Source organism: Coregonus clupeaformis, chromosome 15 (assembly GCF_020615455.1).
Source record: "Coregonus clupeaformis isolate EN_2021a chromosome 15, ASM2061545v1, whole genome shotgun sequence".
In the NCBI taxonomy this organism is placed as follows: Eukaryota; Metazoa; Chordata; class Actinopteri; order Salmoniformes; family Salmonidae; genus Coregonus; species Coregonus clupeaformis.
Genome location: NC_059206.1, coordinates 16,092,084 through 16,164,172, shown reverse-complemented (window position 1 = coordinate 16,164,172; position 72,089 = coordinate 16,092,084). Strand labels below are relative to the sequence as shown.

At 42.7% G+C, this 72,089-nt stretch overlaps 3 protein-coding genes across 3 annotated transcripts in view; 2 read left to right on the top strand and 1 right to left on the bottom strand.

The window, feature by feature from the left end:
• Window positions 1-12,208, bottom strand: part of ptpa (protein phosphatase 2 phosphatase activator) — a 16,245-nt gene extending 4,037 nt beyond the window's left edge. The window contains exons 1-9 of the mRNA XM_041897537.2: window positions 12,107-12,208; window positions 9,514-9,623; window positions 8,983-9,069; window positions 7,520-7,645; window positions 7,239-7,356; window positions 6,899-6,998; window positions 6,638-6,762; window positions 6,347-6,447; window positions 798-905 (exon numbers count right to left, since the gene is read on the bottom strand). Coding sequence (XP_041753471.1) covers window positions 798-905; window positions 6,347-6,447; window positions 6,638-6,762; window positions 6,899-6,998; window positions 7,239-7,356; window positions 7,520-7,645; window positions 8,983-9,069; window positions 9,514-9,623; window positions 12,107-12,179 — 948 coding nt within the window. The 5' untranslated portion in view covers window positions 12,180-12,208. The remainder of the gene's footprint in view (window positions 1-797; window positions 906-6,346; window positions 6,448-6,637; window positions 6,763-6,898; window positions 6,999-7,238; window positions 7,357-7,519; window positions 7,646-8,982; window positions 9,070-9,513; window positions 9,624-12,106) is intronic.
• Window positions 12,209-15,909: 3,701 nt separating this feature from the next.
• Window positions 15,910-59,062, top strand: crata (carnitine O-acetyltransferase a). The gene is made up of 13 exons (XM_041897536.2): window positions 15,910-16,420; window positions 26,797-27,084; window positions 30,936-31,054; window positions 33,521-33,574; window positions 43,536-43,701; window positions 44,063-44,237; window positions 44,489-44,667; window positions 53,499-53,599; window positions 53,873-53,992; window positions 54,488-54,610; window positions 55,337-55,535; window positions 56,787-56,924; window positions 58,041-59,062. The coding sequence occupies exons 1-13, from the start codon at window positions 16,394-16,396 to the stop codon at window positions 58,254-58,256; spliced, it is 1,905 nt and encodes a 634-aa protein (XP_041753470.1). The 5' UTR covers window positions 15,910-16,393; the 3' UTR covers window positions 58,257-59,062.
• An 11,117-nt stretch (window positions 59,063-70,179) lies between these two features.
• Window positions 70,180-72,089, top strand: part of cdk9 (cyclin-dependent kinase 9 (CDC2-related kinase)) — a 4,271-nt gene continuing 2,361 nt past the window's right edge. Inside the window, exons 1-5 of the mRNA XM_041897535.2 lie at window positions 70,180-70,282; window positions 70,438-70,551; window positions 70,920-71,001; window positions 71,378-71,468; window positions 71,717-71,883. Coding sequence (XP_041753469.1) covers window positions 70,242-70,282; window positions 70,438-70,551; window positions 70,920-71,001; window positions 71,378-71,468; window positions 71,717-71,883 — 495 coding nt within the window. The 5' untranslated portion in view covers window positions 70,180-70,241. The remainder of the gene's footprint in view (window positions 70,283-70,437; window positions 70,552-70,919; window positions 71,002-71,377; window positions 71,469-71,716; window positions 71,884-72,089) is intronic.

Genomic DNA, 72,089 nt, shown 5'->3' with positions numbered 1-72,089 from the left:
GCTCTGGGAAGACTAGCAGGCCCACTCTTGAAAACACAGGATGTGGGCTCAGGCAGGAGAAGGGGGTGGGGCCAGCGATGCTCTCACACACACACACACACACTGACACTGTTCCGCTCTCTCAGTTCCTCTCTTGTTTAACCCTTGCCTGCCTCTTAACTTCTCAATAGAATCATTAGCCTACTATCTCTTTAGAACAAATGTGCAGTTATAAATCACACTACAAGACAGTTTCTATTTTCTCTTTCTTCCATTCCACTTGGGAGGACTACACTTCTGTTTGAATGAACTTGTGTAAACTTTAACGATTAAACTACACTACCCACACACTCAACAAAACTATTTCATTACCCCTGACATGAAATTGAATCCCTAATCTGTAGTACCTCAAACTGCCCCTGGGGAAATCCAAATGACAGAATCACCTTTAAAGGCACAGTCTGTGATTTCAACTAATGAAACTTACCCCTTGATTTGGAAGGGTATGACTGCCTTGTAACCTGACTTGACGTATGACTTCACTGTTTATGTCTTTGTTGTCATAGGATACTGTGTTAACTAAAAGATCTACATCTTTAAATCGTGTTTTGTGAAAATAATGTCGCTCGCAGGGAATGTTACTCTTTGAAACTACAGATGTATCATAGAAATTGCTATTTCCATGTTAAAATGTTATGGGACACATTTGCTTTATCGTTTACGTTTTATTTTAGGGGGACCAACTCTGTCAAGGTTCATCATCTTACAAAGTGCACTAGACAGATTGTTTTCACTCTGTGGGGTGTGTCTCCTCTTACCTCTGCCTTGTACATTCGGATCAGGCCCTGGTTGACTTTGGACCAGGTGGGGACAGCACTGATGTTCCACAGCTGATTGGAGTGCTCAGCAAATGGACCAGTTTTCATCTGGGGGGATACAGAAAGAGAGAGAGAGAGGGGGGAGGGAGAGAGAGAGAATAATGAATAATAAGAGAAAGAGAGACAGAAAGAGAGAGGGGGGAGGGGGTGAGAGAGGGGGAAGAGAGAGGATAATAAGAGAAAGAGAAAGGAGGAGAGCAGAAAGATATACATTTAATTCATCTATAAGCTAACCAGCCAATATGGAATATATAAGCCTAAGACATTACAAGACATAATGGTAGGCAGGTCAACATCTCATTATTTTTGGGGTGCCAGTGAGGAGAGTGCATTTCTTTCTTTCTTTGTGTGTGTGTGTGTGTGTGTGTGTGTGCCCTTATATTTGCCCCAAGGGAAGAAAGAGAGAGAGACAGACAGAGACAAAGAGAGCAAGAAGGGCCCTGAATGAATGAATGTAGTGGTAGTGTGTGGACACTGTCTCCCCCCACATCTCCCCCATTCCGTTCCCAGCACCTCCCCCCCACCAGAACCCTGAGTGCGGCTTGTGACCGGGGCAGGAACCCAACCCCAGCCCCTGGCTTCCCCCGGGCCTCCACAAACACACACACACAGAGACACCACCAGAGAGGGGGTGGGGTCGAGCGAGGGTACCCTGGAGGAAGGAGTGATTCACAACAGCATGTGGGGAAGGAAATGACTCTCGTTGTTAGTACACTACACACAACCTCCCAGAGAGGCTGAGACTGTTTGAGAGCATGTGTGTGTGTGTGTGTGTGTGTGTGTGTATATATGCACGTTTGTGTGTCAGCATATGAGAGTGTTCCGGTGAAAGGGTAAGAGAGAGAAAATACGCAAGCAGAACAACTGTACGTCTGAGCGTCTGAGACAGTGGATGAAGGAGAGACCATACAAACACACACAAACAAACAAACAAACAAAAAACAGGAGCACAGAGAGTGGAATGTGCTGAACGCACACATCCATAAACATAGGGTAGAGCTGAAGAACTAAAAAGATCTGCATATACACAGAGAGAAACTCATTTCTTCTGCCTCCTCACATAAGGAAAGAAAGAGAGCGAGCGATAGAGAAAAATCTCACTCACAACACACTACGGAACACAAAGCTTTTACAATCTCATCCTGGAATATACAAGGTCTGAAGTCATCTGTCTTGACACTCTCAGCACACAGGGGAACAAACTCCTATCTGGAGGTGACAGTATTCCCTCCCAAATATGCCCTCCTAGACACAACTATGACAAAACAACCAACAAAACCGGGTCACAACTCCTGCAGATCTGTCGCACGCTGGGTCTGTACATAGTCAATGGTAGGCTTTGAGGAGACTCCTATGGTAGGTACACCTACAGCTCATCCCTTGGCAGTAGTACTGTAGATTACTTTATCACTGACCTCAACCCAGAGTCTCTCAGAGTGTTCACAGTCAGCCCACTGACACCCCTATCAGACCACAGCAAAATCACAGTCTACTTGAACAGAGCAATACTCAATAATGAAGCATCAAAGCCAAAGGAACTGAATAATATTAAGAAATGCTATAGATGAAAGGACAGTAGTGTAGAAACCTAACAAAAACTAATTAGGCAACAACAAATTCAATCCCTTTTAGACAACTTCCTGGACAAAACATTTCACTGTAATAGTGACGGTGTAAACTTGGCAGTAGAAAGCCTAAACAGTATATTTGACCTTTCAGCTTCCCTATCAAATAAAAAAATGTCAAGCAGACAACCTAATAAAATTAAAAACAACAAATGGTTTGATGAAGAATGCAAAAACCTAAGAAAGAAATTGAAAAACCTATCCAACCAAACACAGAGACCAAGAAAACCTGAGCTTATGCCTTTACTATGGCAAATCACTAAAACAATACAGAAATACACTACAGAAAAAGATGGAACAGCATGTCAGAAAACAGCTCAATGTGAATCCATAGAATCTAACCACTTCTGGGAAAATTGGAACACACTAAACAAACAACACAAAGCGTTATCTGTCCAAAATGGCGATGTATGGGTAAACCACTTCTCCAATCTTTTTGGCTCTATAACAAAGAACAAACAGCAAAAACATATACATGATCAATTACAAATCTGAGAATCAGCTATTAAAGACTACCAGAACCCACTGGATTATCCAATTACATTGAATGAACTACAGGACAAAATACAAACCCTTCAACCCAAAAAGGCCTGTGGTGTTGATTGAATATACTTAAACTCTTTAACATAATCCTTCAATCTGGCATCTTCCTCAATATTTGGAACCAAGGACTGATCACCCATATCCACAAAAGTGGAGACAAATTTGACCCCAATAACTTCCGTGGAATATGCGTCAACAGCAACCTTGGGAAAATCCTCTGCATTACCATTAACAGCAGACTCGTACATTTCCTCATTGAAAACAATGTACTGAGCAAATGTCAAATTGCCTTTTTACCAAATTACCGTACGACATACCACGTATTCACCCTGCACACCCTAACTGATAAACAAACAAACCAAACCAAAGGCAAAGTCTTCTCATGCTTTGTTGATTTCAAAAAAGCATTTGACTCAATTTGGTCTGCTATACAAATTGATGGAAAGAGGTGTTGCGGGAAAAACATACGACATTATCAAATCAATGTTCACAAACAACAAGGGTGCAGTTAAAATTGGCAATAAACACACAGACTCCTTTCCACAAGGCCGTGGGGTGAGACAGGGATGCAGCTTGAGCCCCACCGTCTTCAACATATATAATCAACTAATTGGCGAGGGCCCAAGAACAGTCTGCAGCACCTGGCCTCACCCTACTAGAAACTGAAGTTGAATGTCTACTGTTTGCTGATGATCTGGTACTTTTGTCCCCAACCAAGGGTGCCTACATCAGCACCTAGATATTCTGCACAGATTCTATCAGACCTGGGACCTGACAGTAAATCTCAGTAAGACAAAAATAATGGTGTTCCAAAAAAGGTCCAGTTGCCAGGACCACAAATACAAATTCCATCTAGACACTGTTGCCCTAGAGCACACAAAAAACTATACATACCTCGGCCTAAACATCAGCACCACAGGTAACTTCCACAAAGCTGTGAACGATCTGAGACAAGGCAAGAAGGGCCTTCTAAGCCATAAAAAGGAACATACAATTTGACATCCCAATTAGGATCTGGCTAAAAATACTTGAATCAGTTCTAGAACCCATTGCCCTGTATGGTTGTGAGGTCTGGGGTCCGCTCACCAACCAAGAATTAACAAAATGGGACAAACACCAAATTGAGACTCTGCATGCAGAATTCTGCAAAAACATCCTCCGTGTAGAAGGTAAAACACCAAATAATGCATGCAGAACAGAATTAGGCCGATACACACTAATTATCCAAACCAGAAAAGAGCTGTTAAATTCTACAACCACCTAAAAGGAAGTGATTCCCAAACCCTCCTTAAGAAATCCATCACCTACAGAGAGACTAACCTAGAGAAGAGTCACCTAAGCAAGCTGGTACTGGGCTCTGTTCACAACCACAAACAGACTCCACAGAGCCCCAGGACAGCAACAGCAACACAAATAGACCCAACCAAATCATGAGAAAACAAAAATATAATTACTTGACACATTGGAAAGAATTTACCAAAAAACTAGAATGCTATTTGGCCCCAAACAGAGAGTACACAGTGGCAGAATACCTGACCACTGTGACTGACCCAAAATTAAGGAAAGTTGGACTATGTACAGACTCAGTGAGTATAGCCTTGCTATTGAGAGAGGCCGCCGTAGGCAGACCTGGCTCTCAAGAGAAGACAGGCCATGTGCACACTGCCCACAAAATGAGGTGGAAACTGAGCTGCACTTCCTAACCTCCTGCCAAATGTATGACCATTTTAGAGACACATATTTCCCTCAGATTACACAGAACCACAAAGAATTCGAAAACAAATCCAATTTTGATAAACTCCTATATCTATTGGGTGAAATACCACAGTGTGCCATCACAGCAGCAAGATTTGTGACCTGTTGCCACAAGAAAAGGGCAACCAGTGAAGAACAAACCCCATTGTAAATACAACCCATATTTATGTTTATTTATTTTCCCTTTTGTACTTTAACTATATGCACATCGTTACAACACTGTATATAGACATAATATAACATTTGAAATGTCTCTATTCCTTTGAAACTTTTGTGAGTGTAATGTTTACTGTTCATTTTGTATTGTTTATTTGACTTTATTTATTATCTATTTCATTTGCTTTGGCAATGTAAACATATGTTTCTCATGCCAATAAAGCCCTTTGAATTGAATTGAGAGAAAAAGTGAAAGAGCGAGAGAGAAAGAAAGAGAGAGAGAGAAAGAGATCGGGAGAGAGAGAGGGAGATCGGGAGAGAGAGAGGGAGATCGGGAGAGAGAGAGGGAGGGAGAGAGAAAGAGAGATCGGGAGAGAGAGAGGGAGATCGGGAGAGAGAGAGGGAGGGAGAGAGAAAGAGAGATCGGGAGAGAGAGAGGGAGATCGGGAGAGAGAGAGAGATCGGGAGAGAGAGAGGGAGATCGGGAGAGAGAGAGGGAGGGAGAGAGAAAGAGAGATCGGGAGAGAGAGAGGGAGGGAGAGAGAAAGAGAGATCGGGAGAGAGAGAGGGAGAGAGAGAGAGAGAGAGAGAGAGAGAGAGGGAGAGAGAGAGAGAGAGAGAGAGAGGGAGGGAGAGAGAAAGAGAGATCGGGAGAGAGAGAGAGGGAGAGAGAAAGAGAGATCGGGAGAGAGAAAGAGAGATCGGGAGAGAGAGAGGGAGATCGGGAGGGAGAGAGAGATCGGGAGAGATCGGGAGAGAGAGAGAGGCTGCAGCATCTTTTTGCTGTTCGGGGGAAGGAACAGGACATAGCAGCACCTCCTCCCCTCCCATCCTGCCACAGTCTCAAAATCACATTCCCCTCTCTCCGCCAGGTTTACTGGCTCACTGATGTAAAGATGGATATGGGGTACTGTGTGTGTGTGTGTGTGTGAGAGAATCTTGTCGGTGGAATGGCTTACACAAATCAGTCCTATATAATCAGTCCTTACTAGCACTGAATTTGCTTATAGCTGCTTTAATCACTATGACTGAGATGTGGTCGTCTCACCTAGCTACCTTAAGATGAATGCACTAACTGTAAGTTGCTCTGGATAAAAGCATCTGCTAAATGACTAAAATTTAAAAACAAATATGTAAATATACATAACAAGTCCAATTCCTCTGTCTCCCAAAATGATCAGAGTTCTGTGAACCAAAATTCAGTCAACTCAATTCAATTCAGTGATTCAATTAACACATAAAAAAATTGAATACAATGCATAGAATGCAATAGGGAGAAAAGATCAACTCACGACTCGCGTCAAACACAATTCATGTTGTGTATGAGCTGAACTGCGGTGGCATTGACACTGAACCGTGCAGAACACCCATTTTCAGTTTGTCTTTCTTCTGCCTCTATGTCCATCTCACCTCATTAATGAATTTGATGCACTCCAGAAACATGTAGTCCTGGTGATTCTCGTTGACCACTTTCTCATCGATGAAGTGCTTGGGCTCCAGCGTGGGGTGGTCTGGGACAAAAGGAGGGGGAGGAGAAGAACGAAGGAATGTATTAGACACACTGACCACTGGGTGTCACCCTCTCCCTTGCAACACTGCAGTATACCCTTCATAACTATCAAATATGCATGACACATATTTTCAAATACTTGCGCTGTGCATGAGTAGACTTTGCCGGGGCTAGGGGAGTAGGCCTCTTACCTACAAACTGGGAGCTGCCCCATATGAAAGGTAGAAATTGGAAATCATCCAACCCCCAGACCCCCTGGCTGCCGGCAGGCTCCATTCTGTACGTTTTCTGAAGCTTGCGCATGACCTCCAGATACCTGGTGGGGTTTTAAAAAGAAGGTTGTAGTTTCATTTATAGTCCATACGAAGTACATACAATAGACATACAATCGTTTACAGATTGTGCACACATGCACGCACGCAAGCACACACACAAAACAGTGCCCGTCTCACCTGTCAAACACCTTGAAAATGATGGCCAACTGGTCATCTACTCTGAGAGCTCCGATCTTGCAGAGACAGCAGAGGAAGATGGCAAAGGCAGCCTCGTGACCTGACAACACAACAACCTGTGTTATTCATGAACAGGCACACACGCAGATGTGATGAATATAAGTATCTCCTACTGTTACTAATGGAGTTGCAATGGGCAATACCAAAGTCAAAGTATATTTGTAAAGGACAGCATTCTGAAGAGGGAAAGAAGGGGATTTGTGTTTCAACAGTGCCCTCTAGTGGGCATATGAAACAGGGACGCACACACGTTAAGGACGTGTCTGTGTGTGTGTGTTACCTGTTCCGTAGTCTATCCTGGTGGAGTTGCCCACCGCCTCCTTCAAATACACAGCTATCTCTGGAGCCGCAGCTGCCTTGTCTTCTGGGATGACTGCTGCAACCAGGCCCTCTGCTTCCTACACACACCAGTTTTTTTTTTACATTTTTGTCATTTAGCAGAAACTCAGAGCGACTGCATATCACAACAAAACCTTCAACACACAAACAATTTCAATTCTATCTATTTTATTAAAAGACTTGTGGATAGGATAAACCCTTTGTGTGTGTGTGTGCGCTTACCTGGTCGAGCTTGGCGTACCAAGTCCTGTAGGCCTTGTTGCCGAAGCGAGAGGGCTGGTCTTCAGGAGGGGTCTCATCTATCCAGCGGTCCAGAGTCCCCAACAGAGCCAGAAGCTTCTCTATGGTCTGAAATGAGAACAGAAACATTCACAAAAACCCTGCTAACACATTTAACTGTTGTTATTTGGATACATTTGATTCAATTTTGCCAAGAAGGATAGATAATTATTATTGAGGTGACATGAAAAGCTAGTGGAGACCTATCCAAAAAGACACAAAACTGTAATTGCTGCCTAACGTGCTTCCACCATGTATTGACTCAGGAGTAGGCGGTATACTTCAATATCATCAAGATATGTTTGTATTTCAAATTAATTAATACATTTGCCATCAATTGTTACTTCCCAAGGCTCTAAGGGAAATAAATGTGAAAAGAACACAAAGGGAGTGAATACTTGTAGTTTGTGTACCAACAATGACCCCATTCTCCCTATAACTCTCTCTCGGTCTCCCTGATGATGGAAAGAAAAGTTTCCTCCAGAGACCCATTACGGAAGGGGGGGGGGGGCGTCGCCCATCTTTCACACTGACTGACAGCGTCGCTATGGCTGCAGATGCCCCTCCCCCTTCACCTCCCAAACTACTCCATAATTCATGAAAAGGCGGGACAGTAGCAGTCCGTGTGTGTGTGCCGCTACCAAAGGCAAGAATACAATATAATGGATTTACATTTATTTTTTACACATGAAATTTCAGCCTGTTCAGGTGGGATGGAGTTTTTGGCCCACAGTATAACATCCCAATCTGATCTGATTATTCTTATCAATGACCAGTCATCTTTTATTTGCATTTGTATCTTCCTACTTTGAAGGAGTAAGCGGGGTAGGCTCTAGAGAAAGGGGCGGCAGGTAGCCTAGCGGTTAACCGAAAGGTTGCTGGATTAATCCCTGAGCTGACAAGGTGGTAAAATTTGCCATTCTGCCCTTGAGCAATGCAGTTAACCTCCAACAACAACTGCTCCCCAGACACCGATGACGTGGAAGTCGATTAAGGAAGCACCCCGCACCTCTCTGATTCAGAGGGGTTGGGTTAAATGCGGAAACACAGATTTTGGTTGAATGCATTCAGTTTTTCAACTGACTAGTATCCCCCTTTCCCTTCCCTTAGAGTCTAGACGATCCTATCTGCCAATCTGGGCGGTGTATGTAAATATATTAAAATTTGCATCAACACACCCACATGATCAGACTGAGCATTTTAATGGCAAAAGGAGGCTCAGGGAAATACATTTTGATTTATTAGACATACAGTGATTTAAAAATTCAATTAAAAAGACTGTGTGGTGGCTTTCAATTAACAATGTGTGTATATCAATACAAATATGTAATACCAAGTAACACATAGTTTACATCTGAAGGGATATGTCACTAAATCAAAGTGTTGTTAGAAGGGGTGCTACATACCTCGGACACTTTGTATTCACATGTAAGTTTCTTCCCCTTCACTCCCTCGTTCAGCGTCAGAATGAATCCCATGTAATCAGCGTACGCCTTTGAGGGAGAAAGAGAGAGGGAGAGAAAGAAGGGCAGAGAGATATGGTCAGTACTCTGAATGAAGGACCTGATCTTTTCTAGTTCTCCAATCACAGGTTTCTTGAAACCTTTGTTTACTCTGTTGGGATAATAAAGACTAATCTATTTTAACATGAACTGAGGCACGCTGAGTATGTGGGTTGAGGCACGCTGAGTATGTGGGTTGTGTTCATTAGGCTATGCAACGTAATACGTTTTTTAAAGCTTTTGCAATGGTAAACTAAAAAGAGTTTCTTATTGTCCAGGTAGTCCCTCCCTGTTTAAGTCAATTTTATTCAATTTGGTGCCTAATGAACAGGACCCTGGAGTGTTTCCAATTCCATGTAGTGGGTGTCTAAACCCTCTGGGTTATAGATGGGTTTAGAATTGAACCTATATAGACCTATCATAGGTGTGGCGTACCTGGGAACGTTTCCACTTCCCCATATCAGGAACCATGCTGATCTCCTTTTTGGGCACCATGAAGTTCTGACACACAGGGATCGGTGGTGTGTCAAATTCGGGGGAGGAGCCTGAAGAGTAGAAGGGGAAACTAGTCATGCCATGTCAGCTGTGTCCCAATAGCTTGAGTTGCATGCTAGCTGTTCCAGTCATTGCACTAATTAGCAATGGCTCGCGAAATTACCGTCAGCTTCCTTCAAACTGCACGCAGAGACATAAAAATGGTATCCATGAGTTCATCTGACTCTGGGTAAGTAGAAAAAGCTAAATTGCCAAAATCTTGCACTATCCCTTTAACCAAAGGGTCAGATTAACATATCCGCACTCTGACCCTGTTTCGATTGGAGCAACTTCTGCTCCTACTTCTAATGCTGCACTGTTAGATGCCTGTTTCTGAGACAGATAATAAAATACTGTCCGCTTTACCCCAAAAAATAAATAAATAATAATCCTTGTGTTTGAGTAATCCCTCTGGAATAAATAAATAACATTGTAAGAATAACCACACACAAAAATACATGACACACAATACACATGCACACTTTAAATGATTTCATGTTCTGGGTTTTCACAGTCTTTGGACCACTCAGCAAAGTGACAGGGCAAAATAAAGAATGTAACATTGCATAGTGCAGGGGAGTTTTCCAGTTGCAAGTACAGCTTGAATGGAGGCAAACCAAATACAGTAAAATTATTATTTCAAGGACTGAAGGCCTACAGTTGTGTGTGACTGTGTGGAAAACACCCACCCACATAATGCAGACTATATAGGGCATTATTTTATTAACCTTTATTTAACCATCATCAAGCATTGGCACATCATCCCTACAGATGTTTTTTAAACATAGATGCAGGCATTACATTATGACAATAAAATCATTACTGAGCAGCACATGAAAACATTGATATAGTCTAGCTAATGTCAGTTTTCCCTGTATAAAGCTATGGCACCATGTATGACAAAGCCTAACACCGAAAGGGAAAGGCAGTGACAATAATGCATTTTTCCGTCCATTGACAGTGGCAGTGCATTAGCACGTTCTATCAATAGCTAGCTAGCTAGGTTAGCAAGTTATGTAGCTAGTGTAACAGTCATTTGCCATTAATTGGCTCATGCTGACTGTACAAAATGAACATAGCTAGCGATCATCTATATCATGCATTATACAACGGGTGGGTCTAATCCTGATTGGTTAAAATCGCATTCCAAACGGTGTCTATTCCACAAATTATCACCTGCTAAATCTATGACGTTAAAATGGCTATTTACTTGGTTTCATCTGACTGCACAATCCACTGTCTCATCAGCCCTGCCAGTCACTTCATAAACTTGATTTCTACTATAAAAAGCATCTAGACATTATCTCACATTTCTTTTAGACTAACATTTAGTTTTCAACAGAGGATATTTGTATAAACCTTAATGTCTGTCTCTCCGACATTTGCAACATTGTTTAAATATTCAAATTCGATCTCCAGCTGTCCCATAGTAATGAACGTGTTGGGAGTCCGGACAAGACAGACAGGCAGCATTTCTCAGCCAGTCGAAATCATGAATCAGCAGGTATCATTTTATGGATATATACAAAGAAATGTCAATTGAAAAAAGGTAAAACGAAACGAAGTGCAGCTATTTTGCAGACTTTCCAGCTTCAGTTTGAAGCGATTGTGTTAGCTGTGTTGTTGGCTAGCTCCTCTGAACAACAGTGTCCTGATGAGTGAGCACATTTTCTATGCCAGGCGAAATCACTCCTCATTAGCTCATTGTTATGTCCCAAAATAAATCTCACTAGAACACAGCTTAAACAAATGCGACTACTTTGTTGTTATTCTGGGTACACTTTGACGTGACTGTAAGTTAGCCATAGTTGGCTAGCTATCAAGCAAGGGATAAGAACATTGCCAGCCAGTATGGCAATGGAACATTTAGAACGTTGCGTTCATAGATACAGAACAAAGACTTAACGACTGGGTCGGGTCTCTAGCAACCGAACCGAGCATAGCACATGAAACATTGATATAGTCTAGGTAATGTCAGTGTGCCCTGTATAAAGCTATGGCACCATGTATGACAAAGCCTGACACCGAAAGGGAAAAGCAGGGACAATATTGCGTTTTTCCGTCCATTGACTTCATGCCCAAATGGCTATCTAGTGGCAGTGCATTAGCACATTCTATCAATAGCTGGGTAGTTAAGCAAGTTACGTAGCTACTGTAACATAGTCAGTAGCCATTAATTGGCTCATGCTGATTGTACAAAATGAACTTAGCTAGCTATCATCTACATCATGCAATAGATGATACAAGGTTGTTCTATAATTTGCTCACTACTAGCTAGCGCCTCGAATTAGATAGCTAGTTAACCACTACTGGCACTAGCAGATAGTCTAGCTGGCTAGCCACATTGCTAACCAGGACCCATTCATTGCATTGGCTCACGAAAAGTTAAGAGCAGCATTGTTCCACATGGGGAATCTACTTCTTTCTAATGAGAAACCATTGCATTCATTTAAATACTCCAGAAAACTCAGCATTAAACGATTAAATTAGCTACCTGAATGGTGTTCAGTCTCCGCCATGTTTACAAGAGTTGAGGCAGAGCTAGAACGATGAGCCAGATATTTCATCGGATGTATAAATGTGAAGCATCCGGTTGGCGTTTCCACTTACTACCGAATATGGTGATGAGAGGAAGCCAAGCGGGAGAAGATGGCGCGAGATTGATTTTGGCCTACATTCTGCAAATGTTCTCATCGATGAAACATTTGATCTCAATACAGTTTTCTGTTTCCAAAAATAGAATCGGACTGTTTTGTAGACTTTACCCTTTGGCAAAGTAAAAAAAATAAAATGCGTTGTTTAGAAGGGCGAAGTGAGTTATTGCACACGCGCGCTTCACAGAGTAGGCGTTCCCAAACGGAAATATGTAAATACATGCTAGAACAAGCCAATAGGATCTCGCTAGCTCGAGCTTGGCTCTGCCCACCTCCTTGCTTGTTCTTGCCATTATTATTAATTTGCTCCCATTGGAAACAACAGGATGTGGTCTATCTTGGGTTAGCTATACAAATCTTTGGTTGAGGTTTTGACAACATCAGTCACCTTTCAACTTTCACCCTAGTCTTGAGCGTCTTTTGCAGCGCCCTCGTGCGTTGTTGCGGTGCACTGCACGAGACTAGTGCGTAGGCACCATAGAGGTAGATAGAATCGGATTTGATTTGAGTCCTCTATTTGTCACATGCACCAAATACAGCAGGTGTAGACTACAGTGAAATGCTTACTTAGGAGCACTTTCCCAACAATGCAGAGTTAAAAAGTAAGAAAATATTAGCAAAAAATAAGGTAATATGAACACTATAAAATAACAATATTGAGGCTATATACAAGGAGTACCGGTACCTAGTCAATGTGCAGGGGTGCAAAGTAGTTGAGCTCATTAACATAATATGTACATATGGGTAGGACAAAAAGTGTCTAGGCCAGGGTTGCCCAACTCTGTTCCTGGAGAGCTAATTATTAGAATCAGGTGTGCTAGATTAGGGTTGGAGCAAAAACCTACAGGACGGTAGCTCTCCAGGAACAGGGTTGGGCAGTCCTGGTCTAGGCAATCAGGATAGATAATAAACAGAGTAGCAGCAGACCTGTCTTTATATCTGTGTCATTATAGCATCTGTGACAGCATGGGCAGCGCCATTGAGGCTACAACCCATAGGAATCCCCACCCAGTTGACTAATTTGACTACTTTAAAATGGCAGAAGCATGGTGGAAGCCCTCAATGGCGCTGCCCATGCTAAATTGGCCTTTTGGCCTCTAGAGGCCTTTATTATTCTCTATGGTAGCGTTATTTTCTACAAGCTCTTGGTGCTTAAAGACAATTTGGACCTCTGGAAAACAAAACGAGGTCAAATCATGACATCAGCGATCTTCAGGTCGAAGCTCTAGAAAGATGCCCGAGTTTCCGACATGGAATTCAGAGTTGGATGACCATTCAGTTCCCAATTGTCTTGAACGAACTGAAGTCGGAGGTCTGAGATTTCCGAGGTCGTAGTTGTTTTGAACGCGGCATTAATGCAGACGCAAGATTCGATGTGTTGCAATGTCGTTTTCGCCACAAAAGAGGCGGCTCCTTGTAGTACGCTCCGGCATTCGATATAATTGTTTTACTACCTGAAAATTGAGACACGCCGTATCATGCCTTCCGCAGCATGGCGGCAGTGTTGTCACTTAGTTCCTTGATCTGATCTACACAACATTAGGAACACCTGCTCTTTCCATTACATAAACCACGTTTCCATCCAGTTTTTATGGGAGTAAAGTCATACCATAATTTTAAAAAATCACTACAGCTGTGAAGGAAACTAAGTTTCGGTACAATTGTATAAATGCAGACAGATCAGTTCGACATGGTGGGATCTTTTTGTGTTGGTAAAATGTATTATAAGAGAAATGGCGGTGGAAACGCCTTTATAAACAAATATTGATATAACAACCATCATATCGAAGTAAACTTGGAGTCAGGCCATGACATGGTGCGTGGTCCTCCCACTACAACTCGGGAAACAGTTTATTAACAGATTAAATAATAAGGTATGATCAGTGGTGTAAAGTACTTAAGTAAAAATACTTTCAATTACTACTTAAGTAGTTTTTTTGGTATCTGTACTTAACTTTTTATATTTTGGACTACTTTTACTTCACTATATTCCTAAAGAAAATAATGTACTTTTTACTCCATACATTTTCCCTGACACCCAAAGGTACTCGTTACATGATGTATGCTTAGCAGACCAGGAAAATGGTCAAATTCACTCACTTATCAAGAGAACACGTGGTCATCCCTACTGCCTCTGATCTGTCAGACTCACTAAATACAAATGCATCGTTTGTAAATGGTGTTGGAGTGTGCCCCTGGCTATTCCTAAATTTTAAAAACAAGAAAATGGTGCCATCTGCTTTGCTTAATATAAGGCATTTGAAATTATTTATACTTTTACTTTTGATACTTAAGTATATTTTAGCAATTACATTTACTTTTGATACTTAAGTATATTTTGAACCAAATACTTTTAGACTTTTACTCAAGTAGTATTTTACTGGGTGACTTTTACTTGAGTAACTTTCTATTAAGATATCTATACTTTTACTCAAGTATGACAATTTGGGTACTTTTCCCACTACTGAGTGTTGTCCACATTATCCTGCTTTTTATTCTCATGTTCTGACAAAAGATGGCTTTGTCCTATTTCTGTCTTCTTTCAGTTTTCACAGGCAACAACTGTAGTTTAGATATTTGTGATCTAACTGCGCCACAATCCAAAGTAATAAAGTTGTAGTCTATCAAAGTAATTAGACCAATTATTTTCCTATATTTAACTTTGACTACATGTAAGTGCTTTGATTTAAATAGTAAAGTAAAACTTTTAAAAGAGCTAAAGAAAGACATCTAGTTTTTAATTATACATCAGATTATTTCACATGAAGATGTGGGAAGCTAAAAAGTTTAGTTAGCCACGCTGCCGGTGCATCTTCTTCTTCTGTGGATTTCATATGGCGGTTGGCAACCAACTTTAAGGTGCATTACCGCCACCAACTGGACTGGAGTGTGTACCAGAGACAGTGAAGGTCTAAATCCTACCCAATAATCTCGTCTCCCTAAGGAAACCAAATACATAATGAAATGCTACATCCCCTGAAGATTTCCCCAGCAGTTCACTTAATCCTGGCTCTGCAACCCCATTACTCCTCAAATCTAATAACAATCGCTCCCTTTCTCTCACATATTTCTGGCACTGAAATAGAACATGTTCCACTGTCTCCATCTCCTCCTGACAATGATCACACCTCCCAGTCGGATGTTTCCCCACCACTTTCAATGTACTATTTAGCCTTGTGTGTCCCAGTCTCAGCCTTGTGATTACACTTTCCTCCCGTCCCTCTCGGCCTGAGGACCTCCCTGTCCCCACCTTTTCCTGGATCTTATACAGGGGTCTTCCCTTACTCTCCCTGTTCCACAACTCTTGCCACTTATTTTTTACCACTGCTCTTATTAATCCCTTGGCTTCTGCTATACTGATTGACAATTATATCTCAACATTAGGATGTTTAAGAGCCTGCTTGGCAATAATATCCACTTCCTCATTCCCCTCTACTCCCACATGAGCTTGTGCCCAGAGGAACATCACAAATACCCCAATCTGTTTCACCCTATACAAACGCTGCAAAACCTCATACAATACATCCTGTCTGCTCTGAGACACATTCATTTAAACTCATCAGTGCTGCACAGGAGTCAGAGCAGATGACTACTCTGTCTGGCCACACCTCCTCCACCCACTCTGCAGCCATCTGTGAATATATTCAAGAAAGCATAGTATTGCGTTATTAAATGTTCACTTACAACTGAATCTACTCCTTCCTCAACATCTCTTACCCTCTCAAGCAACCCTAGATATATAACTGGTTGAGGGAGAAACCAAGGTGGGATAGCAGGAAGCTGCCAGTGCCAGCGAGGGAAGGCGACTCTTCCTTGCTTTTACAAAATGAAAAGACCAAAACTTTGCCATCGCCCCTTGTGAATGGAAGTCGGAACGGCGAGGATATCATGTTACCAAAAGGTGTCAATATAGTGAAGCTGCAACTGCGCTAGCTAGTACTATCTTTGGCGTAGCTGTCATAAAGATGGCAGAGTTGTTGTTTTGAAGGGTGTTCCTGAAGTAACTATTCGCATTTGAATACGCGTTGTGGTCCGTTCATTGAAGTTCAGCTCGGAATAAGAAACCGATTCATTCCTGTACTTTGAGCACCGGCCTTTTGTGGGCGGATCTTTCCGAATCATCCAGAATGTTGGGCATTTTAGCCAGGACGATGGTGAGTACACAATCAACCATGTTAGCTAGAAAAGCTCCCTTGTAGTCCGCAAACTGTTTAGCAAGGAAAAACAAGTGTTCGTGGGGTGTGTTCTAGTTAACTAGCTAACGTTATATATCGAAAACAATGGGCATTGAGTCAAATAACTGTAGCTAGCTAGCTAACGTTACGCAATTACAGCCTCGCTGTGTGTGTCAGGCAAGCTGTATAACACGTTAACTAGTCGGTGCAAAGTCAAGCTGGAGATAGGTTTGTCTTATTGATATCGTTGCAGCAGTGCGATGTAATTAACATTATATTAAAGATTTGGACTTTGCTCGTTAATACCAATTAAACGAAACGTGTAAGAATGGTATAAATGACATTCTGAATCAGCTGACTATAGCGAACAAGTTACACCCCTTGTTTTTGCAATTCGGTGTGTATTTTGTTTTTGGAGTCGAAATGTGGCTAAAACGTTGCTCCCCTCCGCTGAGGGTTAAGGCGGACGGTCTTAAAACTGCAACGCCTATTTTTTTGACTTTGACTTTGGCTAGTTTCTATTAATTTAATTTAATTATGTCAAATACTTGCTTAAGTCAATAGCTTTCACCCCACTTGACTTTCATGAATACTACCAACTGTTATTGGTTCAGGGACCTTGTCTGTACAATCTGCAGCAATTACTTTTGTATTTTTTGACTTAGGCTATTGTCAATTAGTTTAAATTGAACTTACATAAAAAATACTTCCATAACTTTAATAGCGTCCACCCCATATCACTTTCATGAATACAACCAACTGCTATTGATTGAGGGACCTCTTTCCGCCAATGCACAGCAATTACTTTTTGACTTATCAATGTTAATTGTATTTACACGACATACTTCAATTACTTCCACCATATATGACTTGAATGAAAAAATGACAGTTCAACTTTCGCTCCACTGGCCGTTTCAGAGCAGTGTGTCACCATTTGGCTATCTAAAGAGGGTCATAGTTACTCCCACCCTTTATCAGCCCTTTATTGAATGATAGAGCTCCAGAGGGCCATGGAGGGCTGGGGTTCCAGGTGGTGCCACTCCATCCAGCCAGCCCCCTGCCCCAGGGAAATTTGGGGAGAGGGCTGGGGACCGACCTGTGGCCTCCAGGGGCCGCCACTCAGTCCAGCCAGCTCTCTGCCCCAGCGAAAGGACCAGGGAGGGCTGGGGCCACCCCAGGGACCCTGCTATGCCCCCCAGAAGGACAGTGTCAGTCACCCAGCCCCAGTCACCCACCCAGCCTGCTCTGCCCCGCCCACTCACAAACGGACCTTCTCCCTGGGGCCTACCTGACCTCCAGGCAGACACTGGTGACGTCTCTGCCACTTGAGGCACCCCTGTCTGGGCCTCACTCCTACCTCTCCCTCCTTGGACCTCTCTGGGGCTCCAGGCAGGCCCCCACTGACCTGGTGACCTCTCCCCCACTCAAGGCACCCCTGTCTGGCTCTAACTCCTACCTCACCCTCTCTGGAGCTCCACGCCTTACACTGTAGCTTCACAGCCTGTCCAGACCTCTAGACCTACACTGCCTGCCTACCTGCCCTCTCCCTTGGCTAGTCCAGCTTACTCCCACCCATGGAGCTCCACTTTTTCCTCTCCACAGCCTAAGTCCAGACCTCCAGGCCTCTAGGTCTGCTCTCCCTGCGCTCTCCCTGGGCTGGAGTCCAGCTTACTCCCAGGACCTCCAGGCCTCCTAAATCAATATCAGTTGGTTGTATTCATGAAAGTCATATGGGGTGGAAGCTATTGATGTTTTAAGCAAGTACAGTGCCTTCAGAAAGTATTTATACTCCTTGACTTATTCCACAGTTTGCTGTGTTACGACCTTAATTCAAAATTGATTAAATATGTTTTTCTCATCCATCTACACACACTACCCCATAATGACAAAGTGAAAACATGTTTTTAGACATTTTTGCAAATTTATTGAAAATGAAATACAGAAATATCTAATTTACATAAGTATTCACAACCCTGAGTCAATACTTTTGTAGATGTGCCATTGGCAGCGATTACAGCTGTGAGTCTTTCTGGGTAAGTCTCTAAGAGCTTTCCGCACCTGGATTGTGCAACATTTCCCATTTATTCTTTTCAAAATTCTTCAAGATCTGTCAAATGGTTGTTGATCATTGCTAGCCAAGCATTTTCAGGTCTTGCCATAGATTTTCAAGTAGATCTAAGTCTAAACTGTAACTCGGCCACTCAGGAACATTCACTGTCTTCTTGGTAAGCAACTACAGTGTAGATTTGGCCTTGTGTTGTAGGTTATTGTCCTGCTGAAATGTGAATTAATCTCCCAGTGTTCAGCAGACTGAACCAGGTTTTCCTATAGGATTTTGCCTGTGCTTAGCTCCCATTTCTTTTTTATCCTGAAAAACTCCCCAGTCCTTAACGATTACAAGCATACCCATAACATGATGCAGCCACCACTATGCTTGAAAATATGGAGTAATGTGTTGTTTTCGATTTTCCCCAAACATAACACAATGTATTCAGGACAAAAAGTTAATCGTTTTGCCACATTTCTTGCAGTATTACTTTAGTACCTTGTTGCAAACAGGATGCATGTTTTGGAATATGATATTTGTATATTTTTAATTCTGTACAGCAGTGTTTCCCAAACTCGGTTCCTAGCACTAGATAGCTGATTCAAATAATCAAAGCGTTATGATTACTTGATTATTTGAATCAGCTGTGTAGCGCTAGGGCAAAAATCAAAGCGTGCACCCCTTGGGGTCCGAATAACCAAGTTTGGGGAAATGCTCCTCTACAGGCTTCCTTCTTTTCACTCTGTCATTAGGTTAGTATTGTGAAGTAACTACAATGTTGTTGATCCATCCTCACTTTTTTCCTATCACAGCCATTAAACTCTGTAACTGTTTTAAAGTCACAATTGGCCTCATGGTGAAATCCCTGAGCAGTTTCCTTCCTCTCCAGCAACTAAGTTAGGAAGGACACCTGCATCTTTTTAATGACTGGGTGTATTGATGCAGTGTAATTAATAACTTCACCATGCTCAAAGGGATATTCAATGTCTGCTTTTTTTTTTTTTACTTTTACCCGTCTACCTTCTTTGCGAGGCATTGGAAAACCTCCTTGGTCTTTGTGGTTGAATCTGTGTTTGAAATTCACTGCTCGACTGAGGGACCTTACAGATAATTGTATGTGTGGGGTACAGAGATGAGGTACTCATTCAAACATCATGTTAAACACTATTATTGCACACAGTGAGTCTATGAAAATTATTATGTGACTTGTTAAGCAAATGTTTACTCCTGAACGTATTTAGGCTTGCCAGAACAAAGGGGTTGAATACTTAGTGACTCAAGATATTTCAGCTTTTCATTTTTAATTCATTTGTAAAAATGTCTAAACATAATTCCACTTTGACATTATGGGGTATTGTGTGTAGCCAGTTATCCCACTGGCTATAAGGTGAATGCACCTATTTGTAAGTCGCTCTGGATAAGAGCGTCTGCTAAATGACGTAAATGTAAATGTAAATGTAATCTATTTTAAATTCAGGCTGTAACACAACAAAAGGTGAGAAAGTCAATACTTTCTGAAGGCACTGTATTTTTGACATATTATGAAATCAAAAAAATTGACAGTCCAAAAATACAAACGTAATTGCTGTAGATTGTGCAGACAAGGTCCCTGAACCAAAAACAGTTGGTTGTATTCATGCAAGTGATATGGCGTGGAAGCTATTGAAGATTTAAGCAAGTCTCTTTTCAGTCACATGTTTTACATTGGATAAAAATACAGACTTAGAGCTTCAAAATGGCATGTCATAAACTGTAGTTGGAGGAAACATGGGGAAGTAATGCTGCTTTAAAAGTTGATACATTTATAATCCCATTTAGGAGAAAAGGGCATTCAAACATTTTGCTGTATTTTTCACTCTAGCTCTACATTAATTATTGGGAAACATATATTTAGAAAGTAATACTTACACCAAATTGCCAAAAAGGACTATCTGAACATTATCTCACCAAGTTACCCCATTTAGGCAAACCATGTACAGTATTACATTGCCTGTTGTATAATGAAGATAACCTTTCACATTGAACAGCTACAGTGCTGTTCTTTGTGTACGCCCATTTTAACACCGTTCACACCCTCTAAAGCCTTAGACCCACCCATCTCTTATATTATTCACATTGGAACACATGCGACTGTGACCATGTGCTAAAGCAGTGAGGTTTTGTTTAAAAAAAACTTTCAAAAATGCAATAATAAATACTTTATTAACTTAAAGTGCTGAAGGTAGTAGCCTGCAATTAGGAAAAACTTAAAACACCATAAAGACTTAGGTAAAAACAATATCTACACCTATATCATAAGATCCTTTGAGTAACTTTGGTTCAGGTCATGTTATGATATGATCAAAGGAATCTAGCCTGGGAGCATATTTCTGTCCTGCCCTTTGGAACAGGACATGTAGTGTCCTGAACAAAAATATAAATGCAACAATTTTACTGAGTTACATTTCATATAAGGCAAGAAGTAGAGGGTGCTCAACCAATGTGAGTTGGTGCAACCTAAAAATGTGTAAACTTGATTGGACAGGAAAAGGCGTAACGCTCGCTCACCATAAATCTGTAGTTTTATTTGGCAAGTTTAAAATATTGCAGTTTCTTCAGAATAATCACAAAGGGAATGGACAAGTTCATACAGGGCACGGGGAAGACAATTGGGGAGAAATCTCTTCAACTGGTGCTGCTGATGAGAGACAGTGCGGTAGACCTTACAGGTTTCAAATAAGGAAATCAGTCAATTGAAATAAATAAATTAGGCCCTAATCTATCGATTTTACATGAATGGGCAGGGGCACAGCCATGAGTGGGCCTGGAAGGGCATAGGTCCACCCACTGGGGAGCTAGGCCCACCCACTGGGGAGCCAGGCCCAGCCAATCAGAATGAGTTTTTCCCCAGAAAAGGGTTTTATTACAGACAGAAATACTCCTCAGTTTCATCAGCTGTCCAGTTGGCTGGTCTCAGACGATCCTGCAGGGGAAGAAGCCGGATGTGGAGGTCCTGGGCTGGCGTGGTTACACGTGGTCTGCGGTTGTGAGGCCGTTTGGTCGTACTGCCAAATTCTCTAAAACGATGTTGGAGGCAGCTTATGGTAGAGACCACCTTAAGCTGAATCTCGGCAAGACGGAGCTGCTCTTCCTCCCGGGGAAGGACTGCCCGCTCCATGATCTCGCCATCACGGTTGACAACTCCATTGTGTCCTCCTCCCAGAGTGCAAAGAACCTTGGCGTGACCCTGGACAACACCCTGTCGTTCTCCGCTAACATCAAAGTGGTGACCCGATCTTGCAGGTTCATGCTCTACAACATTCGCAGAGTACGACCCTACCTTACACAGAAAGCGGCACAGGTCCTAATCCAGGCACTTGTCATCTCCCGTCTGGATTACTGCAACTCGCTGTTGGCTGGGCTCCCTGCCTGTACCATTAAACCCCTACAACTTAACCAGAACGCTGCAGCCCGTCTGGTGTTCAACCTTCCCAAGTTCTCTCATGTCACCCCGCTCCTCCGCACACTCCACTGGCTTCCAGTTGAGGCTCGCATCTACTACAAGACCATGGTGCATGCCTATGGAGCTGTGAGAGGAACGGCACCTCCTTACCTTCAGGCTCTGATCAGACCCTACACCCAAACGAGGGCACTGCGTTCATCCACCTCTGGCCTGCTAGCTCCCCTACCTCTACGGAAGCACAGTTCCCGCTCAACCCAGTCAAAGCTATTTGCTGCTCTGGCACCCCAATGGTGGAACAAGCTCCCTCATGACGCCAGTACAGCGGAGTCACTGACCACCTTCCGGAGACACTTGAAACCCTACCTCTTTAAGAAATACCTGGGATAGTATAAAGTAATCCTTCTACCCCCACCCCCATAAACAAACAAAAAAAGTAGTGGTTGTCCCATTGGCTATCATAAGTTGAATGCACCAATTTGTAAGTCGCTCTGGATAAGAGTGTCTGCTAAATGATGTAAATGTAATGAACATTCAATTCTCTGGCAGCAGCTCTGGTGGACATTCCTGCAGGCAGCATGGCCTTTTATTGTCCCCAGCACAAGGTGCTATTTAATTCAGCTCTTGATCAAGAAGCTGTTTAATTCAGCTTCTTGATATGCCACACCTGTCAGGTGGATGGATTATCTTGGCAAAGGAGAAATGCTCACTAACAGGGATGTAAACAAATTTGTGCACAAAATTTGAGAGAAATACGCATTTTGTGCATATGGAACATTTCTGGGTTATTTTATTTCAGCTCATAAAACATGGGACCAAGACTTTACATGTTGCATTTTATGTTTTTGTTTGGTATATACAGTGCATTCGGAAAGTATTCAGACCCCTTTGTTTTTATCCACATTTTGTTAAATTACAGCCTTATTCTAAAATTGATTAAATTGTTTTTTTTTCCCGCTCATCAATCTACACACAATACCCCATAATGACAAAGCAAAAACAGGTTTTTAGAATTTTTTGCAAATGTATTAAAAATAAAAAACAGATCACATTTACATACAGTATTCAGACCCTTTACACAGTACTTTGTTGAAGCACCTTTGGCAGAGATTACAGCCTCGAGTTGTCTTGGGGATGACGCTACAAGCTTGGCACACCTGTATTTGGAGTTTCTCCCATTCTTCTCTGCAGATCCTCTCAAGCTCTGTCAGGTTGGATGGGGAGCGTCGCTGCACAGCTATTTTCAGATCTCTCCAGAGATGTTCAAGTCTGAGGTCCTGAGCACTCTAGAGCAGGTTTTCATCAAGGATCTCTCTGTACTTTGCTCCATTCATCTTTGCCTCGATCCTGACTAGTCTCCCAGTCCCTGCCGCTGAAAAACATTCCCACAGCATGATGCTGCCACCACCATGCTTCACTGTAGGGATGGTGCCTGGTTTCCTCCAGACGTGACGCTTGGAATTCAGGCCAAAGAGTTCAATCTTGGTTTTATCAGACCAGATAATATTTTTCTCATGGTCTGAGAGTCCTTTAGGTGCCTTTTGGCAAACTCCAAGCGGGCTGTCATGTGCCTTTTACTGAGGAGTGGCTTCCGTCTGGCCACTCTACCATAAAGGCCTGATTGGTGGAGTGCTGCAGAGATGGTTGTCCTTCTGGGAGGTTCTCCCATCTCCACAGAGGAACTCTGGAGCTCTGTCAGTGTGACCATTGGGTTCTTGGTCACCTCCCTGACCAAGGCCCTTCTCCCCCGATTGCTCAGTTTGGCCAGGCGGCCAGCTTTAGGAAGAGTCTTGGTGGTTCCAAACTGATTTCCATTTAAGAATGATGGAGGCCTCTGTGTTCTTGGGGACCTTCAATGCTGCAGACAATCAACTCATCCCAAACCATCTCAATTGGGTTGAGGTCGGGTGATTGTGGAGACCAGTTCATCTAATGCAGCACTCATCACTCTCCTTCTTTGTCAAAAAGCCCTTACACAGCCTGGAGGTGTGTTGGGTCATTGTCCTGTTGAAAAACAAGTGATAGTCCCACTAAGTGCAAAACAGATCACTGACAGTGTCACCAGCAAAGTACCATCACACCACCTCCTCCATGCTTCATGGTGGGAACCACACATGTAGAGATCATCCGTTCACCTACTCTGCGTCTCACAAAGACACGGCGGTTGGAACCAAAAATCTCAAATTTGGACTCATCAGACCAAAGGACAGATTTCCACCGGTCTAATGTCCATTGCTCGTGTTTCTTGGCCCAAGCAAGTCTCTTCTTATTATTGGTGTCCCTTTAGTAGTGGTTTCTTTGCAGCAATTTGACCATGGAGGCTTGATTCACACAGTCTCCTCTGAACAGTTGATGTTGAGATATGTCTGTTACTTGAACTCTGTGAAGCATTTATTTGGGCTGCAATCTGAGGTGCAGTTAACTATAATGAACTTATCCTCTGCAGTAGAGGTAACTCTGGGTCTTCCATTCCTGTGGCGGTCCTCATGAGAGCCAGTTTCATCATAGCGCTTGATGGTTTTTGCGACTGCACTTTCAAAATTCTTGAAATGTTCCATATTGACTGACCTTCATGTCTTAAAGTAACGATGGACTGTCATTTCTCTTTGCTTATTTGAGCTGTTCTTGCCATAATATGGACTATTTGGTCAAATATAATCTTCTGTATAACACCGCTACCTTGTCACAACACAACTGATTGGCTCAAACACATTAAGAAGGAAAGAAATTCCACAAATTCACTTTTAAGGCGGCACACCTGTTAATTGAAATGCATTCCAGGTGACTACCTCAGGAAGCTGGTTGAGAGTGCCAAGAGTGTGCAAAGCTGTTATCAAGGCAAAGGGTGGCTACTGTGGCCCCGTGTAGCTCAGTTGGTAGAGCATGGCGTTTGCAACGCCAGGGTTGTGGGTTCGTTTCCCACGGGGGGCCAGTATGAAAAATGTATGCAATCACTAACTGTAAGTCGCTCTGGATAAGAGCGTCTGCTAAATGACTAAAATGTAAAAATGTACTGAAGAATCTCAAATATCAAATATATTTAGATTTGTTTTAACACTTTCTTTGGTTACAAGGTTCCATATGTGTTATTTCATAGTTGTGATGTCTTCACTATTATTCTACAATGTAGAAAATAGTAAAAATAAAGAAAAACCCTTGAATGAGTAGGTGTGTCAAACGTTTGACTGGTACTGTATATATAAAAATATTAAGAGTTCCTGGTTAGCCAGTTTGGCTAAATATAATCAGGGTTAGCAGGATTAGGTACTGTACATGTAGCTATCTTGGCATTTTAACTATAGACTCTTACCGGTGTATGGATTATGATGATTCACGGCAGACTGAAACGCTTTCAAATCCTTCCCACTCTGCTTCAATCACTTCAGACTGCTTTAGCCACAGAAGACAGAGCTGTGTCGATACCAGCAGCTGTATTCAGGACAATACTGGTAATGAAAGTTGTGCATGTAGTCCATGATGAAAATATTAGTAAATTCAATGGATCTTTCAAAAATCCGCGGTAGCAGAGAGCAGGATGTGCCATTTGACAGAGAAGCCTTGAGTGACAGAATGGACTCTCTTTCTCATGAATGTCCCAGGCCCCCTAATTATCTCAAATAATAATGGCTAGGAAAGATTCAGTATTTTCTCTGTGTCTAAACAGCTTCGTGATTTTTCACATTTTGTTTACAGTTTACATAGAAGTTTGTTATTAAGGCACATCAAAGTTCACATGTTCAAGAAGGTATATCTGCAAAAACAGTTTTTGATAAACTTTTTATTTTTTAAAGTTAAAATGCCTCCTGTCAAGTAGTGATGTAAGCCCATCTTTCTGTAACGGGTCACGTATAATGACATTTCATTTAAAATAGCCAAAATATAAATGTAATTGCCATAGATTGTACAGACAAGATCCCTGAACCAATAACATTTTGTTGTATTCATGCAAGTGATAGGGGTTGAAGCTATTGAAGTTTTATTTATTTATTACAGAATTAATTTAATTGAAAACAGCCAAATAAGAAAATAATGCAGTGGATTGGAGAGGTCCCTGAACGTATTACAGTTGGTTTGAGATTTCTATGTCGTGGTTACAAAGCTATTGAAGTTTTTCACTTAACACTAGGTTTAAATTGCACTTTTTAAGACTACAAGGAGAATCAGTCATAGAAATTAACGTAAAATATATTTATTTAAACGGAAGGGAACAGCAAAAACAAGGGGTGTAACTTGTTCTCCATCATACGCTGATTTTAGAATATGACACTTAAATAATCCTGGCATGTTCCGTTGAAGAGGTATTGACGAGCAAAGTCTGAATCTTGAATATAAAGCTAACTACACCGCACATATCTTTGCCTAGCTAGCTATCTGACAGCACAGCAACAATTTATTTAGCTAATTCATTTGTTTACCTAATTCCTAGCTATAGCTAGCCTTTTGCAATTTGCTCTTTTTACATGTTGAATGTCTGTCTGACAGCTCTGACATGTCATGTGACCATTCTGTCCTTCATTGGTTTGTTGGAGTGTATTAGCCAATGATGACCAGTAGGTAGTCATATCGTCTTTGCAGAGCTAAATTCTTCGATAACAACTTTGGTAGTCAACATGTAATTACAGCAGAATACCTAGCTACTAGCCATACATTATTACAGGCTAAAGAGAATGTGTTTTTATTTTTACATTTAAAAAAAAAAACATTTTTAATCATTTAGCAGACGCTCTTATCCAGAGCGACTTACAGTTAGTGAGTGCATACATTTTCATACTCTCTGCATGGCTACAGAATACCATATAACTAACTACATTACAGTAACTGTGCCTCAGGCTCTGATCAGTATTTCCCCTACCTCACTCTATTTCCCAGGCTAAGGACCTATGGTACAAGGTGAAACCTTGTGGCCGCCTGGTGAGGCCTGTGGCGCCCACACGCATCCCCGGGCGCTACCTGACCCACCAGGAGGGCCTCCCCAAGCTCCCGGTGCCCTCCCTCCAGCAGACGTGCGAGCGCTACCTGGCCGTCCTGGAGCCCATCGTGGATGAGGAGGAGTTGAGCCACACCAAGCAGCTGTTGGCAGAGTTCCAGAAGTCTGGGGGGGTTGGGGATAGGCTGCAGAAGGGCCTGGAGATGAGGGCCCGCAAGACTGAGAACTGGGTGAGTTGGCTGAAATCAAACCCTTACCCCATGATGGCATTTATAGATTCATAGGCAAAGCCATCCAGAGGGCTAGGGGGACAATTACCTAGGGATTGGGGTTAGGCTACAGTTTCATTTGAAATGAGGAGTTAGACTGAGGAGGCATAGGACAGACAAGATTAGGGTCGTCTGGTGATGGACAGTCTGTCTCTGTCAGTCATTGTGGCAACCACGGTAATGATGGTGTCGCTGAATGCACATAACATTATGTACTCAAAGGTAGTACAGTATTTTACTATATAACGATATTGATGCACGGACCGGTTTGGGTTTTGCTTTACCTTCTATAACAGTATTTGAATGTTTGTTAAATATGATATGCCGTGTGTACATTTTTTTATAGTTTACTCCGCTACTTGAGTCATCCCTCTCCATGCTGCTTTCCACAAAGACCTAGCCCCGCCCCCTGTCACTCAAGGAGCGCATTTGTTGTTGCTCGACCATGAGACAATGGTCAATGCAGCACATGCAGCAATGTTGATGACTATGATACTGTTTCCACTTTACTTCTTATAAATCCACAAGCATTCTTCTACAGCTAGTTTGTCTTTTCTTAGCATGTTGTGGCTAAGTCGTGTAAGCCGCTAATTCTCATCGCTAGTTAGATGGCTAACTCAAGGTTTTGCTCGCCTGAGGTAGAGTATCTCATGATAAGCTGTAGACCACACTATTTACCAATATTTTTCGTAGCTGTCTATTTACCACCGCAAACCGATGCTGGCACTAAGATTGCACTCAGTGAGCTGTATAAGGCCATAAGCAAACAGGAAAACGCTCATCCAGAGGCAGCGCTCCTAGTGGCCGGGGACTTTAATGCAGGGAAACTTAAATCCGTTCTACCGCATTTCTACCAGCATGTTAAATGTGCAACCAGAGGGAAAAAAACTCTAGACCACCTTTACTCCACACACAGAGACGCGTACAAAGCTCTCCCTCGCCCTCCATTTGGCAAATCTGACCATAACTCTATCCTCCTGATTCCTGCTTATAAGCGAAAAGTAAAGCAGGAAGCACCAGTGACTCGGTTAATAAGGAAGTGGTCAGATGACGCAGATGCTAAGCTACAGGACTGTTTTGCTAGCACAGACTGGAATATGTTCCGGGATTCTTCTGATAGCATTGAGGAGTACACCACATCAGTCACTGGCTTCATCAATAAGTGCATCGATGATGTCGTCCCCACAGTGACCGTGCGTACATACCCCAACCAGAAGCCATGGATTACAGGCAACATCCGCACTGAGCTAAAGGGTAGAGCTGCCACTTTCAAGGAGTGGGACTCTAACCTGGACGCTTATAAGAAATCCCGCTATGCCCTCCGACGAACCATCAAACAGGCAAAGAGTCAATACAGGACTAAGATTGAATCGTACTACACCGGCTCTGACGCTCGTCGGATGTGGCAGGGCTTGAAAACTATTACAGTCTACAAAGGGAAGCACAGCCACGAGCTGCCCAGTGACACAAGCCTACCAGACGAGCTAAATCACTTCTATGCTCGCTTCGAGGCAAGCAACACTGAAGCATGCATGATAGCATCAGCTGTTCCGGACGACTATGTGATCACGCTCTCCGTGGCCGATGTGAGTATGACTTTTAAGCAGGTCAACATTCACAAGGCCGCAGGGCCAGACGGATTACCAGGACGTGTACTCCGAGCATTCGCTGGACCAACTGGCAAGTGTCTTCAGTGACATTTTCAACAGTCTGTAATACCAACATGTTTCAAGCAGACCACCATAGTCCCTGTGCCCAAGAACACTAAGATAACCTGCCTAAATGACTACCGACCCGTAGCACTCACGTCTGTAGCCATGAGGTGCTTTGAAAGGCTGGTCATGGCTCACATTAACACCATTATCCCAGAAACCCTAGACCCACTCCAATTTGCATACCGCCCCAACAGATCCACAGATGATGCAATCTTTATTGCACTCCACACTGCCCTTTCCCACCTGGACAAGAGGATCACCTACGTGAGAATGCTATTCATAGACTACAGCTCAGCATTCAACACCAACAAACTATTGTGGTCCAAACACACCAAGACAGTCGTGAAGAGGGCACGACAAAGCCTATTCCCCATCAGGATACTGAAAAGATTTGGCATGGATCCTCAGATCCTCAAAATGTTATACAGCTGCACCATCGAGAGCATCCTGACTGGTTGCATCACCGCCTGGTATGGCAACTGCTCGGCCTCCGACCGCAAGGCACTACAGAGGGTAGTGCATACGGCCCAGTACATCACTGGAGCCAAGCTTCCTGCCATCCAGGACCTCTATACCAGGTGGTGTCAGAGGAAGGCCCTAAAAATTGTCAAAGACTTCAGCCACCCTAGTCATAGACTGTTCTCTCTGCTACCGCACGACAAGCGGTACCGGAGGGCCAAGTCTAGGTCCAAAAGGCTTCTTTACAGCTAATCATGGCTACCCGGACTATTTGCATTGCCCCACCCCAACCCCCTCTTTTACGCTGCTGCTACTCTGTTTATTATTTATGCATAGTCACTTTAACTCTACCCACATGTACATATTACCTCAATTACATCGACTAACCGGTGCCCCCGCACATTGACTCTGTACCGGTACCCCCTGTATATAGCCTCCCTACTGTTATTTTATTATACTGCTGCTCTTTAATTATTTGCTATTTTCAATTTTTTACTTAACACATTTGTTTTTCTTTTCTTAAACTGCATTGTTGGTTAAGGGATTGTAAGTAAGCATTTCAGTGTAAGGTCTACACCTGTTGTATTCGGCGCATGTGGCAAATAAAATTTGATTTGACTAGCTAGCTAATAAATGTACTGAGTCAGAGTGAACGTAGCTAGCTATACAGCCTGATTCCAGTGATGGTGTAGGCCTAAATCAGCATCTTGTTTTCGCAACAGTATCTTCTAAATCAAATAAGAATACGCAAAGCATGAATATGTTAGCTACATGAAGTAGCTAAGAGAAAACATTTAATGTTGCCAAAGATTATAGGGTCCCCTGGGAAACACTGATCAACACTTTGGTTCCTACCCTATCACCACTCATTCCTGGCATTTTCATTCATTGTCATGTCAATCAACACTGTATTCAAAGTGCCCACTATTTTCTTCTAACTATAGAATTAGAATAATCGTTATTTTTCCATGATTCCAACAGTTCACCCAAGTGTTTTGATCTAAATCGCAAGTCAAATTGCAATTAACATTTGGTAAAAAATAAGGCTTCAATTTTTTTTCTTCCATATCGTGCAGCCCTACGTGGCAGTGTGGAAATTATCTCAAATGAATGCAGGAAATGCCAACATTTATGAAAAATTATTTTTGATTGAAGTTTAATTGAACAGTATAAAACAATCAGAATGGAGAGAGACCCATTGAAATAACTTAGAATGTATGTTTTACCACCCTAGGGTCACGCATTACTCAAAAACATAGAATACCGTCATAGCGTCAAAAATATACCGTGATATGATAGTTTGGCCATATCGCCCAGCCCTACTCAAAGGCAAGGCTAGCGATTTGGTGTCGTTGTACAAGTGGCCTGTGGTTATAGTGTCAGAGACTGCTATTCTTTGAATAAAATCGAAGGCCACTTTTATCTATGATGAGAAACCTGTACCATGGATTAATTCCACAAACTGAACAGAGATACATTGTTATTACACAGGAACATTCTTTAGACAAGACTAGATTGGAATAAAAACTTCTCAAGGGCAAAGTTGAGAATGGTTCACTCTTATTTTTTTATAAGGCATCCCTTTATTTGACCATTCTTTCTCTCTCTCTCTCTTTCAACCGCTCCCTCTCTCCCCAGCTGTCAGACTGGTGGCTGACTACAGCCTATCTGGACTACCGGATGCCTGTAGTGGTCCACTCTAGTCCCGGGGTGGTCTTACCCCGCCTGGAGTTCAGCGACCGCCAGGGACAGATGAGGTGAGACGAACCAAGTCCCCCCCACATAGACGCCAGTAGGGACCAACATAACACTCAACTTTGTACAAATTCCCCACCACCACCACTACATCTTTACCATTGGAAACACCTTTGTTACAGAATGCTTGTATGTACTGTATGTATCGGTAGTCACAATCAAGCAATTACTATGTTATGTGTGTATGCTGTCCCTAGCTCTGCTTTAGGTAACTTACTGTCATGTAAATACAGTCCTCTCTTGCACTGCTGTCGTGTATTACTGTTAGCAGTCATTGCAAGTCATTACTCCTGTGTAACAACCTTCACACTTTCTCTAACACCACCTCTACTCCCATATCACTTCAGTGTGTATTTTCATGTAACAGACATGTCACCACGACACAAAACCGGGGCCCTGTGTCATTCACCTGCTAATGTGAACTCAAGCTGCCATTCACCTTTCCAGTACAGTGTTGCCAATTGGGTGACATTCCACTATGGGGTCAGTGTGCTCTGTGCTGCATACGGTCCTGTTGAGATTCATAAGACCTTTGTACACACTACCCTTCAGACTGCACCCCCCCCACCCCCTCTCTCTATTCAAAGTGCAGTAGCGGATCACTGAAGTAAGCACTGCAGCACATGGGCCCCTATTGGTTACATGTATAGAGGATTAGGTGGTCTATTGACATGGGTTACATGTATAGAGGATTAGGTGGTCTATTACGTTTACATTTACATTTACGTCATTTAGCAGACGCTCTTATCCAGAGCGGCTTACAAATAGTCTATTGACATGGGTTACATGTATAGAGGATTAGGTGGTCTATTGACATGGGTTACATGTATAGAGGATTAGGTGGTCTTGACATGGGTTACATGTATAGAGGATTAGGTGGTCTATTGACATGGGTTACATGTATAGAGGATTAGGTGGTCTATTGACATGGGTTACATGTATAGAGGATTAGGTGGTCTATTGACATGGGTTACATGTATAGAGGATTAGGTGGTCTATTGACATGGGTTACATGTATAGAGGATTAGGTGGTCTATTGACATGGGTTGCATGTATAGAGGATTAGGTGGTCTATTGACATGGGTTACATGTATAGAGGATTAGGTGGTCTATTGACATGGGTTACATGTATAGAGGATTAGGTGGTCTATTGACATGGGTTACATGTATAGAGGATTAGGTGGTCATTGTGGCAGAGAAATGGCTTGTTATCTGAGCTAAGACCATGTTGTTTTCACCTCATTGATCACGCTAATAATCCCCTGTTGGTTTTTATCAAATGTATTTGTATTTTTTATGTAATTTCTACTAGTTTAAAGGGTTTTATCGGTTATTATATCTCACTGCAATTATGTTGTGCACTGTTCAGAATATCACACCATCAATATTTTTATGATTTAGTCCAGGCATAGTCATTGCTCGTCTTACTAGACGCATGCGTCTCTCTGCAACTTAATTGGTGGCTCACGGCAACAACCTGAATGAATGCGTTGTTTTACTCAGTCAGCTGAATTTGCTGCATAGTTCATAGAACCATGGTTACCTGAGTAACCTTTGACATCTGTGGCTGGGACAAACGGAGCGGTAAAAGCAGTTTCTGGCGCATCTTTAAATGATTTTCTTCCTACTAATTCGGCTCTAGATTTAGAACGGTTGAAGCTAGTACCAACTATGACCCCATTACTGAAAGCTAGGATTCTCAGGAACACGTACGCATCTTCTGTTTGCGCATATGAGACAAGCTGTGCAGAACTCGTTAGAATGGAGAGTGATGAATCTGCACAGAATAACTGAGGGAAATGAATTTATTCTCCACAAACGATCATTCACAAAGATTGCTTGATGATCATCCCAGATGTTTTCCTGAACTTTTCAATACCTTTCTTACTTCAGACTAAAATGTGTCATTACCTGGTTTGACATATCTTTGTGCTATTATTTTATTAAGATAATAGCAATAAGGTCAGATTCAAAAGATCCATACAATTATTTTTGCACATTGTTTCTTATACCCTCAAGTGACCTAAAATAGTGTTAGAGAATCAAATAGCTTGATGTTAATAGTATCTTTAAAATAATGTATGAATCCATTTGATATCATGTATGAATCACTTTGACTTTGTGAACCCCCAACCCCCACTCCGATGAATATGGCGGCTCGCCCAGTGATTTTGTTTGACAAAAGTGGCTCCCTCAGAAATGTTAGTTACTACCACTGATTTACTCTATCATACTGTATCAATTTTGAAACCCAATCACAGCTTTCAAGGTGATCTAAGTTAATAGTAAACTTGAGATGTTAGGTGAAGATATGGCAGGCGTACTCCATAAAAAAAGACAAGCAATTAATTATCCATAGCATTTTTAGAAGCACCCTTTACATGTATATTTTGTACCCATTCACTCAAATACATTGCCCTAACATGGAACTTGTAATAACATCATCTTGCTCAAATCTCTCCACCCAGGTTTGCTGCCAAGCTGATCGCTGGCGTTTTGGACTTCAAGACAATGATTGACAAGTGAGTGCCAGTGCTCCTTGTCTTGTGTCTGTCTGACACAGTTTAATCAGAGCGCAAAATCAAATCCAAGGCCATTAAAGAGCCATGTCAAATTGACTCAGATTGTACCAGGATCTGATTTCCTGCCCCTAATCCTGCTAACCCTGATTATATTTAGCCAAACTGGCTAACCAGGAACTCTTAATATTTTTATATATACAGTACCAGTCAAAAGTTTGGGGACACCTACTCATTCAAGAGATTTATTTTTACTGTTTTCTACATTGTAGAATAATAGCAAAGACATCAAACCTATGAAATAACACACATGGAATCATGTAGTAACCAACATTTTTTGAAACAAATCAAAATAGATTTTAGATTCTTCAAAGTAGCCAACCTTTGCCTTGATGACAGCTTTGCACACTCTTGGCATTCTCTCAACCAGCTTCATGAGGAATGCTTTTCCAACAGTCTTGAAGGAGTTCACACATATGCTGAGCACTTGTTGGCTGCTTTTCCTTCACTCTGCCATCCAACTCATCCCAAACCATCTCAATTGGGTTGAGGTCGGGTGATTTGTGGAGGCCAGGTCATCTGATGAAGCACTCCATCACTCTCCTTGGTCAAATAGCCCTTACACACCCTGGAGGTGTGTTTTGGGTCATTATCCTGTTGAAAACAAATGATAGTCCCACTAAGCGCAAACCAGATGGGATGGTGTATCGCTGCTGAATGCTGTGGTAGCCATGCTGGTTAAGTGTGCCTTGAATTCTAAATAAATCACTGACAGTGTCACCAGCAAAGCACCATCACACCAACTCCTCCATGCGTCACAGTGGGAACCGCACATGCGGAGATCATCCGTTCACCTACTCTGGGTCTCACAAAGACACGCCGGTTGGAACCAAAAATATCAAATTTGGACTCATCAGACCAAAGGACAGATTTCCACTGGTCTAATGTCCATTGCTCGTGTTTCTTGGCCCAAGCAAGTCTCTTCTTATTGGTGTCCTTTAGTAGTGGTTTCTTTGCAGCAAGTCGACCATGAAGGCCTGATTCATGCAGTCTCCTCTGAACAGTTGATGTTGAGATGTGTCTGTTACTTGAATTCCGTGAAGCATTTATTTGGGCTGCAATCTGAGGTGCAGTTAACTCTAATGAACTTATCCTCTGCAGCAGAGGTAACTCTGGGTCTTCCATTCCTGTGGCGGTCCTCATGAGAGCCAGTTTCATCATAGCTCTTGATGGTTTTTGCGACTGCACTTGAAGAAACTATCAAAGTTCTTTAAATGTTCCGCATTGACTGACCTACATGTCTTAAAGTAATGATGGACTGTCATTTCTCTTTGCTTATTTGAGCTGTTCTTGCCATAATATGGACTTGGTCTTTTATCTTCTGTATGCCACCCCTACCTCGTCACAACACAACTGTTTGGCTGAAACGCATTAAGAAGGAAAGAAATTCCACAAATTAACTTTTAACAAGGCACACCTGTTAATTGAAATGCATTCCAGATGACTACCTCATGAAGCTGGTTGAGAGAAAGCCAAGCGTGTGCAAAGCTGTCATCAAGGCAAAGGGTGGCTATTTGAAGAATCTCAAATATAAAATCTATTTTGATTTGTTTAACACTTTTTTTGGTTACGATTCCATATGTGTTATTTGAACAAATGTATGCACTCACTAACTGTAAGTCGCTCTGGATATGAGCGTCTGCTAAATGACTAAAATGTAAAATGTCAAAACTTTTGACAGGTACTGTATGTGTGTGTGTGTGTGTGTGTGTGTGTGTATATATATATATATATATATATATATATATATATATATAGTGAGGGAAAAAGTATTTGATCCCCTGCTGATTTTGTACGTTTGCCCACTGACAAAGAAATGATCAGTCTATCATTTTAATGGGAGGTTTATTTGAACAGTGAGAGACAGAATAACAACAAAAAAATCCAATGTTATAAATTGATTTGCATTTGAATGAGGGAAATAAGTATTTGACCCCCTCTCAATCAGAAAGATTTCTGCCTCCCAGGTGTCTTTTATACAGGTAACGAGCTGAGATTAGGAGCACATTCCCTTAAGAGGGGTGCTCCTAATCTCAGTTTGTTACCTGTATAAAAGACACCTGTCCACAGAAGCAATCAATCAATCAGATTCCAAACTCTCCACCATGGCCAAGACCAAAGAGCTCTCCAAGGATGTCAGGGACAAGATTGTAGACCTATACAAGGCTGGAATTGGCTACAAGACCATCGCCAAGCAGCTTGGTGAGAAGGTGACAACAGTTGGTGCGATTATTCGCAAATGGAAGAAACACAAAATAACTGTCAATCTCCCTCAGCCTGGGGCTCCATGCAAGATCTCACCTTGTGGAGTTGCAATGATCATGAGAACGGTAAGGAATCAGCCCAGAACTACACTGGAGGATCTTGTCAATGATCTCAAGGCAGCTGGGACCATAGTCACCAAGAAAACAATTGGTAACACACTACGCCATGAAGGACTGAAATCCTGCAGCCTCCGCAAGGTCCCCCTGCTCAAGAAAGCACATATACATGCCCGTCTAAAGTTTGCCAATGAACATCTGAATGATTCAGAGGAGAACTGGGTGAAAGTGTTGTGGTCAGATGAGACCAAAATTGAGCTCTTTGGCATCAACTCAACTCGCTGTGTTTGGAGGAGGAGGAATGCTGCCAATGACCCCAAGAACACCATCCCCACCGTCAAACATGGAGGTGGAAACATTATGCTTTGGGGGTGTTTTTCTGCTAAGGGGACAGGACAACTTCACCGCATCAAAGGGACGATGGACGGGGCCATGTACCGTCAAATCTTGGGTGAGAAACTCCTTCCCTCAGCCAGGGCATTGAAAATGGGTCGTGGATGGGTATTCCAGCATGACAATGACCCAAAACACACGGCCAAGGCAACAAAGGAGTGGCTCAAGAAGAAGCACATTAAGGTCCTGGAGTGGCCTAGCCAGTCTCCAGACCTTAATCCCATAGAAAATCTGTGGAGGGAGCTGAAGGTTCGAGTTGCCAAACGTCAGCCTCGAAACCTTAATGACTTGGAGAAGATCTGCAAAGAGGATTGGGACAAAATCCCTCCTGAGATGTGTGCAAACCTGGTGGCCAACTACATGAAACGTCTGACCTCTGTGATTGCCAACAAGGTTTTTTGCCACCAAGTACTAAGTCATGTTTTGCAGAGGGCTCAAATACTTATTTCCCTCATTAAAATGCAAATCAATTCATAACATTTTTTACATGCGTTTTTCTAGATTTTTTTGTTGTTATTCTGTCTCTCACTGTCAACCTACCATTTAAAATTATAGACTGATCATTTCTTTGTCAGTGGGCAAACGTACAAAATCAGCAGGGGATCAAATACATTTTTCCCTCACTGTACTACACATACATATATACATACATACATGCATGCATGCATGGGTGGTCCTCTGTAGCTCAATTGGTAGAGCATGGCGCTTGTAACGCCAGGGTAGTGGGTTCGATCCCCGGGAACACCCATACGTAAAAATGTATGCACGCATGACTAAGTCGCTTTGGATAAAAGCGTCTGCTAAATGGCATATTATTTACATACATAAACAGTGCCTTCGGAAAGTATTCAGACCCCTTGACTTTTTCCACATTTTGTTACATTACAGCCTTATTCTAAAATTGATTCCAAATATATATATATATTTTTAGAAAGTTGTGCTAATTTATAATTTAAAAAACCCTGAAATATTACATTTACATAAGTATTCAGACCCTTTACTCAGTACTTTGTTGAAGCACCTTTGGCAGCGACTACAGCCTCGAGTCTTCTTGGGTATGACGCTACAAGCTTGGCACACGTGTATTTGGGGAGTTTCTCCCATTCTTCTCTGCAGATCCTTTCAAGCTCTGTCAGGTTGGATGGGGATCGTTGCTGCACAGCTATTTTCAGGTCCAGGCTCTGGCTGGGCCACTCAAGGACATTGTGACTTGTCCCGAAGCCACACCTGCGTTGTCTTGGCTGTGTGCTTAGGGTTGTTGACCTTTTGGAAGGTGAACCTTCGCCCCAGTCTGAGGTCCTGAGCGCTCTGGAGCAGGTTTTCATCAAGGATCTCTCTGTACTTTGCTCCGTTCATCTTTGCCTCGATCCTGACTAGTCTCCCAGTCCCTGCCGCTGAAAAACATCCCCACAGCATGATGCTGCCACCACCATGCTTCACCGTAGGGATGGTGCCAGGTTTCCTCTAGACGTGACACTTGGCATTCAGGCCAAAGAGTTAAATCTTGGTTTCATCAGACCAGAGAATCTTGTTTCTCATGGTCTGAGAGTCTTTAGGCTTTGCCTTTTGGCAAACTCCAAGCGGGCTGTCATGTGCCTTTTACTGAGGAGTGGCTTCCGTCTGGCCACTCTACCATAAAGGCCTGATTGGTGGAGTGCTGCAGAGATGGTTGTCCTTCTGTAAAGTTCTCCCATCTCCACAGAGGAACTCTAGAGCTCTGTCAGAGTGACCATCAGGTTCTTGGTCACCTCCCTGACCAAAGCCCTTCTCCCCCGATTGTTCAGTTTGGCCGGGCGGCCAGCTCTAGGAAGAGTCTTGGTGGTTCCAAACTTCTTCCATTTAAGAATGATGTAGGGCACTGTGTTCTTGGGGATCTTCAATGCTGAAGAAATGTTTCGGTAGCTTGGTTTTTGCTGTGACATGCTCTTTCAACTGTGGGACCTTTATATAGACATGTGTGTGCCTTTCCAAATCATGTCCAAGCAATTGAATTTACCACAAGTGGACTCCAATCAAGTTGTAGAAACATCTAAAGGATGATGAATGGAAACAGGATGCACCTGAGATCAATTTCGAGTCTCATAGCAAAGGGTCTGAATACTTATGTAAATAAGGTATATCTGTTTTCTATTTTTAATAGATTTTGTAAAATTTCTAAAAACCTGTTTTCACTTTGTCATTATGGGGTATTGTGTGTAGATTGCTATGGATAAAAAAATATTTCAATTTTAGAATAAGGCTGTATCGTAACAAAATTTGGAAAAAGTCAAGGGGTTTGAATACTTTCCAAAGGCACTGTGTATAAGGTATGACAGCAATCCAAGCTTTGGTTTTGTTTAGCTGGCCAGTGTTTCAAATTTCAACTTTTTAGCATTTGTGGCTCAAATCCAATGCAAGTCAATTGCACCTATATTAGCATTTTCACACTTGTCCAAATCATTTTAAAGTATCTAAAATTGATTGTGTAGCTCAATGAAGTTACTTATAGATGATTTGGACAGGAAGCATGAAAATGCTAAAGTAAATACCATTGACTTACATTGAATTTGTGCCACAAATGCTAAAAAGTTAGCGTTTGAAAGTTAGCATTGATAGTGCCTATACACAGAGTATACAAAACATTAAGACCATCTGCTCTTTCCATGACAGACTGACCAGGTGAAAGGTGTGATCACTTATTGATGTCACTTGTTAAATCCATTACATTCAGTGTAGATGAATGGGAGGAGACAGGTTAAGGAAGGATTTTTAAGCCTTGAGACAATTGAGACATGGATTGTGTATGTGTGCCGTTCAGAGGGTGAATGGGCAAGACAAAATATTTAAGTGCCTCTGAACGGGGTATGGTAGTAGGTGCCAGGCGCACCGGTCTGTGTCAAGAACTGAAATGCTGCAACGCTCAACAGTTTCCCGTGTGTATCAATAAAGGTCCACCAACCAATGGACATCCAGCCAACTTGACACAACTGTGGGAAGCATTGGAGTAAGCATGGGCCAGCATCCCTGTGGAACGCTTTCGACACCTTGTAGGGTCCATGCCACGATGAATTGAGGCTGTTCTGAGGGCAAAAGGAGGGGTGCAACTCAATATTAGGAAGGTGTCTATAAAACAGTGCAGATGAATCAGATCTTTTTTTTTTTTTTTTTACGTATCTGTATAGTCTTTAAGTATATTTGGTTATACTTTTCTTAACCTCTCATGAGAACTATATACAGACAACGCACAAACACACATTTTTGTTTAAATACAGTGAGGGAAAAAAGTATTTGATCCCCTGCTGATTTTGTACGTTTGCCCACTGACAAAGACATGATCAGTCTATAATTTTAATGGTAGGTTTATTTGAACAGTGAGAGACAGAATAACAACCAAAAAATCCAGAAAAACGCATGTCAAAGATGTTATAAATTGATTTGCATTTTAATGAGGGAAATAAGTATTTGACCCCTCAAAAAACATGACTTAGTACTTGGTGGCAAAACCCTTGTTGGCAATCATAGAGGTCAAACGTTTCTTGTAGTTGGCCACCAGGTTTGCACACATCTCAGGAGGGATTTTGTCCCACTCCTCTTTGCAGATCTTCTCCAAGTCATTAAGGTTTCGAGGCTGACGTTTGGCAACTCGAACCTTCAGCTCCCTCCACAGATTTTCTATGGGATTAAGGTCTGGAGACTGGCTAGGCCACTCCAGGACCTTAATGTGCTTCTTCTTGAGCCACTCCTTTGTTGCCTTGGCCGTGTGTTTTGGGTCATTGTCATGCTGGAATACCCATCCACGACCCATTTTCAATGCCCTGGCTGAGGGAAGGAGTTTCTCACCCAAGATTTGACGGTACATGGCCCCGTCCATCGTCCCTTTGATGCGGTGAAGTTGTCCTGTCTCCTTAGCAGAAAAACACCCCCCAAAGCATAATGTTTCCACCTCCATGTTTGACAGTGGGGATGGTGTTCTTGGGGTCATAGGCAGCATTCCTCCTCCTCCAAACACGGCGAGTTGAGTTGATGCCAAAGAGCTCCATTTTGGTCTCATCTGACTACAACACTTTCACCCAGTTCTCCTCTGAATCATTCAGATGTTCACTGGCAAACTTCAGACGGGCCTGTATATGTGCTTTCTTGAGCAGGGGGACCTCGCGGGCGCTGCAGGATTTCAGTCCTTCACAGCGTAGTGTGTAACCAATAGTTTTCTTGGTGACTATGGTCCCAGCTGCCTTGAGATCATTGACAAGATCCTCCTGTGTAGTTCTGGGCTGATTCCTCACCGTTCTCATGATCATTGCAAACCCACGAGGTGAGATCTTGCATGGAGCCCCAGGCTGAGGGAGATTGACAGTTCTTTTGTGTTTCTTCCATTTGCGAATAATCGCACCAACTGTTGTCACCTTCTCACCAAGCTGCTTGGCGATGGTCTTGTAGACCATTCCAGCCTTGTGTAGGTCTACAATCTTGTCCCTGACATCCTTGGAGAGCTCTTTGGTCTTGGCCGTGGTGGAGAGTTTGGAATCTGATTGATTGATTGATTCTGTGGACAGGTGTCTTTTATACAGGTAACAAGCTGAGATTAGGAGCACTCCCTTTAAGAGTGTGCTCCTAATCTCAGCTCGTTACCTGTATAAAAGACACCTGGGAGCCAGAAATCTTTCTGATATGAGAGGGGTCAAATACTTATTTCCCTCATTAAAATGCAAATCAATTTATAACATTTTTGACATGCATTATTCTGGATTTTTTGTTATTCTGTCTCTCACTGTTCAAATAAACCTACCATTAAAATTATAGACAGATCATTTTTGTCAGTGGGCAAACGTACAAAATCAGCAGGGGGATCAAATACTTTTATCCCTCACTGTATATACAGTGGGGAGAACAAGTATTTGATACACTGCCAATTTTGCAGGTTTTCCTACTTACAAAGCATGTAGAGGTCTGTAATTTTTATCATAGGTACACTTCAACTGTGAGAGACGGAATCTAAAACAAAAATCCAGAAAATCACATTTTATGATTTTTAAGTAATTAATTTGCATTTTATTGCATGACATAAGTATTTGATCACCTACCAACCAGTAAGAGTTCCGGCTCTCACAGACCTGTTAGTTTTTCTTTAAGAAGCCCTCCTGTTCTCCACTCATTACCTGTATTAACTGCACCTGTTTGAACTCGTTACCTGTATAAAAGACACCTGTCCACACATTCAATCAAACAGACTCCAACCTCTCCACAATGGCCAAGACCAGAGAGCTTTGTAAGGACATCAGGGATACAATTGTAGACCTGCACAAGGCTGGGATGGGCTACAGGACAATAGGCAAGCAGCTTGGTGAGAAGGCAACAACTGTTGGCGCAATTATTACAAAATGGAAGAAGTTCAAGATGATGGTCAGTCACCCTCGGTCTGGGGCTCCATGCAAGATCTCACCTTGTGGGGCTTCAATGATCATGAGTAAGGTGAGGGATCAGCCCAGAACTACACGGCAGGACCTGGTCAATGACCTGAAGAGAGCTGGGACCACAGTCTCAAAGAAAACCATTAGTAACACACTACGCCGTCATGGATTAAAATCCTGCAGCGCACGCAAGATCCCCCTGCTCAAGCCAGCGCATGTCCAGGCCCGTCTGAAGTTTGCCAGTGACCATCTGGATGATCCAGAGGAGGAATGGGAGAAGGTCATGTGGTCTGATGAGACAAAAATATAGCTTTTTGGTCTAAACTCCACTTGCCGTGTTTGGAGGAAGAAGAAGGATGAGTACAACCCCAAGAACACCATCCCAACCGTGAAGCATGGAGGTGGAAACATCATTCTTTGGGGATGCTTTTCTGCAATGGGGACAGGACGACTGCACCGCATTGAGGGGAGGATGGATGGGGCCATGTATCGCGAGATCTTGGCCAACAACCTCCTTCCCTCAGTAAGAGCATTGAAGATGGGTCGTGGCTGGGTCTTCCAGCATGACAACGACCCGAAACACACAGCCAGGGCAACTAAGGAGTGGCTCCGTATGAAGCATCTCAAGGTCCTGGAGTGGCCTAGCCAGTCTCCAGACCTGAATCCAATAGAACATATTTGGAGGGAGCTGAAAGTCCATATTTCCCAGCGACAGCCCTGAAACCTGAAGGATCTGGAGAAGGTCTGTATGGAGGAGTGGGCCAAAATCCCTGCTGCAGTGTGTGAAAACCTGGTCAAGACCTACAGGAAACATATGATCTCTGTAATTGCAAACAAAGGTTTCTGTACCAAATATTAAGTTCTGCTTTTCTGATGTATCAAATACTTATGTCATGCAATAAAATGCAAATTAATTACTTAGAAATCATACAATGTGATTTTCTGGATTTCCAAATACTTGTTCTCCCCACTGTATATCAAATAATTGTGTTTGTGCGTTTTCTGGTTGGCAGCAGACAGCTTTTATCTAGCTTTACTTAGAGATGACAGTTTAATCACTGTGTTAATGCTGCGATATGTAACTTTTTGGCCGACCCAACAAAATTCACATAAATGTGAGTTATAGTTCTGTCATTCTCATTGTCCACAAGTCTAAGAAACGGTAGATCTCTGTGCTCTGTTTCTATGCTTCCTTTTTTAAAGTTTCGTTTTTGCATCTTTTACTTTGGGTTTTGTACACCAGCTTCAAATAGCTGAAAATACAATATTTCAAATGTATTGGTCACATACACATGGTTAGCAGATGTTGTGAGTGTAGCGAAATACTTGTGCTTCTGGTTCCGACAGTGCAGCAATATCTAGCAAGTAATATCTAACAGTTCCACAACAAAAACCTAATACACACAAATCTAAGTAAAGGAATGGAATAAGAACATATACATATATGGATGAGCAATATTTGTGGTTATGGAAAATATATTTCACAGAGGTTTAGATGGTACAATGATTCTCTACACTATACTTGCTTGTTTTGTTACAGAAACTGAAATTAGGTGAACTATTCAAATTTTAGCAACCAGGAAAGGGTGGAGAGATTTCTGCATAGTTCATCTTTAAGTGTATTGCCACAAGTTGACATCAGTGGTCATTACTGTGTGGATAACGCCTGAGTCATAATTATGGAATCATCACGTAGGCCTTATGACTGAATGTTCAAGAAAATTCCTGTCTAAACAGTTGAAGGACTTCAATGAGTCCGTAAATCTAAATTTGACCATCCACCTCTCATTGTTCGGTCCACAGTGAGACGTTACCAGTGGAGTTCCTGGGTGGGAAGCAGTTGTGTATGAACCAGTACTATCAGATCCTGTCCTCATGTCGCGTCCCCGGCCTGAAGAGAGACACTGTGGTCAACCATGCCCGTAGTTCCAGGCCTCCCACTCACATCACTGTGGTGCACAACTTCCAGGTAAACCAAGAAAGATCTATGGAACGTGAAAGTGAAGTGTAGTCCAAAGGCGTTTATTTCATGTTTTGTCAATGGGTATGTGTAATTACAAAAAAGAAAATGATGCATCTGCACACTCTGTAACTCCAATGCAGTTGATTGTTTAGACGTCACAGCTACTGTACACCTTGCCAAATCAGGATGGTGGTCATTATTGCACGCTACAGAAAACTGAGCATTTCTTTTTGGACAAGGCCAATTAGTCACACCCTGTTTCAGTCAGTTTGGTGGTTACTGAACACGACCCAAGCTGAGCATTTTCTTCTGTCTACAAGTTGTTTGTGAATACATACTTTCTCTCCCGTCTCTCCTCCTCCATCAGTTCTTTGTCCTGGATGTGTACAACAGCAACGGCACCCCGCTGACGGTAGACCAGCTGTACATGCAGCTGGAGAAGGTCTGGAGCTCGTCCCTGCAGACCAACAAGGAGCCCATCGGCATCCTCACCTCTAACCAACGCAACAGCTGGGGCAAGGCCTACAAGAACCTCATCAAGGGTGAGGAAACAAGGAGATGAGTTGGTGCAAAGGTAGGGAAAGGGGCTGTGTCTCAATATAGTGGTTTCCTCTCTTTGAATCCTTTCACTTCAACTGTGCTGATGTGGAAGAACTGGGTCAGAGGTGAGAACTGGAGTCAAATTAGATTAGAACTGGGTTAGAACTGTTACAACTGGGTTAGAACTGTTACAACTGGGTTAGGGTAAGTGTGAATAACAAGTAGGTTGGTGTCTGTCCTTTTCTCCACCTAGATAAGACTAACAAAGACTCTGTGCGGGCCATCCAGAAGAGCATCTTCACAGTGTGTCTGGATGCTCCCATGCCCTGTGTCTCTGACGAGCTGTACCGCAGCCGGGCCGCTGTCCAGATGCTCTACGGTGGGGGCAGTCGCTGGAACAGTGGCAACCGCTGGTTCGACAAGACTTTGCAGGTGACGCTACACACACACACACACACACACACCGATGCTCCACGGAGGGGGCAGTCGCTGGAACGGCAGCAACACACATGTACAGTACACTCACTCACACAGAATACACACAAACACACACATACAGAATACACACCAACACACACATACAGAGTACACACTGTATGTATGTTCCCCTTCTTGAAGTAGTCTACAGGGTTTCTTCTGGATTGAAAAGGGATTTAGGCGGTGGGCGTCGCAGGGGGCACGGTCGGCCCGTCGGCGTAGCTACATTTTAGAGAACATTTTAGAGCCTCCCATTTGGCGGTGTAGAGATGTCTTTGTATTTTTATGCCAATTCCTGCAATTCTACACATATTTATATATACAGTGGGGAGAACAAGTATTTGATACACTGACGATTTTGCAGGTTTTCCTACTTACAAAGCATGTAGAGGTCTGTAATTGTTATCATAGGTACACTTCAACTGTGAGAGACGGAATCTAAAACAAAAATCCAGAAAATCACATTGTGTGATTTTTAAGTAATTAATTTGCATTTTATTGCATGACATAAGTATTTGATCACCTACCAACCAGTAAGAATTCCGGCTCTCACAGACCTGTTAGTTTTTCTTTAAGAAGCCCTCCTGTTCTCCACTCATTACCTGTATTAACTGCACCTGTTTGAACTCGTTACCTGTATAAAAGACACCTGTCCACACATTCAATCAAACAGACTCCAACCTCTCCACAATGGCCAAGACCAGAGAGCTGTGTAAGGACATCAGGGATAAAATTGTAGACCTGCACAAGGCTGGGATGGGCTACAGGACAATAAGCAAGCAGCTTGGTGAGAAGGCAACAACTGTTGGCGCAATTATTAGAAAATGGAAGAAGTTCAAGATGACCCTCGGTCTGGGGCTCCATGCAAGATCTCACCTCGTGGAGGAAGGTGGGATCAGCCCAGAACTACACGGCAGGACCTGGTCAATGACCTGAAGAGAGCTGGGACCACAGTCTCAAAGAAAACCATTAGTAACACACTACGCCGTCATGGATTAAAATCCTGCAGCGCACGCAAGGTCCCCCTGCTCAAGCCAGCGCATGTCCAGGCCCGTCTGAAGTTTGCCGATGACCATCTGGATGATCCAGAGGAGGAATGGGAGAAGGTAATGTGGTCTGATTAGACCAAAAAGCTCTATTTTTGTCTCAACTCCACTCGCCGTGTTTGGAGGAAGAAGAAGGATGAGTACAACCCCAAGAACACCATCCCAACCGTGAAGCATGGAGGTGGAAACATCATTCTTTGGGGATGCTTTTCTGCAAAGGGGACAGGACGACTGCACCGTATTGAGGGGAGGATGGATGGGGCCATGTATCGCGAGATCTTGGCCAACAACCTCCTTCCCTCAGTAAGAGCATTGAAGATGGGTCGTGGCTAGGTCTTCCAGCATGACAACGACCTGAAACACACAGCCAGGGCAACTAAGGAGTGGCTCCGTAAGAAGCATCTCAAGGTCCTGGAGTGGCCTAGCCAGTCTCCAGACCTGAACCCAATAGAAAATCTTTGGAGGGAGCTGAAAATCCGTATTGCCCAGCGACAGCCCCGAAACCTGAAGGATCTGGAGAAGGTCTGTATGTAGGAGTGGGCCAAAATCCCTGCTGCAGTGTGTGCAAACCTGGTCAAGACCTACAGGAAACATATGATCTCTGTAATTGCAAACAAAGGTTTCTGTACCAAATATTAAGTTCTGCTTTTCTGATGTATCAAATACTTATGTCATGCAATAAAATGCAAATTAATTACTTAAAAATCATACAATGTGATTTTCTGGATTTTTGTTTTAGATTCTGTCTATCACAGTTGAAGTGTACCTATGATAACAATTACAGACCTCTACATGCTTTGTAAGTAGGAAAACCTGCAAAATCGGCAGTGTATCAAATACTTGTTCTCCCCACTATGTTTTTATATATATATATATATATATATATATATATATATATATATACTGCTCAAAAAAATAAAGGGAACACTAAAATAACACATCCTAGATCTGAATAAATGAAATAATCTTATTAAATACTTTTTTCTTTACATAGTTGAATGTGCTGACAACAAAATCACACAAAAATGATCAATGGAAATCAAATTTATCAACCCATGGAGGTCTCGATTTGGAGTCACCCTCAAAATTAAAGTGGAAAACCACACTACAGGCTGATCCAACTTTGATGTAATGTCCTTTAAAAACAAGTCAAAATGAGGCTCAGTAGTGTGTGTGGCCTCCACGTGCCTGTATGACCTCCCTACAACGCCTGGGCATGCTCCTGATGAGGTGGCGGATGGTCTCCTGAGGGATCTCCTCCCAGACCTGGACTAAAGCATCCGCCAACTCCTGGACAGTCTGTGGTGCAACGTGGCATTGGTGGATGGAGCGAGACATGATGTCCCAGATATGCTCAATTGGATTCAGGTCTGGGGAACGGGCGGGCCAGTCCATAGCATCAATGCCTTCCTCTTGCAGGAACTGCTGACACACTCCAGCCACATGAGGTCTAGCATTGTCTTGCATTAGGAGGAACCCAGGGCCAACCGCACCAGCATATGGTCTCACAAGGGGTCTGAGGATCTCATCTCGGTACCTAATGGCAGTCAGGCTACCTCTGGCAAGCACATGGAGGGCTGTGCGGCCCCCCAAAGAAATGCCACCCCACACCATGACTGACCCACCGCCAAACCGGTCATGCTGGAGGATGTTGCAGGCAGCAGAACGTTCTCCACGGCGTCTCCAGACTCTGTCACGTCTGTCACATGTGTTCAGTGTGAACATGCTTTCATCTGTGAAGAGCACAGGGCGCCAGTGGCAAATTTGGTGTTCTCTGGCAAATGCCAAACGTCCTGCACGATGTTGGGCTGTAAGCACAACCCCCACCTGTGGACGTCGGGCCCTCATACCACCCTCAGGGAGTCTGTTTCTGACCGTTTGAGCAGACACATGCACATTTGTGGCCTGCTGGAGGTCATTTTGCAGGGCTCTGGCAGTGCTCCTCCTGCTCCTCCTTGCACAAAGGCGGAGGTAGCGGTCCTGCTGCTGGGTTGTTGCCCTCCTACGGCCTCCTCCATGTCTCCTGATGTACTGGCCTGTCTCCTAGTAGCGCCTCCATGCTCTGGACACTACGCTGACAGACACAGCAAACCTTCTTGCCACAGCTCGCATTGATGTGCCATCCTGGATGAGCTGTACTACCTGAGCCACTTGTGTGGGTTGTAGACTCCGTCTCATGCTACCACTAGAGTGAAAGCACCGCCAGCATTCAAAAGTGACCAAAACATCAGCCAGGAAGCATAGGAACTGAGAAGTGGTCTGTGGTCACCACCTGCAAAACCAGTCCTTTATTGGGGGTATCTTGCTAATTGCCTATAATTTCCACCTGTTGTCTATTCCATTTGCACAACAGCATGTGAAATGTCTTGTCAATCAGTGTTGCTTCCTAAGTGGACAGTTTGATTTCACAGAAGTGTGATTGACTTGGAGTTACATTGTGTTGTTTAAGTATTCCCTTTATTTTTTTGAGCAGGGTGTATATATATACAGTGAGGGGAAAAAAGTATTTGATCCCCTGCTGATTTTGTACTTTTGCCCACTGACAAAGACATGATCAGTCTATACTTTTAATGGAAGGTTTATTTGAACAGTGAGAGACAGAATCACAACCAAAAAAATCCAGAAAAATGCATGTCAAATTTTTTATAAATTGATTTGCATTTTAATGAGGGAAATAAGTATTTGGCCTCTCTGCAAAACATGACTTAGTACTTGGTGGCAAAAACCTTGTTGGCAATCAGAGGTCAGACGTTTCTTGTAGTTGGCCACCAGGTTTGCACACATCTCAGGAGGGATTTTGTCCCACTCCTCTTTGCAGATCTTCTCCAAGTCATTAAGGTTTCGAGGCTGACGTTTGGCAACACGAACCTTCAGCTCCCTCCACAGATTTAGGTCTGGAGACTGGCTAGGCCACTCCAGGACCTTAATGTGCTTCTTCTTGAGCCATTCCTTTGTTGCCTTGGCCGTGTGTTTTGGGTCATTGTCATGCTGGAATACCCATCCACGACCCATTTTCAATGCCCTGGCTGAGGGAAGGAGGTTCTCACCCAATATTTGACGGTACATGGCGCCGTCCATCGTCCCTTTGATGCGGTGAAGTTGTCCTGTCCCCTTAGCAGAAAAACACCCCCAAAGCATAATGTTTCCACCTCCATGTTTGACTGTGGGGATGGTGTTCTTGGGGTCATAGGCAGCATTCCTCCTCCTCCAAACACGGCGAGTTGAGTTGATGCCAAAGAGCTCCATTCTGGTCTCATCTGACCACAACACTTTCACCCAGTTCTCCTCTGAATCATTCAGATGTTCATTGGCAAACTTCAGACGGGCCTGTATATGTGCTTTCTTGAGCAGGGGGACCTCGCGGGCGCTGCAGGATTTCAGTCCTTCACGGCGTAGTGTGTTACCAATTGTTTTATTGGTGACTATGGTCCCAGCTGCCTTGAGATCATTGACAAGATCCTCCTGTGTAGTTCTGGGCTGATTCCTCACCGTTCTCACATTGCAACTCCACGAGGTGAGACTTGCATGGAGCCCCAGGCCGAGGGAGATTGACAGTTATTTTTTGTTTCTTCCATTTGCGAATAATCGCACCTTTTCACCCTCACCAAGCTGCTTGGCGATGGTCTTTCACATTCCAGCCTTGTGTCACATCTTGTCCCTGACATCCTTGGGGAACTCTTTGGTCTTGGCCATGGTGGAGAGTTTGGAATTTGATTGCTTCTGTGGACAGGTGTCTTTTATACAAGTAACAAGCTGAGATTAGGAGCACTCCCTTTAAGAGTGTGCTCCTAATCTCAGCTCGTTACCTGTATAAAAGAAACCTGGGAGCCAGAAATCTTTCTGATTGAGAGGGGGTCAAATACTTATTTCCCTCATTAAAATGCAAATCAATTCATAACATTTGTGACATGCGTTTTTCAGGATTTTTTTGTTGTTATTCTGTCTCTCACTGTTCTAATAAACCTACCATTAAAATGATAGACTGATAATTTCTTTGTCAGTGGGCAAACGTACAAAATCAGCAGGGGATCAAATACTTTTTTACCTCACTGGATGTATGTGTGTGTGTGTGTGTGTGTGTGTGTGTGTGTGTGTGTGTGTGTGTGTGTGTGTGTGTATGTATATAGCTCAGCTGGTAGCTCAGCTGGTAGAGCACGGCGCTTGTAACGCCAAGGTAGTGTGTTCGATCCCCGGGACCACCCATACACAAAAAAAATATTTATGCACGCATGACTGTAAGTCGCTTTGGATAAAAGCGTCTACTAAATGGCTTATTATTATTATTATTATTATTATTATTATTATTATATGTGTGTATGTATGTGTGTGTATAAAAATATACGTGTGTGTGTGTCTGTATATATGTACACATGCGCACACACACGAATGCAATGCCTTCGGAAAGTATTCAGACCCCTTGACTTTTTCCACATTTTGTTACGTTACAGCCTTACTCCCCTTCAAAAAATTCCTCATCAATCTACACACAATACCCCATAATGACAAAGCAAAAACAGATTTTTTTGACATTTTTGCTATTTTATAATTTAATAAACAACTCAAATATCACATTTACATAAGTATTCAGACCCTTTACCCAGTACTTGGTTGAAGCACCTTTGACAGCGACTACAGCCTAGAGTCTTCTTGGATATGAAGCTACAAGCTTGGAACACCTGTATTTGGGTAGTTTCTCCCATTATTCTCTGTAGATCCTCTCATGCTCTGTCAGGTTGGATGGGGGAGGATTGCTGCACAGCTATTTTCAGGTCTCTCCAGAGATGTTTGATCGGGTTCAAGTCCAGGCTCAGGCTGGGCCACTCAAGGACATTCAGAGACTTGTCCCAAAGCCACTCCTGTGTTGTCCTGGCTGTGTGCGTAGGGCCGTTGTCCTGTTGGAAGGTGAACCTTCGCCCTAGTCTTAGGTCCTGAGCGCTCTGGAGCAGGTTTTCATCAAGGATCTCTCTGTACTTTGCTCTGTTCATTTCTGCCTCGATCCTACTAGTCTCCCAGTCCCTGCCGCTGAAAAACATCCCCACAGCATGATGCTGCCACCACCATGGTTCACCATAGGGATGATGCTAGGTTTCCTCCAGCCGTGACACTTGGCATTCAGGCCAAAGTTAAATCTTGGTTTCATCGGACCAGAGAATCTTGTTTCTCATGGTCTGAGAGTCTATAGGTGCCTTTTGGCAAACTCCAAGCGGGCTGTCATGTGCCTTTTTACTGAGGAGTGGCTTCCGTCTGGCCACTCTACCATAAAGGCCTGATTTGGTGGAGGGCTGCAGAGATGGTTGTCCTTCTGGAAAGTTCTCCCATCTCTGACTCCTGTGAATTTCCCAAATGTGGAGTTCTCGATTGCATAGTGTGGTACTGCGTTCGCGCTCTCCCCTGATGTCTTGTTTAATGATAAACTGTTGCTTAGGGCCCTGTGTAGCTCAGTTGGTAGAGCATGGCGCTTGCAACACCAGGGTTGTGGGTTCGATTCCCACGGGGGGCCAGTATGAAAAAAAATATATATATGCACTCACTAACTGTAAGTCGCTCTGGATAAGAGCGTCTGCTAAGTGACTAAAATTTTTAAATTTAAATCTCCACAGAGAAACTCTAAAGCTCTGTCAGAGTGACCATCGGGTTCTTGGTCACCTCCCTGACCAAGGCCCTTCTCCCCCGATTGTTCAGTTTGGCCGGGCGGCCAGCTCTAGGAAGAGTCTTGGTGGTTCCAAACTTCTTCCATTTAAGAATGATGTAGGGCACTGTGTTCTTGGGGACCTTCAATGCTGCAAAATGTATTTGGGACCCTTCCCCCGATCTGTGCCTCGACACAATCCTGTCTCGGAGCTCTACGGGCAATTCCTTCAACCTCATGGCTTGGTTTTTGCTGTGACATGCACTGTCAACTGTGGGATCTTTCATAAACAGTTGTGTGCCTTTCCAAATCATGTCCAATCAATTGAATTTACCACATGGACTCCAAGTTGTAGAAACATCTCAAGGATGATCAATGGAAACAGGATGCACCTGAGCTCAATTTCGAGTCTCATAGCAAAGAGTCAGAATATTTATGTAAATAAGGTGTTTCTGTTTTGAAGTTTTTTATAAATTTGGTAAAATTTATAAAAACCAGTTTTCGCTTTGTCATTATGGGGTATTGTGTGTAGATTGCTGAGGATTTTTTACATTTTTTACATCCATTTTAGAATAAGGCTGTAACGTAGCAAAATTTGGAAAAAGTCAAGGGGTCTGAATACTTTCCGAAGGCATTGTGTGTGTGTGTGTGTGTGTGTGTGTATGTATGTATATTAACAGGTGTGCCTTGTTAAAGGTTAATTTGTGCAATTTCTTTCCTTAATGCGTTTGAGCCAAACAGTTGTGTTGTGACAAGGTAGGGGTGGTATACAGAAGATAGCCCTATTTGGTAAAAGACCAAGTCCATATTATGGCAAGAACAGCTCAAATAAGCAAAGAAACGACAGTCCGTCATTATTTTAAGACATGAAGGTCAGTAAATCCTGAAAATTTCAAGGACTTTGAAAGTTTCTTGAAGTGCGGTCAAGCCATCAAGCGCTATGATGAAACTGGCTCTCATGAGGACCGCAACAGGAAAGGAAGACCCAGAGTTACCTCTGCTTCATTAGAGTTAACTGCACCTCAGATTGTTGCCCAAATAAATGCTTTAGAGTTCAAGTAACAGACACATCTATACATCAACTGTTCAGAGGAGACTGTGTGAATCAGGCCTTCATGGTCGAATTGCTGTAAAGAAACCACTACTAAAGGACACCAATAAGAAGAAGACACTTGGTTTGATGAGTACAAATGTGAGATTTTTGGTTCCAACCGCTGTGTCTTTGTGAGACACAGAGTAGGTGAACGGATGCTCTCCGCATGTGTGGTTCCCACCGTGAAGCATGGCGGAGGTGGTCTGGGGGTGCTTTGCTGGTGACAGTCAGTTATTTATTTAGAATTCAAGGCACACTTAACCAGCATGGCTACCACAGCATTCTGCAGCGATACGCCATCCCATCTGGTTTGCACTTAGTGGGACTATCATTTGTTTTTCAACAGGACAATGACCCAAAACACACCTCCAGGCTATTTGACCAAGGAGAGTGAATGGAGTGCTGCATCAGATGACCTGGCCTCCACAATCACCCGACCTCAACCCAATTGAGATAGTTTGGGATTAGTCGGACGGCAGAGTGAAGGAAAAGCAGCCAACAAGTGCTCAGCATATGTGGGAACTCCTTCAAGAATGTTGGAAAAGCATTCCTCATGAAGCTGGTTGAGAGAATGCCAAGTGTGCAACGCTGTCATCAATAATATAACAATAATAATATGCCATTTAGCAGACGCTTTTATCCAAAGCGACTTACAGTCATGCGTGCATAAATTTTTTGTGTATGGGTGGTCCCGGGGATCGAACCCACTACCTTGGCGTTACAAGCGCCATGCTCTACCAGCTGAGCTACAGAGGACCACAAGGCAAAGGGTGGCTACTTTGAAGAATCTAAAATATATTTTGATTTGTTTAACACTTTTTTGGGTTACTACATGATTCCATATGTGTTATTTCATAGTTTTGATGTCTTTACTATTATTCTACAATGTAGATTATTATTATTATTTTTTTTTACTTATTCTACCCGAAAAAACGCTCCCAATGATTTCAATGACAGAAAAATCCTTGAGTCTGTGTTGTCAAGTGGTCTTGACTTTTCGTGTTTCCCTTGTTTCCAGTTCATCATTGGAGAGGACGGGTCATGTGGTCTTATGTATGAGCACGCCCCTGCCGAAGGCCCGCCTATCGTGTCCTTGATTGACCACGTCGTCGAGTACACGTAAGTACACCACTGTTGGGTCATCTCATTCATTTACTCAACACGGTCTCTTCAAACACTCGCTCATTCCCATTGTGCTGGCGTAGAGCAGCAACAAATTAGATCTGCTTCTGTCAATCTTTGGTCAACTCTACTTCAGACATGTAAAATCATTTATTGACGTCAATGGAAGATTTGTGGGAAATTATGATCTGCGCCATCGTGTCTGCCGGTCTAATTCCCTTAATAAGTACCATGACCTGAGGGTTTCCTGTCATGTTTGTGACCTACCAGGAAGAAGTCTGAGATGGTGCGTACCCCCATGGTCCCCCTGCCGATGCCTCAGAAACTACGCTTTAACATCACGCCAGAGATCAAGAAGGACATTGAGAAGGCCAAGCAGAACATGAACATGTGAGAGTGTAGATATACAGTACATAGAAATGTGAATGTTCTATGTGTGAGAGCTACATGCTACATACCAGAGGAGGCTGGTGGTAGGAGCTATAGGAGGATGCGCTCATTGTAATGGCTGGAATGGAATTATGGAACGGTATCAAAAATATGGTAAACTCACGTTTGACTCTGTTCCATTCATTCCATTCTAACCATTACAATGAGCCTGTCCTCCTACAGCTCCTCCCACCAGCCTCCTCTGCTACATACATGACGTGTAGCAATGGTGGTCACCTGCCTTGGTCCTGGAGGGCTACAGGTGGTCCCGGCTTTTGTTCCAGCCCAGCGCTAACACACCTGAATCAACTAGTCTTATTTTCAAGACCTTGGTTAAATATTATACAGGCCTATGGATATATTTCTGAAAAATAGTTTGGATGTATTCAATTATGAATGAATATATTTGTATAGGCCTACCCTGTAATATTCTGCGTTTTGACATCTACCCCCCAGAATGGTGCATGACCTGGATGTCAAAGTCATTGTCTTCTCCCACTTTGGGAAGAATGTCCCCAAGACCCACAAGATGAGCCCCGATGCCTTCATCCAGATGGGACTACAGCTGGCCTACTACAGGTGAGTATACACACTATGTTAATGACATTTCTGTTCTCATTTCAGTTACACTGCAGATAGTTTTGCGTAGCCATACCTCCAAAATCATGTTGTTGTCACGCCTCCCTTCGAGGTCTGGAGAATTTTGTATTAGTCAAAACGGTTTGAAAGACCCCTCCCCCACATGCCCGTTGGTGCTCACTGGTGGGACTACGTTTTATGTTATCACTGTTTTTAGACTGGGTAGGACACATTTTGCGGAGTTGTTCCGTATGCTAGTTTGCAACATTGCCGGAAATGGAAGAAACCCTGGAGGAAAAGCTGAATTGTGTTTTGCCAGAAGTGTGTTCTATACACACAATCTGCATTGATCGACATATTTTGTTGAAGTTTTAATCAGTGATTTCCCGGCCATCCTCACAAACTGTTGCACGTACGACACTAATCTAGTGAGCACCTTTGGAGTGCTGCCAAAGCAAGGCCTTTGATTGGTTTGACGTGTTGCGAGGTGTCACTGATTTACAGCAGGGTCCCACCCCTATTTAGCAATCTTTCTACCATGAACTTCCCTAGGCTTCACGTTTAGGGAAGCCTGGTTTTTGACGAGGATACACTGCAAAGAACTATGTCTGCATTGTTTGACAATGACCAGTTGAGGGCACCAGAGAGCAAAATATTCCCTAACCTAACTCATACCAGCCTTAAATTGTACCAATGCAATACAACTGGGATCTCTCTCTCTCTCAGGATGTATCAGCGGTGCTGTGCCACCTATGAGAGCGCGTCCCTGCGTATGTTCAAGCTGGGTCGCACCGACACCATCCGCTCCTGCTCCATCGACTCTGCTAACTTTGTCAAGGCCATGGACGACCCAGACAAACAGAAGATGGAAAAAGTGACCCTACTGGAGAAAGCTGTGAAAGCCCACAGGGCATACACTGACATGGTGAGTGAGCGCTGCACAGTCTAATAGAAAGGATAGATACCCGCACAACAGGCTTGGGGTCAATTCCATTTAGATTCCAGACAATTCAGAAAGTAAACCAAATTCCAATTCCAAATGTTCCTAATTGAAAAGCACTGAGGAGAATTGAAATGGAATTGACCCCAACCCTGCCGCACACTGTCGAAAACATAAAAAATCCAAAGCTGAGGCTCAGATGCAAACATATTATATATATTATTATGTTATCCACTAGGACATGATGCCCCAAAATGTGCACAGTGCAATAAGGTGCATAAGTAAACATGATAAGACAAATGTTTTGGTTTACTCAACCTTCATCAGTGACAGAGTACTGCAGTCACTAGTGCTTAGCGATTAACCTAAATGTTGGTTATTTTTCTTTTTTTAAACATCTAATTGACAAATGTCGGTTCAATTATTTGAATTCCATTTTGTTCATTATTTTTCTGTGAGCTCAATGCACACATCACACTGTAGGGAGGCCAATATTCTACATAGTTTAGCACAGAAAACATTGTAATTAACTACAATGACCATAATCCATTGCGCGCCCGCCTGCTCCTCCGGTCTATGTGGAGCTTATTATACCTCAGTGGTCTGGAGCAGACACGGAGAGAAGAGAGAGCGCGATCGAGAGGTATAGAAAGCAGCTGCTTCGCGAGGTATCTCTACCTGAAAATACATCATCTAAGTGATTGATAGTTGGTATTCAGCTATCATAAAAGTATTCCTTATTTACTTTGAAGAACTACAAAATAGTGGTTTTGTCAGACCGCATAGTCAGCAGCTCTATAGAGATGAGATGATGACTTAATGAAATAATTAAGTCATCAAATAAAACCAATGTAATATACACAACAACTGAAATATCTTATTATCTAGTAATGTGAATAAATGATGGTTAATAAGTGATAAGCAGTAATGGACAGTCACTACCATCATTTTATTAATTGTTTTATTCTGTGTTGTTACAGCATTCAATCCGCATAGTGCATTTAATGTAAAAAAAAAAAAAAGACTAACCAAAATCAAAAACCGTGATTATTTTTTAAGAACCGAACCGACCTCAAAAAGCACTAATCGCTCAGCACTAGTAGTCACGCATGCTAAAATACATTTCAAAAGGTTTGAAGTGCACCAGTCAACTGTTTTTTTGCCCAGTGTGTTTGGATCAATGATATAGCCTAAACACATCATCAATATGTATGTCTATGGTTTGGCTGTGTCCAGGCGATCCATGGCCAGGCCATAGACCGACACCTTCTGGGGCTGAAGCTGCAGGCCATCGAAGACCTGACCTCCATGCCTGAGATCTTCATGGACACCTCGTATGCTGTGGCCAACCACTACAACCTCTCCACTAGCCAGGTAAATAGCTAGCTAACGGGACATGGGCCTTTTCATTGTCGCTCATTGTTGTTTTCCGACCTGGCAACACAAACACTGTGCCGTGACTTAGTACTGAAGTACAGCTTGCTTGCATCTGTCTGCCCTGCACGATTGGGACATGTGTAGCCAAGCTTAACTATTGAGCTAATGTTGTCAGTGGCCGACACTTAGGGTCAGCCAAGTGTCAGCTTGGTTAGCCCATTTTTATACCTACACTAGCAAGCTTAGTCATTAGTAGTTAGCTACTTAGGGGTCTAGCTACTGATTCTACTTAGGGGGTCTAGCTACTGATTCTACTTAGGGGGTCTAGCTACTGATTCTACTTAGGGGGTCTAGCTACTGATTCTACTTAGGGGTCTAGCTACTGATTCTACTTAGGGGGTCTAGCTACTGATTCTACTTAGGGGGTCTAGCTACTGATTCTACTTAGGGGTCTAGCTACTGATTCTACTTAGGGGGTCTAGCTACTGATTCTACTTAGGGGGTCTAGCTACTGAGGCTACTTAGGGGGTCTAGCTACTGATTCTACTTAGGGGGTCTAGCTACTGAGGCTACTTAGGGGGTCTAGCTACTGATTCTACTTAGGGGGTCTAGCTACTGATTCTACTTAGGGGGTCTAGCTACTGATTCTACTTAGGGGGTCTAGCTACTGATTCTACTTAGGGGGTCTAGCTACTGAGGCTACTTAGGGGTCTAGCTACTGATTCTACTTAGGGGGTCTAGCTACTGATTCTACTTAGGGGTCTAGCTACTGATTCTACTTAGGGGTCTAGCTACTGATTCTACTTAGGGGGTCTAGCTACTGAGGCTACTTAGGGGTCTAGCTACTGATTCTACTTAGGGGGTCTAGCTACTGATTCTACTTAGGGGGTCTAGCTACTGATTCTACTTAGGGGGTCTAGCTACTGAGGCTACTTAGGGGGTCTAGCTACTGATTCTACTTAGGGGGTCTAGCTAATGAGGCTACTTAGGGGGTCTAGCTAATGAGGCTACTTAGGGGGTCTAGCTAATGAGGCTACTTAGGGGGTCTAGCTAATGCACATACTGTAAGGAGTAAGCTTTCCCGCCTCCCCCCCCCCTTTCCCCCCCCCAAAGGTGCCAGCCAAGACGGACTGCGTGATGTGCTTCGGGCCCGTGGCACCCGACGGCTATGGCGTGTGCTACAACCCCATGGCAGAACACATCAACTTTGCCGTGTCGGCGTTCAACAGCTGCAACGAGACCAATGCGGCCCACATGGCCCAGAGGCTGGAGGAGGCCCTGCTGGACATGAGGAGCCTGCTGGAGAGCACCCCCAAGGCCAAGCTGTGAGAAGCAAACCGAGCTAGACCTAGTTCAGGGTGAGACTAGGCTTGGCTGAACACTGCTTCAGACTTAGGCTACCACAGACTGTCTGTTACAAGACAGCTTAAGACCGCTTCAGATCTGGTCCCAGGCCTAGGTCACCATCGACCGCTCGCCTCAGACCTGGTTCAGGGCCAGGCCACCACAAACTGATACAAGATCGCTTAAGACCGCTTCAGACCAGATGCAGGTGTGTTAGCGCTAGTACATGGTCACCATTGTCAATCGTTACAGTTGAAGTTTGGTGTACAACATCAGTTTGATGGTGTGTTGTTTTTTATATGACAGATTGAACGATTTATTGACTGCAATATTAAGATTATTTAATTCACGTTTATTGTTCATCATCCAAAAAAAAAAATGCAGGTTTACTTGTACAAATCGAATCATATTCTTTGTATTGCAATCATCATTGTGGAAGAGCCTGTGGCAAAACAATAGCCTGGTCCCAGATTTGTTTCTGCACAAGACCATAGGTGTTGGATCACTAAAGAAGAGATTGAATCATTATGGCTGTGTTTAAATTGAGAACAGTTTGATGAGATTGTAGCAAATACAGTGCATGTTATTTGGGAGAGCAGGTGTGTGAGTGGGATGCTGGAACTTTGTACCTGCCTTGCCTTCTGGGATTTCCTTTTTTTTTTTACACTCTTATTGTGTAAATTCAAGTGTTTTGGGAAGCTACTCAGAAAATAGAGTTTACCAAGCTACCAATTACATCACACTGGAAGAAGGTAAGCTACACTAAAGCTACCCTTAAGAAAGCAATAGTTTACTTAACTAAAATTACTTTGAAAAAGTAGTTCACTACATCCAAACTACTTTGTGAATAATTATATGTAAATCTGAAATGTCATAGATGACAAATTGCAAGAACAGATCACTGGGCTCAGATGTTAACACAATGTCAAATGTAGCTTATTAAACACAAAAACTATGTTTGAAGTGAGAATTAGGCAGGCCTATTTTCTTTTCTTATTGCAAAGAATAGTAGTGTGTAGTTCCAGTAGTTATCTACACCACAACATGGCAAATAAGTAATTAACTACTGAAAACACTACCCAGATTTGAATTTAGTTGAACTACCACCAAGCTACTGCAAAATGTAGTTAAATTACTAGTTGAACTACGTGTTGTTCACTACTCCCCAACACTGATAAATACAGACATTTGAATTTTGAATGCACTTGTGTGTCTGTCTGGGTTCTGAATGCTGTAAATAACACTGGTTATGTACTTAATACTGGTGATTAACATTAAACAATTGTTTGTAAAAATCCTCCAAGTTTTCAAGCCTGGTATATGTACACTCAAAAAGGTAATTTTTTAAATAATTATATTTTTAAAAAATATTCCAAAAACAAACTTATACAATCAAAAAAAAACTTAGACACACACAAACAATGACTACATCGTCTGTCCCAGCATGCTCACACCCCATCCCTACTGCCTGCATTATTGTTTGCCACTTGGCCTTAAATTGTAAAAATTGGTTTTTCTCGGTCGCCCATGCTATTTCAATATTTAAATAATAACTCATTTGATTTTCCATTGTGTCAATGATGGCGGATTGATTTACTTCCACGTTTTTTGTTTACATTTTTTCAAAAGGTTAACATTTTAAAAGTAGTATCAAAGCTGGCCTGAATAGAAAGTGAGTGAGAGTACCCCCAACCTACTTCACTGAGCTATGCTGACAGTTTAGATTCCAACCATGGTCCTCTATTCTCTGTCAGCACCATGGGCAGCACCCTACCACTTCATAAGGGTCAAGTTCCTATGTGTCTAGGGTGGAGTTCCCCTGCTCAGAAGTTGCTGACGCATGCCAGATCTTACAACGCCTGGATAGGTATTTTACGTATCAGCTTACCACATCAGATGTTATGCATTCAAGACGACTGGAAAATAACTAGGTAAAATAATGACGTCAGTGATCTTCACGTCGGAAAGTCGGAGCTCTAGAAAGATGCCTGCATTTCCAACTTGGAATTACGAGTTGGATGACCGTTCGAAACAATTTTTCCCATTCTGAGCTCGTTTTTTCCCAAGAGTTCCCAGTTATCTTGAACGCACTGAAGTCTGAGATTCCCGAGTTCCCAGTTGTTTTGAACGCAGCATCATAGCAATCTGGTGCCTGACGGCACAGTCAATAACGTGGAACGCAACCATTGGTTGATGCATGCAACATCTAAGCAGGGGAACACAACCTTGATGTGCAGGCGTGAATTGCATCCACCAATGGGAGAGTTGCTGCTGGTTCAAAGTGGGAAAAAGTGTCCCAGCTGTCACAAAAAAATCCTTCGCTAACGGATGTTGAGTCACCACCTGCGTCGGCAAAATGGAAAGACGGGCAGAGCATCAAGTGTTATGCTAATTTTCGCCATCTACCCAGGATATGTGAATTACAGGCAATTGCCAGTGCTAGGTAGAAGCCGATTAGCCCAAACAAAGAGTAACATGTTTTTAAAACGTTGATACATTTGCCTCTAGGTATACTTATGAGGGTGAGTCATGATTGTGCTCCATGTAGGGTAGAAATTGAATATATACACTATAACTACAAAAGTATATGGACACCCCTTCAAATTGGTGGATTCGGTTATTTCAGCCACACGTATAAAATCAAGCACACAGCCATACAATCTCCATAGACAAACATTGGCAGTAGAATGGACTTACTGAAGAGCTCAGTGACTTTCAATGTGGCACCGTCATAGGATGCCACCTTTCCAACAAGTCAGTTCGTCAAATTTCTGCCCTGCTAGAGCTGCCCCGGTCAACTGTAAGTGCTGTTATTGTGAAGTGGAAATGTCTAGGAGCAACAACGGCTCAGCCGCGAAGTGGTAGGCCACTCAAGCTCACAGAACGGGACCGGTGAGTGCTGAAGCTCGTAAAAATCGTCTGTCCTCGGTTGCAACACTCACTACCGAGTTCCAGACTGCCTCTGGAAGCAACATCAGCAGAAGAACTGTTCATCGGGAGCTTCATGAAATGGGTTTCCATGGCCGAGCAGCAGCACACAAGCCTAAGATCACCATGCACAATGCCAAGCGTCGGCTGGAGTGGTGTAAAGCTCGCTGCCGTTGGACTCTGGAGCAGTGGAAACGCGTTCTCTGGAGTGATTAATCACGCTTCACCACCTGGCAGTCCGACTGACTAATCTGGGTCTGGCGGATGCCAGGAGAACGCCAACTACCCCAATGCATAGTGCCAACTGTAAAGTTTTGTGGAGGAGGAATAATGGTCTGGGGCTGTTTTTCATGGTTCGGGCTAGGCCCCTTAGTTCAATGACATTCTAGATTCTGTGCTTCCAACTTTGTGGCAACAGTTTGGAGAAGGCCCTTTCCTGTTTCAGCATGAAAGTGAGGTCCATACAGAAATGGTTTGTCGAGATCAGTGTGGAAGAACTTGACTGGCCTGCACAGAGCCCTGACCTCAACCCCATCCAACACCTTTGGGATGAATTGGAACTCTGACTGCGAGCCAGGCCTAATCGCCCAACACCGACCTCACTAATGCTCTTGTGGCTGAATGGAAGCAAGTCCCCGCAACAATGTTCCAACATCTAGTGGAAAGCCATTCTGTACCCATTCTTTTGGACAGTTCTGTCACACTGCACTGGCCATGGAGAACAGAGAAAACAATGCATTACAGTCACTCACTCTCACTGCCGTTGTGCCCTTGAGCAAGGAGACGCAATCCCTACAATTGCTCCGACACAAGGTCACATGTGCTGCGGCTGATGCTGCACCGCTCACAGCTTTGTGATTGTGTGTGTGAAGATGGTTATTGTGGACAAAACTATACAAGAAGTACAGAATGTGTTATGGACACGCTGTACACAAAGTTGAGAGTATCTAAAATATGTGACATTTCCTTTATAAATATAGAGTACGGTGTCTATACACTGCCAGTTGGCTATACAGCAGAAACTGATCTGGAACCAGGTTAAGCCTGCCCTACAAACACTACAACAGGACCATAACTTACCCTTAGTGTTCATGTCACAATATACAGTGGGGGAAAAAAGTATTTAGTCAGCCACCAATTGTGCAAGTTCTCCCACTTAAAAAGATGAGAGGCCTGTAATTTTCATCATAGGTACACGTCAACTATGACAGACAAATTGAGATTTTTTTTCTCCAGAAAATCACATTGTAGGATTTTTTATGAATTTATTTGTAAATTATGGTGGAAAATAAGTATTTGGTCACCTACAAACAAGCAAGATTTCTGGCTCTCACAGACCTGTAACTTCTTCTTTAAGAGGCTCCTCTGTCCTCCACTCGTTACCTGTATTAATGGCACCTGTTTGAACTTGTTATCAGTATAAAAGACACCTGTCCACAACCTCAAACAGTCACACTCCAAACTCCACTATGGCCAAGACCAAAGAGCTGTCAAATGACACCAGAAACAAAATTGTAGACCTGCACCAGGCTGGGAAGACTGAATCTGCAATAGGTAAGCAGCTTGGTTTGAAGAAATCAACTGTGGGAGCAATTATTAGGAAATGGAAGACATACAAGACCACTGATAATCTCCCTCGATCTGGGGCTCCACGCAAGATCTCACCCCGTGGGGTCAAAATGATCACAAGAACGGTGAGCAAAAATCCCAGAACCACACGGGGGGACCTAGTGAATGACCTGCAGAGAGCTGGGACCAAAGTAACAAAGCCTACCATCAGTAACACACTACGCCGCCAGGGACTCAAATCCTGCAGTGCCAGACGTGTCCCCCTGCTTAAGCCAGTACATGTCCACGCCCGTCTGAAGATTGCTAGAGTGCATTTGGATGATCCAGAAGAGGATTGGGAGAATGTGATATGGTCAGATGAAACCAAAATAGAACTTTTTGGTAAAAACTCAACTTGTCGTGTTTGGAGGACAAAGAATGCTGAGTTGCATCCAAAGAACACCATACCTACTGTGAAGCATGGGGGTGGAAACATCATGCTTTGGGGCTGTTTTTCTGCAAAGGGACCAGGACGACTGATCCGTGTAAAGGAAAGAATGAATGGGGCCATGTATCGTGAGATTTTGAGTGAAAACCTCCTTCCATCAGCAAGGGCATTGAAGATGAAACGTGGCTGGGTCTTTCAGCATGACAATGATCCCAAACACACCGCCCGGGCAACGAAGGAGTGGCTTCGTAAGAAGCATTTCAAGGTCCTGGAGTGGCCTAGCCAGTCTCCAGATCTCAACCCCATAGAAAATATTTGGAGGGAGTTGAAAGTCCGTGTTGCCCAGCGACAGCCCCAAAACATCACTGCTCTAGAGGATATCTGCATGGAGGAATGGGCCAAAATACCAGCAACAGTGTGTGAAAACCTTGTGAAGACTTACAGAAAACGTTTGACCTGTGTCATTGCCAACAAAGGGTATATAACAAAGTATTGAGTAACTTTTGTTATTGACCAAATACTTATTTTCCACCATAATTTGCAAATAAATTCATAAAAAATCCTACAATGTGATTTTCTGGATTTTTTTTCTCATTTTGTCTGTCATAGTTGACCTATGATGAAAATTACAGGCCTCTCTCATCTTTTTAAGTGGGAGAACTTGCACAATTGGTGGCTGACTAAATACTTTTTTCTCCACTGTAGTGTTATGAAGGGGAATCTCGTGGACAGTGAGATTTAGATATTTGTAACTGGTTTCTGAAAGGCTTGCATCTCGATCTTATCTTCTTCTAGCACTTTAGTCAAGTTTGGAAGATGCTTCAGAGTAGAGGCCTGGGCCCAGATTCAGCTATTTCTTATGTTTTCCCTTAAGCAAAAAGTTAAGAAGAAATTAGTCTTGAAAATAAAGTCATTGGAAATGTTCTTAATTCCAAGATAGCTAAACCCTTGTCTTAAACTCAGGGCGGTGAGAGAAAAAGCTCATGAAAGCAATTGATGTTTAATTCACTCACAAACTTCATCTGAAAGTTTCAGTATTGATTATTTTAAACCCAAGAACATGTTTTAGAACAGTAATCTCAGTACGAAATATGCTAACATGATTGCCATTGCTAGCTAGATAGCTAGCTAAATTGGTTTCCTAGCAACAAACATCTTAAGAAGATTTGTAAGAAGATATTTGAGAAGTTCATGAGAAAATAATTAAATCTTAAGATATTGTTGAGGAATTGCACTTACAAACTATCTTATGAACTTCTTATTTTTTTTCTTAAGACGCTTCTTACGTTTTTGTGTATGAAGTGTGAATCCGGCCCCTGGAGAAGGACAATTTCCTTAACCCAGCGTTATGAACAGTCAAGTTGCGGATGTCCTTTTTCTGCAGTTGACATGGTGAGATTCACTTGTAGCTGATCTTTCTCCGTTTCCAATTAAATGTTTTGTTGTGTTAGTGGTTATGTCCTGGCTTAGCTGCTCTTGGTCGTGACATGTCTGATAATTACTTGACCACAAAATTATGACTCTTCAGCTTGTCCATGAGCTTGACCAATAGAACTCTCTCCTCTGTCAACGTCTCAAGGTCATCCTGAAGCTGATCTCTCATTGGTCAATAGCCTTGTTTGGTCCATTGAATTGGTCAGGTCTTGCTCAAGTTTGTCATTAACACTACTCAACTCTGTCCTTCCTTCGATCAAGAACTCAAGGTGAGCCTGAAGAGTGTTTCTTGCCTCAGTCAACAATGTTTTGACTATCTTTTTGCTCATCCAATTGGTTCTGTTCATTGGTCGGGTTGGTGAAATTCCTCTGTAGTTTGTTCCCTTCGACAAGGTTGTTTGACGGGCCACCGAGCACCACAATGAAAAACAAAACAAAAAAAACTGAGACTGCTTCAGAAACACGTTTGAATGTTATGTAATAAAATTCGTATGTAATAAAACATATTTGTAAAAGTACTTACGGCTGGCACCCAAGCCTGCGAGTCCAAACAGTAAGAGTATGGCAAGAAAAATAGGTATAGTCTACAGAGTGGTGTTTGGGTATTTAGTATTTTATTAGGACCCCCAATTAGCTCAATTATTCTTCCTGGGGTCCAAATAGGAAACAAAACCCAACAAATAACATGCATAACAATACATAATACAATGCACAATACAATATATAATATATACTGTGATCATGTGACAGATCATGTGACACTTAGATTGCACACAGGTGGACTTTATTTAATTAATTATGTGACTTCTGAAGTTAATTGGTTGCACCAGATATTATTTAGGGGCTTCATAGCAAAGGGGCTGAATACATATGCACGCACCACTTTTCCAATATTTATTTTTTAGAATTTTTTTGAAACAAGTTATTTTTTTCATTTCACTTCACCAATTTGGACTATTTTGCATATGTCCATTATATGAAATCCCCCCAAAAAATCAATTTAAATTACAGGTTGTAATGCAACAAAATAGGAAAAATGCCAAAGGGGATGAATACTTTTGCAAGGAAAAAGCTCAGATGCCTAGCGAAAATCATCTTAAGAAGACAGTTAAGAAGTTCGTAAGAAGATGTTTGGAAGAAAAGCATGAATTCTTAAGAAATGTTTGAAGAATTGCACTTACTGTTTAAGGAATCTTATGAACTTTTTTTTCTTAAGAAGCTTGTTAAGTTTTTGTGTAAGAAGTGTTTTGTGAAACTGGGCCCAGGGCCCATTTCCAAGTAGAAATGCAAGAACTTCTTTGCAAGAATTTCTTTTAACGTTTTTGCTTAAGGAGAAACATAAGGAATAATGTAAGAAAATCTCCAAGAACCTTGAATATCTAGTTTGCTTAACTTTCTTCACATATCTATAGTTAAAGAAAAAATGGAAGTTAAGAAAACTCTTCTTAAGGTTTTGTGATCTGGGCCCAGGTCCTTAGCTCTGACCTGGACCAGAGCTATGGATTTGTCTGGACCAGTTACACATAATTTATTTTAAAGGGCGGCTAAGGTTTAGGCTTACCTTCTTCTTCCGCCATGTTGTAATTCCCAGCATTAGACCCATGGCCTGTGAACATGTTTAAAAAAAAATAAAAAATTACTGAAGATGTGGGCTTCACAACACATTAGTCCAGAGTTGAGAGCAGTTGGTGTGAATTTGGTGAGAATTCGTTGATGATAGTTTTCTTTAATCCATCAATTCCTAATCTGGAATTTTTTGAATGTTATCAATATAAAATGTGGCCATTTGTTACATCAGTTGCTAAGCATTAACAGGACTAGTCCAAGAATTATATGTCTGAACTCTAATTCTCAAATTAGAATAGATTGACTGCTCTTCTTCCTTCCTTTGTGGGTGGGGATGCCTGTTTGAAACAGTAGATGAAAAACAGAACCATTCTGTCAAGTAATAATAGGCTTATTGCTTCATAAAAATGTCTTATTCAACTTACAGTTCTTTTCATTACAAAAAGAACATCAAGGCGCTTGAAAAGCAAAACAAACAAGCATCCAATAAAATGACATTAGTAGGCTATACAGATCTCAACAGTTTGGGGTCACTGATGAGTGATTCCAGTCACACTGCACAATACAACATTGCACGTCAATAAATTGGGAGTAAACTGTGATAGTCCCATCAGGCCATTTGAGTTGTTGGAAGTTTGTTTAATAGTCATACTCAAATCAAGCAAGGATCAGACACCGACCAGCACTTTTTGAAAGCTCTATTTGTCTCTTTTGCATAGCCTACTGTGTTCTCTTGTATGAACCGTGACTTTGAATGATTGTATTTTTGTATTGTGAGAAATCAGTTAGACAGTTTTGATAGTAGCCTACATTTTTACGATACATGACTGTGCACTGCAGTGCCACAAGTAGTCTCGGAAGCACAGGATGTATTCATTACGCAGATTCTGTTTCAAAACGTTTCATCTGTTGCAAAACGTTTTTACCACAGAGACCGTTTACTCCAAACTGAAAACGTTTTGCAATGAAAATTAGAGTTTCTACTGGACAAATCCAGGTAGGTCCGTCCCCATTTCGTTCCGTTTGCTCTGTTTGCTTCCGTTTCATTCTTAAACTGTTTCCGTTGCAAGACACCCCTGGGGTGTATTCATTATGTCTTGCAACATAGTAAACAATGGAGTAAACGGTTTATGTTACAAACAATGAATACACCCTGGCTACACTACTACACAATGGCTGTGTTCGAGAGGATGAAAACCGCAATGTATCATGGCTAAATTGTGACTGACTATTTGATCTACAAATAATAATGAATTGTTATTTATGATGCAAGGTGATTTGTAGATCAGTCAGTAGGCAGTTGTTTTGATGCTCTCCAACACTGTCGTTGACTGTAGCTACTACAGTACCACAGCAAAGACTATGGATATACTGACTAGATACATGTCTCTCCACACTAACAATAGAGTGCCACATTATAAGTCATAATACCTATAAAACCTAGCAGTCAAACAGGGAAATGGTTCCAATCGTTTTTCCACCATGAATTTTTCCCATAGGGGATTTTAGAAACACATAAAATAAGGGCTGTGTTTCATGTAGGCTTACCGTGGTGTGACATTTTGATAATCATGTAAATCTTTCTAGGACAACGTGACTTTTATCAATATATTCGCCTGTATTTACCCCCCAAAAATGAAATGCTAATTAGTTGCTAACGTGGCTATCGAAAAGAACTACAAATGCCATGATGATCGCATTGCATCGCATCGCTCCATGATCTCGCCATCACGGTTGACAACTCCATTGTGTCCTCCTCCCAGAGTGCAAAGAACCTTGGCGTGACCCTGGACAACACCCTGTCGTTCTCTGCTAACATCAAAGCAGTGACCCGATCCTGTAGGTTCATGCTCTACAACATTCGCAGAGTACGACCCTACCTTACACAGGAAGCGGCACAGGTCCTAATCCAGGCACTTGTCATCTCCCGTCTGGATTACTGCAACTCGCTGTTGCTTGGGCTCCCTGCCTGTGCCATTAAACCCCTATAACTCATCCAGAACGCTGCAGCCTGTCTGGTGTTCAACCTTCCCAAGTTCTCTCACGTCACCCCGCTCCTCCGCACACTCCACTGGCTTCCAGTTGAAGCTCGCATCTGCTACAAGACCATGGTGCTTGCCTATGGAGCTGTGAGGGGAACGGCACCTCCTTACCTTCAGGCTCTGATCAGTCCCTACACCCAAACGAGGACATTGCGTTCTTCCACCTCTGGCCTGCTAGTCCCCCTACCTCTGCGGAAGCACAGTTCCCGCTCAGCCCAGTCAAAACTGTTCGCTGCTCTGGCACCCCAATGGTGGAACAAGCTCCCTCAAGACACCAGGACAGCGGAGTCACTGACCACCTTCCGGAGACACTTGAAACCCTACCTCTTTAAGGAATACCTGGGATAGTATAAAAGTAATCATTCTAACCCCCACCCCACCCCACCCCACCCCCACAAAATATATAAAATAATAATAATAATAATTAAACAAATTCAATAAATAAAAAAATTACACAAAAAATGGCATAAATAAATAATAAAAATATTATATATAAAATAAAATAAACATTTCTAAAGTAGTTGTCCCACTGGCTATCATAAGGTGAATGCACCAATTTGTAAGTCGCTCTGGATAAGAGCGTCTGCTAAATGACGTAAATGTAATCATCTGGACAAGACTGCAGAATCGAGGCAAAGGTAAGAATCTCTGGATTAGCTATCTAATGTTGGCTAAATGTAGTAATTAATAAATTGGCTACATTTCTTTAAATGGACAATTCTATGAACTGTTGTGCAAGTTTTAAATTGACACAATACCTGTTATCAGAGGTGTCAACTAGAGATGGCGTGCAGGGATTTGTAGTTTTGCATGATGTCTATGTAGTATCTAAACAATTTATGACTTTGCTGACGGTTGCAAATGGTGTCTTAGAGGATGTTGACTCAGCTTGAGGAAGCATCTGGAGAGCATTTCTATAGGGGCACCCTAAAACAGAGGAAGTCTGTTATGTGGAGTCCTGGGATTGGTCTGTAGGGAAAACACCCTTATCAGGTTACATAGGATATATATACTTGGTTGGGACAAAGGACGGGGAGAATAACATATTAAGAGATTGGGCCGGTTGTTCTCCAGATGTCTGCAGAAGTCTGTAAATTGGCGCTGAAATCTTCAATGTAATAAATAATTATAATTGAGGACAGTGTCAGCGGATTCATTGTCATCACAGCATCTCCGCATCGTTTTCTCGACACTACATTAATGGCGACGAGGGTGCCCACCCAGGGACGCTACATCTACTTTGATGCTAATTAGCAATTTTGAATCAGTGTAAATACAGGCGAATATATTGATAAAAATCACATTGTCTGAGAGAGATTTACATGGTTATCAAAATGTCACGCCAAGGTTACCCTACACGAAACACAGCCCTTATTTTAAGTGTTTCTAAAATCCCCAATGGGAAAAATGAATGGTGGAAAAACGATTGGAACCATTTCCCTGTTTGACCGCCAGGTTTTATGGGTATTATGACACCTCCACTGTGGGGCTCTAGGAGTAGTTGTCCACAAAGCATCAAGCAGGCTGTCTAGCTCCCGCCTATTGTTTCTTTGGATTGGTGGATACATCTCATTATTGTAATACTTTTTCGAATATTCAGTGAGGGTTGTTAACGTCAACTGCCTGTGTTCAATGGAGAAAGATGCTATGCTACTTGCCTCATGTCTTGAATATGCATAGCCAACTCCAATAAAGTGTTTTTTCTCAAAGTTGCCGGGATGTCACGTGTCTTACTTATATCAGTACACTTGTAACAACTTAAGCATTATGAAACTTCTATTCGATCAAATAAACCTTTGTTGACCAAATTCGACTCTCATTGGCCTCAATAGAAAAACTCCTTGCTTGGTGTGCGAAAAAATACAAAAAAAGCCACCTGCTGGAGGGAGACAGATTTCCGCCGAGTTGGGCCTCTCTTTCTCTCTGGTTAAAGTTTGTGAAAGCGCAAAGACTACATTTCCCATCTCGAACTGGGCACGCACGGATCCGTCGAAACAAACAGGGATGCAGCGAGACAAAACCGGAAACGCCGCCGGGGCTGAAAAGTATGAATATATTCATATCTAATATCCATTGTGTGATTTCACGTTGTTTAGAAGATATATTAGTTAATTCTGCATGATTTGGTGTACTTATATTATAGTTAAATTATGTAATTCTGGCGAAACCTTTCGCTAACGTGACCCTTTATTTTTCTCAGGCCTGACCGGGAGGCCGCCATTATGTCCAAATACTACGACGGAGTCGAATTCCCTTTCTGTGATGAATTTTCTAAATATGAAAAACTTGCCAAGATCGGCCAAGGGACCTTTGGGTAAGATTTCTAGTAGTTATTTAGTGAAAAGGTTGCCGACAGCAACATGACTAACGTTAAGGATCTGTTGTTAAGTTCGCTTCAGCCCGACGGCTAGCTAGCCACAGTAGCTTGCAATCTTGAAAGACACCCAATATATCCAGTTAGTTGGCATGCAATCTAAAATGCATTGGTGGACACCTGCATGTGCTGTTTTATCCACGCCTGTGTGTTGATAGTGACGTCAGGTTCTGACAAGTTCTGAGTTCATACCCTGAATAAACATAGCTACGGTAGCTAGCTAGTGTCAGTAGAACACTAACATATTTGATATTCTTGTCATTGTCATACGTTCTACATTTTCATCTTACCGTACTTTACCTTTCCAGGGAGGTGTTCAAAGCCAAGCACAGACAGACTGGGAAGAAGGTAGCACTGAAGAAAGTGTTGATGGAGAATGAGAAAGAAGGGGTAAGAGGGACAACAAAGCCACATCTCTAACTAAATGCCCTGCATGAGAAATAAATCAACATTCCAACTTTATACACACAGATGCTTGATGTCAGAGGCCTCCTACAGGCCTCCTGTAGCTCAGTTGGTAGAGCATGGCGCTTGCAACGCCAGGGTTGTGGGTTCGATTCCCACAGGGGGCCAGTATGAAAAATGTATGCACTCACTAACTGTAAGTCGCTCTGGATAAGGGCGTCTGCTAAATTACTAAAATGTAAATGTATACTTTTTATTGGGTAGGCTAGTGGTTGACAATGGCACACTAAACATACATGGCAGTAGACAATGGCACACTATAAACATACATGGATGCTAATAATCATCTTCTTTGTCACAGTTCCCCATCACTGCTTTGAGAGAGATCAAGATTCTGCAGCTCTTGAAACACGAGAATGTTGTCAACCTCATAGAGATCTGTCGAACCAAAGGTAAGTGTCGGTCATGCTACTTGCGTAGATGCCTTTAAAAAAATGTTCACTGTCAAATATGGGCCTTGGTGTGCATTCCCAGTAGCAACCTACAGCTTGCACGGGGCCTTCCATATTGTTTCTTTGTGAAGTCACTAAGCAGTTACGGAGTATTGGATTACCAATCCAGACTAGTGTGTGGAGCAGTGGTTGCGTGTGTGAATACGATATATTGTGTCTGTATAATTACTCTTCTCGTCAACACACAGCCACCCAGTTTAACCGCTACAAAGGAAGCATCTACCTGGTGTTTGACTTCTGTGAGCACGACCTGGCAGGGTTGCTAAGCAACGCCAATGTGAAATTCACCCTGGCCGAGATCAAGAAGGTGATGCAGATGCTGCTGAATGGACTCTACTATATCCACAGAAACAAGGTGAGGCTACTGTCCATTTATGACAGACTCCCATCCATAGTCACTGTAACCTAGAAAGGGAAAAACCGAATGATCAGAGCCAGCACAGTAGGGTTTGGGTCGACACCATAGTGTGAAAAGGGTAAATGATCAAGTTTTTATAGACTTTATTTAATTCCTATTGTACTACAACATCTGTATCATCATTACGGGTCAAATGCACTGCA

What these genes read in the sequence shown, in the direction of transcription:
- crata (XM_041897536.2), top strand. Translation starts at nt 16,394, where the DNA reads ATGTTGGGCATTTTAGCCAGGACGATG. An exon ending in CTACAAGAACCTCATCAAGG is followed by an intron (nt 44,238 to 44,488) that starts GTGAGGAAACAA and finishes TTCTCCACCTAG; the next exon opens with ATAAGACTAACAAAGACTCT. An exon ending in CTACAGCTGGCCTACTACAG is followed by an intron (nt 54,611 to 55,336) that starts GTGAGTATACAC and finishes TCTCTCTCTCAG; the next exon opens with GATGTATCAGCGGTGCTGTG.